The following is a 72,089-nucleotide window of genomic DNA, read 5'->3' on the forward strand; positions in this document are numbered from 1 at the left end:
ACTTCTCGCGCCGAAAGGTGGAGGGCTCGAACTCTAGGTTAATAATTGAATTCAAAAAAAAAAAGTTACAAAAGCAATAAAAAGTGAGGACTTCTCCCAAAAGGTGAGAAATGGGAAATGATTAGATGGTTATTGTCTTGATTTGTAACCTAGTTGATTTGAACTTGTAAGTCCGTAGGGGTATTTGAATGCCTAATGCCCTAAAGCCATTTAGTTTGGGAGTCATTGACCTAACGTTCGACCTCATGCATCGCTAGAAAGCTTAATAGATCAACACATTGCACCATGCTTCCATCTTTGATCCTATAACAAAAAAAAAAAAAAAAAAAAAAAAATCGAGTGAAAAAAATAAGCGTACTTAGAACAATAAAGCTTTAATAAAAGGTCCACTTTTTATCTTGATGATGGGTACTAGATTTGTGTGCTAGTTTGAGGGTAATGATGTGATTAATTCTTTAGTTGGCTTAAATAGTAACACATTTGATGCCAGTCCACTCAAAAGAATTCTAGAGTTGTTTTGATTTACATGATCATTTTCTTGATGTGTGGAGGACCATATTTGCTTGCTTAATGTTGAGATTTTGGGAGATTGCTTCGAAATGTTTGAAAAATTGCGTACTTGAGGTAGTTTTCTCCCATTAATTGTTTGCAATATTTGTCCCTCTTTTGAAAGAATGAGCTTAATGTTTGTGGGTATCATTTCTGGAAACCCTCATGAGACTTCATTCGTCCACTAGGGGTAACCTAGGGGTTTAAAAGGCTTGTTACATATGCTAAGTGCAATCGTGTTCCCAATGAAAGTGGCGTTATCCATTTATTGTTTTCTAGTTCATAGTTGTATAGCTGTTCATTTCATTCCTTTACTTTCTAGTTCATTGCTAGGGACTAGCAATATTTAAGTTTGGGGGTGTGATGAGCGTTGAAAAATACGTATTTAAATCACTTAAGCTTAGGCATTCTAACACCTTTATCTATCTTACTTTACCATTTTAGATTGATTTCGTATTATTTCCATTTTCAGGCACTTATCCTGAAAATAAGCTAACTCAGCCAAATAAGAGTTTAATTGAAGCAATTCTGGGATTAAACAAAGAAAGGAACAAAGTAGAGAAAGAAGGAAGCAAATGAAGCCAAAGGTAACAAACAGGAAAGTTCGATCGATCCAAGTTCAAGGTTTAATCGATCGAACAATGATCGATCTCAACACTTCAAGATAGATTCAAGCCTTGACCCAAAAGCATAAAGTCCAAAAGTTCAATCGATCCAATACCACCCTTCGATCGATCAAACATTTTTATCCTTATTCAAATGATTGATCCTATCCACAACTGTACCACCCACTAACCACTTTTGTCCTTTTCCCAAAAATATCTCTCAAAATATCTCGGATTTGTCTTTTCCCAAAAAGCTTAACCAGTTGGATCGATCCAGCCTAAGTTCGATGGATCTCAGCCAGTTCGATCGATCCAAGTCCAAGGTTCGATCGATCGAACTTCCTCCAGTGCGAAAAAGTTAAATTTCCATCTCATTGAAAGTTATCCTTTATCCAATCATTAGGGAATATTGTGTGCACGACCCCAGCTCATTTTAGGTGTCATTTTGACCTACCTATATAAGGATTAGGATTGCTTTTTACAAAAGGACAATAGACTATTCTAGGGTTTAATCTCTTGGAGGGCAAGCTTAGAGGAGGAGGAAGCTAGAGACACCATTAGAGACTCGTCATCAACCAAGGAGCAAATCTCAACCTTGGAGTTAGCCCTTGAGGGTTGGAGCAACATCACCATGAGTGTCTAGACATCCTCTTGGGGCTAGAGTTAGCCCCAAGCAAGCTTTCTATATCTTAATCTTGTGTATTATTGAGGGATTAGTGTTGTAATTAATGTTTTGACACTTTGATATATATAGATCTTGTTTATTCAATGATTTATGTGGTTTAATGCTTCCAATTGATCATTTCATTCTATCCATATGTCTATGTATGCTAGAATAGATGTTCATGTGCTTGTCTCTAGATTTTGTGTTATTGATGCATGTCTATGTGTATTAATGCTATAGATTTGGAGATTGTCAAAACATAGTGCTTAAGGAATGCTCTTGTGATTCTCTTAATGGTTCATACTTATTCTTTGATGGATTGTGCCTCTCCCCTAGTTTATTTTCATGCTAGTAGTGTAAATGTAGTGTAGTTGTAGTGTAGTGTTAAATGGGAGGACAATTTATGCTTGTTGTTTGATGATCCAAGCTTTTGAATGCAAGTAGCATATGTCTCTATCCTTGTGTTGTATTTGGATTGTGAGCTTAATGAAAGGATTACTGACTTGTTTTGATCTATTGTGCCTTTCACATATTGTTTAGACAATATATGCTTCATTGCTTAGATATATTGTGCCTTTCACATGATGTTTAGACAATACATGCTTAACTAGTCATCCTTGCTTGTTGAATCAACCAAACACACACACACCAATATTGCAACACACCACTTGCCCTCATTAATCACTTGTCAATGGTATGGAAATGCATTGCTTGGTGGTGATCTCTAAACCCCAAGACCTCTCTTTCTCTTACTTATTCTTAATTGCATTCTTTTGTTATCACTTAGTTTAATTTAGTTGTTATCTAATTAACCAACCAACCAATTGTTTGATCACTCGACCTACTAGCCCTAATAGCGATTCCACGACCTTGCTCGATCCTCACGATCCCTTGGGACGATCCCTACTCACCCTAGCTATATTTATAGTGAAAGGTACTAGTGGCTTCTATAAATGTAAAATTCTTGGCCTTCGCCTTAAAATCCACACACTCTCAAGCTTGATTGTGGTGCGGCGACACATCACGCAGTCATTTGTCTTTATCCAAAAAGGCGCCACCATAGAGGATCGATCCAGCTTAAGTTTAATAGATCTCAGCCATATTCGATCGATCTTAGAGAATGTTCAATCGATCAAACTTCCCCAAGTGCGAGAAAATTCAATTTCCAGCTCATTAAAAGTTGGTGTACTAGCCCAGGTCATTGGGGGTGACATTTAACCTACCTATATAAGGAATATGAGCCATTCTTGAGATACATATACTAGACTTTGGACACAATTTCCATATCATATTCTTAGTGAGGAAGAAAAGAAAAGGGGAGGCTAGAGACACAGGCTTGGAGTTCTTCCATCAACCAAGAAGGGGAGCAATTTCTACCATGGAGTTAGCCCTTGAGGGTTAGAGGACACATCCATGAGTGGCTAGACATCCTCTTGGGGCTAGAGTTAGCCCTAAGCATGCTTTTTACATCTTGATTTACGTATTTTTGAGGGGATTTGTATTGTGGTATATGTTTTGACATTTTTATATACATAGATCTTATTTATTCAATGATTGTGTGGTTTAATGCTTCCAATTGATCATTTCATTCTATCCATATGTCTATGTATACTAGAATAGATGTTCATGTGTTTGTCTCTAGATTTTGTGTTATTGATGCATGTCTATGTGTATTGATGCTATAGATTTAGAGATTGTCAAGATATAGTGCTTAATAGAATGCTCTTGTGGTTTATTTGATGGTTCATATTCATTTCTTGATGGATTGTGCCTCTCCCTTAGTTTAATTAGTTTAATTTCTTGTCAGTAGCTTAATTGTAGTATAGTTGTAGTTTAGATATTAAATGGGAAGGCAATCAATGCTTGTTGTTTGACGTTCCATACTTATGAAAATAAGTAGCATATGTCTCTAACCTTGTGATATGTTTGGATTGTGAGCTTAAAGAAACGATTAATGGTTTAATTTGATATATTGTGATATCCACCATGTTGCTTAGATAATATATACTTAATTAGTCATTCATGCTTGTTGAAACAACTACACACACACACTATTGTTGCAATACATGTTTTCCCCCTCATTAATCATTCATCAAGGGTGTAGAAAAGCTATGCATAGTGGTGATCTCTAAACCCCAAGATCTCTCTCTCTTATTTTCTCTCTATTGCATTTAATTGTTTACTTTAGTTTAAATTGCATCTTAGTATAATTCAATCACCAACCAATCTTTTGATCACTCGACCTACTAACCCTAATCTCAATTCCACAACCTAATACGACTCACTAATCCCTTGGGACGTTCCCTACTTGCCCTAACTATATTTTTAGTGAAAGGTAGTAGTGGCAAATTATAAATTTAAAACTTGGCCACACTCATCTTGGTCCACTCTTCTAAGCTTCGGTGATTGACGACGAGCACCACCACTTCTCCTAGGTCTAACCTTTAAGCCGCAGTAGAAACCCTCACCGAACGTACTCTGTTTGCTCAAAACCCCTCTCTGTTTCTCTCTGTAACCTTGGTACGTGAACAGAGGTTGTGTATTCTAAAACCCTAAGTCAACATATTGTTCTATATATATAGAGACTTAAATAAAACCCTATTCCCTGTATGATTAGAGACAGAGCCCTAATATCGATCTTAGTCGGCCCATAGAGCAACCTAAGTTAATCCATGTCGGCTACACATACTGACTTCCTAGAGAACCCTAGTTAATTAACGTAATTTTAAAACTCCTTTAACCTATTTTACCTTAGAATTAATAATTACTAAATTAATACAATTAAAGAAAAGACAAAAGACAATTAAATAAAACCATTCAAGTACTGAAAACAAGAAATCAATTAATGCAATGTAAGCACATAAATAAACAATTAAACCAAATAAATGCAATTTAAACACATAACTAAATAATTAAATCAAATAACTAATTAAAACAATTAAACAATTAACAAATAAGCCAAATAGTCACACAAAATACAATAAAATAATAATTCAAAATGCTGAGACTATCCTTTTAAAATTAGGAGTATTACAACAGACTTTTCAAATAATTTCAAATCTTATAAAGTAATCACAACGTGAAATCAAACTTGCAAATTTTATTGAAAAATTTAGAAATTATTCTAGCAAGTTCGTGTGTGTGTGTGAAATCCATTCTAATTCATCTTCAGTTGAATATCAATAAATCATTGTCTAAACTTTATTGATCGAAAAGCATCAAGATAAAATTGTTTTGAGCAATTTTTCTAAGCAAGGCGGCTTTCACTCTAAAGTGTAGTAAGCAATTCCCTCAACTCAACTTATCTCTACTTTTAGCTTCAATTCACAGTTTAATAGGAGCTTTCGATCAAATCTCAATAGGTAGTCTTTTCCTCAGCAAAGTATTCAGCAACTTTTCAATTTTTTTTTTCTTTTTTTAAGCTGAATAATTTTTAATATATTTTTTTTAAGCTCCTACTTGTTTTAGACAATAACATTTATAACTTTTGTGAACAATAAACCCTAGTCAATAGATCAAAAGATTTTCAACCAAATTTGTCAGAGATGAACTAATGCACAAAAGTCTATGAACTTAAGAGATTCAAATCTAAAAATTCCCTAATCAATGCAAATCATCTTTCAATGTATAGATTACAGACCAAGAATCTATTTTTCTTCTTCAAATTATCATGTGTCTCAATTTACATTCAAAGATAAATCATAAATTCTTCAAAAGAATTTTCACATGCATATCAAGAAGATTATGATCAAAACCCTAACCAAACCCTAACAAGTGATCCAATGACAACAAACTTTTCTTTTAAGCACAAGCTATGATCACTGAATTTTGTAGGACTTAGTTTAAAGATGAAGTCCTTTTGGAATCTAATTCCAAGGACTCAACAGGCACAAAATTGATTAAATCAGTCTTTTTGATCCAAACAGTCTTTACTCTTACTTCCTGAAATTCTCTCTTATTCCTTACCTCTTTCTTAGGCAATTTTACAGCTTTAGAAACTTAGGTGGCACAAAATTCTTTTTCTTTTTAGTAAACACCTTTTTCTTAGCTTAAATATTCTGAGAATAAATTTTCGAAAACTTTTTCTTTTTCCTTTGAAAACATGAGTGATACTTATGTTTAGTCTTACCATCGAAAGTGCAATGCAACAGTTTAGGCACATAAGACATATCAGAATGTGATGCATCAAGTAAACATGGTTTAGGCATAACAACAAGTTTAACAAAAATTGTTTTACTTTGACTACTAGAAGAGCCTTTAACAAATCCTAACCCAGTCTTATCTTTTACATCCTTACCCATGTTGATTATCTTATTCAAACTGTTTTGACTCATATTAAATCCTTTCAGTTTATCTTGTTCAGATTTCAATTCAATTTCAAGATAATCATTTTTCAAAGCAAGACATTTTTTCAATGAGTTAGCAATACTTGCCTTATACTCAAGAATGATAATCTATTTCTCAAACTCAGTGATGACAGAATCGCTTTCAAAAGCTTTCTGATAAGTGCTTAAATGTTGCACATTTCAGCACCTAAGTTAGGGTATTTCAGTCTTTGTAGCTATCTTAATTTCATGTTTTAGTCCTAATTTATGTTTATGTGTATTTCAGGGCAATAAAGTTAAACTGAGCTAAGAACGATCCATTAAAGCCTTTTTAAAGTCAGGCAAAGATATTCAGAAAAAGCTCAGAAAATGGCAAAAAGGAGGTCATAGCCCATTGCTCGTATAGTGTGTTTATTCTTCAAAAGTGGTCAATCTCAGGCTTTTGATGATGTTCCCAAAGATGAAGAAGCAAACTAATGAGCTCGGGGCTAAAATGGAGCTAAATAGGGCTTAAAGGAAATTTTCAACTCTGGGGGGATCGATCCCCAGGGTGGGGGGATCGATCCCCCAGGACTTAGCAACATTACAGTTTTTATTTAATTTTTGGGCTCATTTTGGGAACTGTTGGGCTTTAATGAGATTGTTACTTAAGGCCCAGTGAGCCATTAGATTAGGGTTAGTTTTAGTTTTTATTTAGGTAAAGATTATTAGAGAAAGAAAGAAAAGTTTTAATTTATTTATTTTTCTGTATCGTAGTATCGTATTTCTCTCTGGAAAAACACGCGAAGAAAGGGAAAAAGGAAGAACAGGCTAGGGTTTGGAAGAAAAGTTCAGAGAAGATGAAGCAGATGATGGGGATTGTCCCGTCTTCGACTCCATCAACCATGAGTGGCTGATTCTTCTACTTAGGGTTGGATAAACCCTAAGCATGTAACCTATTCTCTCTCTCTTTTCATACTTTTTGGGGATTAATTTATGTAATTAGTGTATAGTCTTGAATATTATGAATTAAATTCTTCCAATTGATTATCTGTATTAATCTCATATTGTCTTATATGTGGTTGATTGATAAACAAATTTTACACATGAATTCTTTGTTAATTGATTCTTGTGATGGCTATGTATGGTATTGCTTAGTTGTAATTGTGTTTCAAATTGATGAAAAATGCTTCCATTTGATAGATGGTACTACATGTTTAGGTTAATTTGTTGTCTAATTAGTTTTAAATTCATGTTTAATTAGTTTAATTTAAGTTTAATTAATTTAATTGCAATTCAATTATTAGGTAAGTAGACCATCCATACTTATGTTTGAATTCCATACTTTTTGTCACAATTGCATTATCTTCTAGATTAATGTGTGTTAAATTTGTAACTTGGATTGATAAATCATACTTTGAATGGGTGAATTGCACTACACTTAGTTTAATTGTCATTAGGTAGTTGATTCATGCTTGAAATTGATGGTTTACACTTTTCATTGCACTTGTTAGCCACATATAGATTACATAGTATTATTTCCCCAATTAGTTGAAAGTGAGTTAGGGAATGTGCTTAGTGGTGAATCCTACACCCTAAGTCTCTTTCCAATCTCTTAAACTCTATTTCTTTATTGCAATCATTTAGTTTAAAATTAGTTTTAATCACAAACAAAACCCTTTTGGCAATCACATAAGCACTAAAGTAGAATTCAATTCTGGAAAACCTATAATTGTTTAGATCTCTTGGGACGATCCCTGCTCACTTCATACTCCATAGTATAAGTGTTTAGTGGTTTTATAAATTTTAAAATATGGTGCCCACTTGACATTATTTCTAAACCTAAAGTGTTTTGCATTATTTTGTGCACACGCTCGGTCGCACCACTTTCATTTTGCCTTCATCAATCTGTTTCTTTAGATCTTCATTATCTCCTTTTGCTTAGATAAGCTCCTTTGCTAGCTTATTGATTGTCTGTTTTACTTCCATGGTTTCTTTGACCATCTTTTTCAATCTTTTCATCATCTTTTTCAGCCTCTTCCACCTGTTCATTATGAACTTCATTGTCTTCATTATCTGAAATGTCTGAAAATTCTACTTTAAGTGATAATGACTCTCCTCAGGATGATACTAATGATTTTTCTTATATCGCTTTTCTTGAAAGAGGTCCTCATGTTGTTTCTTTATCTGACTCTGACATTTCAGATAAAGAAACAACATGAGGACCTCTTTCAAGAAAAGCGATATAAGAAAAATCATTAGTATCATCCTGAGGAGAATCATTATCACTTAAAGTAGAATTTTCAGACATAGAAACTTTCATTGGTTTTCCTTTATTCCTATCATTTTGTTCTTTCCTAAGACTAGGACAAACATTGGATGCGTGACCTTTGCCACCACAATTCCAGCAAATAAATTCAGTTTCTTTTGATTCTTCTACATTCTTTTCATTAAACCTAAACTTTGACGTCTTGTCAAAATTTTGAGGATTAGCCATATTGCAATTCCTTCTCTGCTGTTGTCTTTGCAAAATCTAACTAAATTGCTTTGACAAGAATGCAAGATCATCATCAGAGTTATCATCTACAGAATTCTCAACTTGTGTAGATTTTAAAGCTAGATTTTTCTCCTTCTGACTTAAATCAAAGTTCTACATCTCAAAAGTTTTTAATGAACTTACCATCTCATCTACTTTACATGTAGTCAAATCCCAATGTTAAGTGATGGTTTCAACTCTAATCTGGAATCTTTTATGTAAAGACCTTAAGATTTTCTCACATATTTTCTTATCATTAACTTTTTTACCTAAGTGACGCAGTTCAGAAATTATTTCAAGAAGACTAGAATAAAAATCAGAAAAGGATTCATCTTCTTTCATCACGATGTTTCTAAATTTATGAGAAAGCAACAGAATTTTGGACAACTTCACTTTTGAAGTTCCTTCATGAGTAACCTGCAAAATATCCCAAGCGTCTTTAGTAGTTTTACATTCAGAAATTCGAGCATATTCAGATGGAACAACAGAATTAATAATTGAATATAAAGCTTTGCCATTAGCACCATTACGCTCAGTTTCAATAGCAGTAAAAGCAAAAATATCTTTTAACTCTTTAACTATTTTACCATCCACATTTGTATCTACTGTAGGAGGTGTATAGCCAGATTCAACTATCGCCCAAGTTTTTCCACCAGAATTTTGTAAATAGGTTCTCATCTTTGATTTCCAAAAATTATAATTATCTCCTTCAAATAAAGGACCACATTGATTAGAACCGCCTTCTTTCAACGCATAAAACATGACTTTGAAGACAATTTTTGAAAAACAAAACAAAACTTTCCAGAAAGGATCAACTCAATGTGTAGAAGATTGGCTCTGATACCAATTTGTGAGTCGTATGCAACGGAATGTACTAATAAAGTTTTGTTTATTTTAAAAACAGATCTTGTGTTTTTCTAACTTACTTTATTTTAGTAATTAATAAATTAATATCATGCAAGCTAAAATAAAACAAAGTTAAGTTAGAGATGACACCAGGATTTTAGCGAGGAAACCACAATTGATAAAATACGTCAACTGTTTGCATGGGAAAAACCTCGTGGACTATGCAGTCCAAAGTAAACCGATCCACTATGCTTGAAACAAAGTACACTGAACTTTGACTCTGGCTCACACCCTATCGTTCTACCAAACATCAACTGCTGACAATCCTCTAGCTTTGCGACTCCCCATCTAACAGCGACTTGACCTTAGACTTATGCTTGATCTTTGTGGAAGAGTAACAGGTAGATCAAATAGCACTCCTTGAATACTCCAACCCTTTCAAAGTGTGATCGCTTTTACTTCTATTCAACTTCTGGATTTAATGTAAAAGTAGATCTGCTTTTGTCTGATCAATGTAGATACAACTGTATGATCATAATCAGGATTACATAACTCTAAACTCACTAAGTGTTTATGTGTATATATTCTAGAAAGACAAACAAAAAATTCTCTAAGAATTTCTGAGACAAAAATCTTCCGAAGGCTTTTTGAGAATAACAAACTGATAATGCAAAAGCCGTAAATAAACCAATGTATATGACATGGTTTATGTAGAGTATAGAATGACCTAATCCCTCTGAAAATAAGGAAAAATTCGTGCATAGGGTTTGGTACAATTCTAGACCAACTGGGAAACAATTCAGGATAAGGAAACTGAAGTTGTATAGTGAACAGGACACCTTGAACCGGTTTAGAGGGGCTGAACCGGTTCAAGTTTGACAGAAACCTTTTCAAAGCCAAACTTGAGAATCTTGAACCGGTTCAGAGGGGCTGAACCGGTTCAAGTTTGGCAGACTTGAAATTTTGGTTCCTTCAGCCTAAAATCATTCTACGGTAAGTTTTGAACAAAATGGAAAGTGTATAATGTGTCCAACCTTGTTTAGAATCCTTCCTAAAGTGTTGTTCTTACCTTTTTCTTCAAAAGATCTTTAAGCATGGTAAGTTTGAACAACTTCCCAGTTCTGTAGTCGCTGTCGAACTTGATAACTTACACAACAAGTAATTTGAATTACAACTCGACTTGGACTTGTTTTGTCTATGATAATTACCAAAAATAAAATAATATCTCACAGATACTAGGACCGAAACGGTTGCTGGATTTGGAACCAGGGAAACTATCAATCTCGCCTCGGTAAAGTCGGTTAGCGATTTTCGGTGTGCGTTGTGTTGGGCTGGGACTGTGGTTAGGAAAGCATTACATTTTATGGCATTTTGGCACCTATGATTATGACTGATTATGGAATGATAATCTTTTAAATTGAATGATGCGGACTGTGATTTTGATAATTTCTCGTGTATGATCCCGACTTCTTTTTTTTTTCCCCCTTCTTTGGTTGTTGGCTCAAGGGAGTCCAAAATCAGTGCTTTAGGCATTACCTACTGAACTGTTGAGCTCACCCCTTATCTTAACATTTTCAGGAAACCGGAGGAGTGTGGACGTATGACTTGCATTCACAGACTTAGATGACGCTAGAATTCCCTATAATGTTATGATGTTGTATTTACGGCCATGTCAGACTCATTTATGTATTTAAATTCCTTGTATAATGACAAATTTGTATGTTTTTGGCCTTGTATCTTTAATTATGCTCCTCGGACATGTATAAGTGTATTTAAGAGATGTATGCAATGGGTAGAAATTCATTTTTGTTCTAAGGTTATGTATGTAAAGAACCATGTGGATATTTAGAATGAATGAGATGGACGTCAGCTGCTTTGAATGCTCATTTTTAATGATGGTGATTAGGGGACCTTATATTATATTGCAGTGCATTGGGATAGGTTATGATAGTTTTAAGGCCTAAATGAGGCCTATGCATTTCCCTCGTTCTTATACCAGTTCAGCAGCAGGATTGTTTTAGCAAAGTCATTCCGGTCGACCGAAATGGCATTTCGGTCGCATTTCGGTCGACCGGTTTCCATTTTGACCATTTACAGTCGCCAACCATGTTTCAGCCTCACAACCGGCAGACCGATAAAGCTGTTTCGGTCGACCGGTCTGTTACCCCTCCTTGCTTCTTGTTTCTTCTTCTGGTATGACCATTCTTAAGTCAAAGGAAGTTACCTTGGATCACTGTGGACTTTAGAATGACGTAATATTGGTGTATTGACATTGGATATGATGGCATTGCCTTAGATGACCTTGGGTTTGGGTAAGGACCCGGTGAGCGATTCAGACCCTCGGGTTCGGGTCGTTACATGCAAATACATGCATGAATATCTAATTTAATAAATTACATTTACTAACTAGATATCAAATATTAAAGTAAATAATTGGCTTTTAGGCTTTTAGGACACGTAATCCCAACCTCCGGACCATAAATCTTCAAAGTATTAATGCAAGTATATATATATATATATATATATATATATATATATATATACACACACATACATATACATATAGTGCAGTTGTTCTTCCCTTAGTATATTAGTAGCAGCCATGGCCATCCAAGCGGCTTTGGCTTCTACAAGAGCCCCAGCTTAATAGCAGACAATGCAAAACAAGGTCTCAGTTATCAGCAAAAGCATTTTAATAAAATACTCGATTCTAAACTAGCTTCTTCATGTTACCTATTTTTGTTCTGGTAAAATGTTTAGTATGCAAAGACTAATTATAAACCGTCAGGTAAAATCTTATCCTAAACTAGTTTACAAACATCTGCATAGTAGCCAATTAAGTTTATAACATCAAATTCTAGAAAGTCAAGCAAAATCAGACTTACACACTTCAAAATTGTTACATAATTCACCTTCAATAAAGCTATAAGCCAGTAATATATTGATTTTACATTGTTAATACAACCCTTGTGGTATAAAAGTACAAACTAAATTCCTATAATAGAAAAATGCTGCTTACCAATAATAATTCCCCTATAAACAATTGATTCTTGCACATATAAGTTGATCTTTTTAAGATATGGATGGATAATACAATGTCTTCCATGTAAATAATACATTCAGAGGTTCTCTAACTAATGAGTTGAATAGCTTCTGTTAAGTTTGCTGTCTGTAGATATTTGTGGTTTTCCTTTTAGGGCTCCTTCCAAGTTCAATTTCCATATCATAGTCAGATGATAAACTCTCCAATTTCCTTCTCTTATTCTCCCTTTTTGAGTGGTTTTCCTTCTGATCCATTAATGATAATAATGACTGAAGACGCCTAGAGCGTGAGCTGACGCCGCCATTTGAAGCCGATTCATCTCGTGCAGCACGGTGAAACTTACGCATAATCTGCAAGAAATATATGAAGACAGCAAGAAAGCAAGTAATACCACATACAAGAAAGAGGCCCCAGAAGCTCTTCAGATGAAGTCTGTCCGACTCAATCTCAGCACTCTCTAAACTACAGGTGCTTCTTGTCAACCACTTGTCATGGATCCGCTGGAGGTCCCCATTCTCAGATAGTGTTAAAATTGCAGTTGACATGTCAACAGCCAAGGGTGAGTCACGTGGAAATGCCTAGTAAAAATTACGTTTTCTCGGTTAAGTCGAGTAAAAAGTACATCAAATAAAAAGGAGAAAGGATCAAAGTTTTATGTTCCTCATGTACATCAGTCTACATCAGAAAATATATTAAAATAAAAAATAAAACTACAATTACTTTGGAATTGTATTAAAAAAATCCGTAATTGTAACATATTGCTATTCTAGATGCATTCCTTGCGGTGGTTAAATGAATTTTGACATAACACAACCCCTCACAACAGAAAAATGTTGTTTATGATCAATTACATAATTGAATATGGTTTATTACAGTTAGTGGTCTTAGGATTTGCAAAGAAAAAGGTGAAGCACAAAGATTTATCAGCATTGACTAAGTACCGATTGCATGCATCAAAAGTAATCGGCATTGACCAATTATTAATTGCATGCATTAACAGCAATGAACATTGACCAAGTACCAATTGCATGCATTAACAGTAATCAGCATTAACTAAGTAACTTTGTGATTTATCAATTATGTTGTTTGACCTTTCTCGAAGGAAAAAAATTTTTTTGACTAAGTACCAATTGCATTAACAGTAATCAACATTGACTAAGTAAAGAAAAAAGTGAACAAAGGTTTCTACTATAGTAGAACTCAATGGTTAATAGAAACAAACAACTGGTCCTCATTAAAATTACTTATTGAAATGAATCAAACTCATTGGCTTACAGGGATCAGGTTGAAATGTAAAAAGTCTTTTTATGCCTGCTGGACTTTGTAATTAGTCATCTTAGTTGGTGGTCAAATTAGTCTACATGCTCCTTCCAATAATTGTTTTAAATATGAGATTTTTACAGAAACACTTTAAACCGGAGAATTTTAGGGAAATGTGATTTACGTTTTATCAATCATTTGATCATCATAGACAATAAAGGCTCCATAATATGTAATAACTCCATTGTAGAAGATTGACTTTTATTTTAAATGTTGTCTAAGAAGAAAATAATAACCAATTATGTTGTGGGACATCTAAAACTGATCTTAATTTTTCCACAGAAAAACTCCAACCATCTAAATCTTAATGCAACTACTTTATGAAAAAGAAATGGACAACCAAATAAATACTCACAAAACCCCAGCCGCTTTTGGTGAACTCTTGACCTACAATCCTGAATTTGCACTGGCTTGATAGGAAAAGCTCTACGTATGCACGTTCATCAACCACAGCAGCAACACCCCCTTTTTTGGGACCTTGTTGAAGTGCTATTGCATATTGTTCTGGTGATCCGAGGGCAACAAGTCTAGACTGAGGTATACCAATTTCCTTAGTCAAATAATGCTCGGCAAAAGAGCCCACTTGGTATCCAATAGGATCATTGCTTTCTTTCAAAGTTTCAATCCCTTTAACATGAGAAGATAGCTGTTGCACGGTGAGGATTGAGGTTAAACTTGCAGTGTAACTTGAGTTGATTATCAGGACCACAAAGAGCCATAAAATTAGCACTACACGACCAAGGGTGCTCACAGTGTTCTCTCCTGCATAATGAAAACAGAAGCCAAGAGTTATTAGTGCTGCATCATGTCCCCACAAAACCATATTTATCCACATGAACCTGAATATCACTTACTATGGGCAAAAAACAGTGTGGAAAGGCTAAACCTGCAAGGACACAGAACAAGAGATTTATCAGACACTAGTCATTAGATAAATAGAGGACATTTTTCCTGCTAAAGAGGTGAATGATCCGTTTAGAATAACCTAATATACTATTATTTCATAATGCATCATTGTATGAATAAACTATTTACTTTTCCAACATGCAAGTTGAATTATCAGATGCCATTATCATTCCCATAAGCAAAAAATTGTATAATCATTTAATTTCATTCAATTCCATAACTTTTTCCGGACCACAAACACATAACAAACTATAATCATGACCATGTTAATTATCAACATGTATGGCAAGAGAATCAAAGGGAGCAATACTCATGCTTCACGCAATATATATATTTATATATTATATTATAGAAGAACTCCAACTAGATACTTGGTGGTTTAACTACCCAAAAATGTGAAAAAAGAAGCTCCTTTGTTTAAGATGGGGCAGAGGAAACACAATATTATGATATTTAATCTTTGTCAAATATCAAACTGACTGCAACAATACATTTCTGTATGCTCTACAATCACTATGCCAACTATCACAATACTATAACTACTATAACAAGGAATACATGCAGGTTTTATCGACACATTCTGTTCTCGCAATTTAATTAAAACCTGTGAGTTCAAAGCAGATGAGAAAATGAAATAATGTTTTCCACTAAAATTCAGCACAAAAATCCCTTACTGTCTATAAGGGTTATTTGTTTTTTTTTTAAGCTCTGGCTGCTTGTGCTTTATTTTCACTTATAATTTGCCACATGAATTTTTCTGTGATTTTCGTTTCAGTTTCCAAAAGTAGAAACATCTATAGACAAGATCAAACATGTTTCCATTCTGTCCAAAAATTAATGGAAATATGAGGCAATTATATTATGTTTCGCTTTTTTTTTTTTTTTTTTTTTTTTTTTTTTTTTTTTTTTTGGTTTAAATAAATAATTTAATGCTCCATGGACTCGAATAACATCTGTCTGTGTGTGTTCAGGTGTCAAACCTCCCTGATCCTAAATCTCAGGATATGGGGACTTGACTTACAATACATCTAAAAATTGAGCAAGGGTATGACACATGCTGCACATTTAATACATTATATGTTATATAATAGTTTAATGTATTACGATGTTGTTGTTCTTTAAGGGCATATTCTAGAATTTAAATCAGACGAGATTTGATGAAAAAAGCAATTTCCATCTATTTTAGAACTAAACCTCCTCTGCTCTTAATTTAAGCTTTTTCTTCTCCCATCATCAAATGTGTAGGATTGGGGTAATTCTATTTGGGTTCTTGTGTCAAACATATATTCTATAACCAGGGACGGACCTAAGATATTGTGTGAGGGGGGTGGGGGGGCAATAGTAAATTTTTAAGGGTATATAATTGAAGAAAACAAATTACTAATGCTCAGTTCGGTAGGGAAGAAAAAATTTGGATGGAAGGGAGAGAAGAAGGGATGGATGAGACATCCACGGGAAAAGATTGTGTATTTCGTATTTAAAATTTCCTATATTCGTTAAGAGAGAAGGAAAGAGAAAGTTTTAATTATTTTTATCATTATATCCAATAATATTTATAATATTGTAATTTATAGAGGTAATTTAAAACTTGTATAATTTAGAGTAGTATTTAATTTAAAACTTCTATGACAATTCACTTGTCTTCCCTCCTTGATGAAAATTTGTAAAGCCCGTCCTTGCTATTTTCATTTCTTTCCTTATATCATCTCTACTGAACAAAGGAAATTTGTTCCTTCCTTCCTATTTTCTCTCCACAACTCGTCCTTCCTTCCTACCAAACACAGCATAAGGGTATATTATTGAAAAAAAATATATGTACATAAGGGCTTTGGGTTTATAGGCCAAATTACTAAGGGTATATAAATATATACATGTAAATGAACCAATCTTTCGACAAATAGCTCATGCTCAGCTCACTAAGAGCCCGGTTCGTGTTCGTTTGTTTATAAACGAACCAAACTCAAACAAGATTTTCAAGCTCGATTAATAAATGAGCCAAACTCAAACAGTCCCCTGCTCAGCTCGTTTGTTCGTGAACATGTTGGTGAACAAAACTCGTGAACATGTTTGGTAGCTTAAGTAATTATACATATAGATATTAATAAATTAATAATAGTAAGAGCCTAAACATTAATTTATACCCAATCCATTTAGTTTATATACAAGGCCCATTTAAAGTTTAAAGTGAAAACTAATCTCTTAACCCAATTAAGGCCCACAAACCCAAAGCCCATATATACATATATAACCCTAACCAATCTAATTACATTCTTATCAGCTGCTCCGTATTTTCTTTCACATTGCCACACCTAAAGAAAGCTTCTCATCTACAGCGTCTCTCTCTCTCTTCTCATCTACAACATTTTCTCTCTCTTTGTCAATTGCAATCCATAGATAATTTTGCCTTCTACCGGTCCATCTCTCGATCGAGCACCAGCAAAAGGCTAACTTTTTTGGGGAAAATCTATGTAATAATTTATTTATTTTAATACATCTATGTTATACATATATATATATATATATATATATATGATTATTGTTGCATTTCTCTCTAAATTTGTTGTATCTCTCTCTGAACTTGAGCTCCACTATATATATATGTGTGTGTTCTATAACTTCTATATGAAGTCTGATACTGATGCGAAGTGATAACGAGGCTCGAGCTCGTCTCGATTGGTCGCGAACTACTTCAAGCCGAGCTTGAACACTGAAGTATGAGCTCAGCTTGAGCTCGAGCCGAGTTCAAACACCCTTCTGTAAAAGCCGAGCCAAGCTCAAACAGTCCACTACTCAGCTCAGCTCGGCTCATTTACAGCCCTATGTATGCATAGATGAAGATTTTGGTGAAATTCGAAAATTTTGTAAAGAAGGGCAGCATGAAGACTATCTTCTCCAAGATGATTTTCTCTTTAAAGATGCTCGCTTGTGCATTCCAAAATGCTCCCTTAGAGAGTATACCATTAAGGAACTTCATTTGGGAGGCTTGGGAGGGCACTTTGGGAGAAACAAAACCATCTTGCTTTGAAGATAAATACTTTTGGCCTACCATTTATCGAGATATGACCCACTATGTAAAGAGATGCCAAATATGCCAAACTTGCAAAGGACAAAGTCAAAATACTGGTGCCTACACTCCATACCACTTCCTAAAGCTCCATGGGAAGATGCTAGCATGGATTTTGTGGTGAGTTTACCAAGAACACAATGGGGTAATGATTCCATTTTTGTGGTTGTTGATCGTTTCTCTAAAATGACTCATTTCATTCATTGCAAGAAGACTATGGATGCCTCTTATGTGTTAATCAAAAATAATAAATAATGTATCATATACTATAGTATAATTTATTTAAATATTATTTGTAAATATAATATTTATTATAATAATCTATATAATATCAAGAAAATAAAACTATAAAAGAACCTGATAAAGTCGAGGCTAGAATTTAATTCTATAGCCTTAAGACAGATACACCCCGCTACGGTGCTAACGGACTCTTCGGCGTCTATCTCCCAGGATACAACGACTTTTCTTCCTTTGGTAGTAGCACTTCAAACCAATGGAATAGGCGAACCGACTCGGTGTAGCACTCTCTGTTGAAATCAGACTCGGAGACCAGGATTGAATCCTAACTCGGAGACTAAGATTGAACCTAAACTTGGAAACCAAGGTTCGAACCCAATCCAAACCAGTTTAGGTTGAACCCAAACCAGTGGCTGAACCGAACAAAGAAGAATTAGAAGAAGAAATTCAGAAGAAGAGAAGAAGATTTCTGAATTTGGTGTGAATTGAAATGAACCCAATGATGGGTATTTATAGGCTTGTTGGTGCCTATTCTGAATGGGTGCACCCATAGTCCGAATGGGTGCAACCATTGTTGACCAATGGTTTTTAATTTGTAAAGGGTGCAACCCTTGGTTCAAAAAAAACAGTTTTTGATTTGAATTTAAACCCAAAACAGATTAAGCCCAGCAAGCAAACTTCGGCAGCCCAGCCCAGCGTGCTCCACCCGCAAGCCCACTTAAATAAGTCCAGTAAATAGGCCCATTTTGATAAGTCCAGCAACAAAATAAAATTACCACACAGGCCCATCCTAACTTTGGGTAAAAAGTTAAACCCATTTCACAATCAAGCCCCGCCCCGCCCTAGCCCGGACCGGACCGGGCGGGCGGCGCGCGCGTGTGGTAGTTGGTTCGGATCCAGGCTAGCCTAGGTCCTCCCCCTCTTAAAAACTTGGGTGCCCTTGGGCCCAAACCCAAATCCCATACTAGACATATATATACTCAAGGTTGCTTTGCTACTTTTCCGATGTGGGACAAGCATTTCCCACTTTATTCACACCCATTTAGGCTTTATAAATCACTTACTTTGGAGCCAATTTCTCATTCACCCGGAAACGGATTTGAGAAAATAAATATACCATGTTCATCTCCTCGCAGAGAGGAACGCGCTCATCAATAGATTCGCAAAAAATTCTTAGCGGAATCTTTTTAAAAATCCTTCCAAAGTTTGCGTTTTCTAATGCCGTTTCCAACAATCCCCCACATGAATGAAAATTTTCGCAGATTACAAAGGAGAAGATACAGACACTATAGAGAGTACTATTGGAAAGTTACTGCATCGGGATAGGTAGCTTTTGGCCTTGAACCTTCCCTAGTGTATTACTATCGGATTTACTAGCTAACCAGTGAACATTATGTCTTGAACTGTTCAGCCGTTGATGTAAACCAAGACAATAGCAGACACACAATTCCTTCCCACACAAAGTCGGTTCTCACGGTTGTGTTCATATGGCCCTGAACAACGCCTGGTATTTCATGAGCGCTCTAGAAAACTTAGCCTTAGAAGTTCTCATAGAAGCGGCCCCACTTCACACTCATATAGGTGACTTCTTATTAAGAGTATCCTACCATACCCCACTTGAATTTTCAAGGTATAAGAGTCATTAAAAGCATAGCTTATCCTATTCATCGCTGTAGGTAACACTGTCTCATCATAGAAATGGGTAGAAGATTGAATCTTCCCAGTGCTTCTGGTGAACCATTCAGAATTTCTGTTGTCCCTTTGAACCTAAATCTTGGGATCTCCAGTCAATTAGGTTGGGTTTCCATTAAGATGACTCGTTAGCTTTCGGCTTTAATCCCATTCCCCTCGATGAACTATATACTTGCTCTCTTGTCAAACCTTTTGTAAACGGATCCGCTAAATTATCTTTTGACCTGATATAATCTATTGAGATTATCCCACTTGAGAGCAATTGTCTAACGGTATTATGTCGTCGACGTATATGTCGAGACTTACCGTTGTACATATTACTTTGTGCCCTTCCAATTGCTGATTGACTATCACAATGTATACATATAGCGGGCACCGGTTTAGGCCAATTTGGAATATCTTCTAAGAAATTACGAAGCCACTCAGCTTCTTCACCTGCTTTATCCAAAGCAATAAATTCAGATTCCATAGTGGATCTGGCAATACAAGTTTGTTTTGAAGATTTCCAAGATATGGCACCTCCTCCAATAGTAAAGACATAGCCACTTGTGGATTTAGAATCCTTAGTATCTGATATCCAATTAGCATCACTGTATCCTTCAAGTACTGCTAAATATCTAGAATAATGTAATCCATAACTTATAGTATATTTTAAATACCTTAGAACCCTAATTATTGCAGTCCAATGGTTCTTTCCTGGATTACTAGTATATCTACTCAATTTATTAACTGAGTATGCTATGTCTGGGCGTGTGCAATTCGTCAAATACATTAAGCTTCCTATAATGCGAGAATACTCAAGTTGTGATATGCTAGGACCAGTATTTTTCGATAAATGAAGATTTACATCAACAGGAGTCTTTACAAGACTACTATCCCCTTTATTAAACTTTTCTAATATTTTCTCAATATAGTGAGATTGAGATAATACTAGACCATCTGATGTTCTAGAAATCTTAATTCCTAGTATGACATCTGCTATGCCTAAATCTTTCATATCAAAATTTTTGGTCAACATCTTTTTAGTAGTTTTGATTATAACATCATTACTACCCATTATAAGCATATCATCCACATATAGGCACACAATGACATATCCATTTTGAGTGTTTTTCACATACACACATTTATCACACTCATTAATTTTAAAACCATTTGACAACATCACTTTGTCAAATTTTTCATGCCATTGTTTAGGTGCTTGTTTTAATCCATATAAGGATTTTACAAGTTTGCACACCTTCTTTTCTTTCCCTGGAACTATAAACCCTTCAGGTTGTTCCATATAGATTTCCTCCTCTAATTCACCATTTAAAAAGGCAGTCTTAACATCCATTTGATGTATTTCTAAGTTTTGCAGTGCTGCAATAGCTAGTAACAATCTAATGGATGTTATTCTTGTGACTGGTGAATATGTATCAAAATAATCCAGGCCTTCTTTTTGCCTATATCCCTTAGCAACAAGTCGGGCTTTATATTTTTCAATTGAACCATCAGGCTTCATCTTCCTCTTGAAAATCCACTTATACCCTAAAGGTTTAGTACCAGGAGGAAGATCCACCAACTCCCAAGTATGATTTTGCATGATGGATTCAATTTCACTATTTATGGCTTCTTTCCATAAATTAGCTTCAGGAGAAGACATAGCTTCCTTGTAGCTTTGTGGCTCATTCTCCAATATATATGTCAGAAAGTCAGGACCGAATGACTTAGACGTTCTAGCTCTTTTGCTACGTCTAGGTTCTTCCTCATTTTCATCATCTATAGACTCTTGGTCTATATTCTCTTGTATATTGCTATTAGCAGTATCATAATTTCTTTTAAGAGGATTTTTGCAAGGAAATATATCCTCAAAGAAATAAGCATTCCTTGACTCAATAATTGTATTGACATGGATATCAGGAATGTCTGATTTATGCACAAGAAAACGATATGCACTACTATTCTGTGCATAGCCTATGAAAATACCATCAAAGGTTTTTGGTCCTATCTTAACTTTCTTAGGAGTAGGAACCGCAACCTTAGCTAAACACCCCCATACTTTTAAGAATTTATAGGAAGGTTTTTGACCTTTCCATAATTCATAAGGTGTCACCTTTGATTTCTTTTGAGGTACCTTGTTGAGAACATAATTAGCAGAGAGCAAAGCTTCCCCCCACAAATTCTGGGTTAAACCAGAACTTATCAACATAGCATTCATCATTTCTTTTAAGGTACGATTTTTGCGTTCAGCAACACCGTTCTGTTGAGGTGAATAAGGAGCGGTAGTTTGGTGAATAATACCATGTTCTGAACAAATGTCAGCGAATGGTATTTCGTATTCACCACCTCTATCACTTCTAAACATCTTTATCTTTTTTCCAAGTTGATTCTCAACCTCATTCTTGTAATGTTTAAACATTTCCAAGGCTTCATCTTTACTTCTTAACAAGTATACATAACAATATCTTGTGCAGTCATCAATAAAAGTAACGAAATACTTTTTCCCACCTCTAGTTGGCACAGATTTAAAGTCACAGATATCACTGTGAATTAATGCTAGAGGTTCAGTACTTCGTTCTATGGAGTGAAATGAGGTTCTAGTCAATTTTGCTTCTACACATGTTTGGCATTTTTGATTTAAATCAATATTAAATTTAGGTATAGATTCCATGTTAATCAATCTACGAATAGTATCATAATTAACATGTCCTAACCTACCATGCCATACATCAGATGAGTCAATAATATAAGCAGAAGAAGCACTAGCTTTATTATTATCATTAATAGCTTTGGGTACAACAGTCATTACATTGAACTTAAATAGTCCATTACTTAGATACCCTTTGCCCACATACACCCCATTCTTAGTCAGCACAAACTTATCAGATACAAAGACCAGCTTGAACCCATTCTTGCTTAGTAGTGACCCAGAGACCAAGTTCTTCCTGATGTCTGGTACATGCAGCACATTATTAAGAGTGAGCTCTTTTCCTGAGGTCATTAGTAGCTTGATCTTTCCTTGTCCTTCAACCTTTGCAGTAGAAGAATTCCCCATGTAGAGTTGTTCTTCATTATTTATAGTTTCATAGGTAGTGAACATCCTCTTTTCAGAGCAAACATGACGAGTAGCTCCTGTGTCCACCCACCATTCTCTGTTGTTGCTTACCAGGTTGATTTCAGAAACCACAGCTGAAAGATTTAACTCTGATACATCAGCTGTCAACTTATCTTCTTCAGCTATGTGCACCTCAGTGGTCTTCTTCTTGGGGTTATGATGTGTTTTGCGGCTACGACAATCTTTAGCTCGGTGTCCTAGCTTACCGCATATGAAACACTTCCCGGTGAACTTCTTGTAGTTTCCTTGGCTAGGACCTTCTCCAGAGTGCTTCCTCTTCTTATTTTTCTGTCCTGCTTCTACTACATTTGCCTTTGACACTATTGAAGAATTTCCGGCTCTCTTTTCAGATGTACGGTTATCTTCTTCAATTCTCAGCCTGACAATTAAGTCTTCGAGCCCCATTTCCTTGCGCTTATGCTTCAAGTAATTTTTGAAATCTTTCCAAGTAGGTGGCAGCTTTTCAATGATTGAAGCTACTTGAAAGGATTCACTCAATGTCATCTTCTCAGCATGTATCTCATGTAGGATTAGCTGGAGCTCCTGCACTTGGCTCACGACTGTCTTGGAGTCTATCATTTTGAAGTCCAGAAATCGTCCAACCACGAATTTCTTCAATCCAGCATCCTCTGTTTTATACTTTTTGTCTAACGACTCCCAAAGCTCTTTAGCAGTATTTATTGGACTGTACACATTATATAAGGTGTTGTCCAATCCATTGAGGATGTAGTTCTTGCATAGGAAGTCTCCATGCTTCCATGTATCAACAGCTCCAAGCTTGGTAATGTCTGTATCACCCTCATCTAACACTGGAGCAGTCTCAGTCAGATACTTGCTTAGATTCAGAGTTGTAAGGTAGAACATCATTTTCTGTTGCCACCTTTTAAACTCTGTCCCGTTGAATTTTTCGGGCTTCTCCCCATGACTGACGGGAACATTAGGCACGGTAATACTCGTACTTGCCATTTGTCTGTTATATATTGATATACAGACCACGAGTCAAATTATAATTAATTATAAGGAGAATAATAATTAAATAATTATTACTATAGTATAAAGTTATCTGTCTTAAGATTGTTAATCAAAAATAATAAATAATGTATCATATACTATAGTATAATTTATTTAAATATTATTTGTAAATATAATATTTATTATAATAATCTATATAATATCAAGAAAATAAAACTATAAAAGAACCTGATAAAGTCGAGGCTAGAATTTAATTCTATAGCCTTAAGACAGATACGCCCCGCTACGGTGCTAACGGACTCTTCGGCGTCTATCTCCCAGGATACAACGACTTTTCTTCCTTTGGTAGTAGCACTTCAAACCAATGGAATAGGCGAACCGACTCGGTGTAGCACTCTCTGTTGAAATCAGACTCGGAGACCAGGATTGAATCCTAACTCGGAGACTAAGATTGAACCTAAACTTGGAAACCAAGGTTCGAACCCAATCCAAACCAGTTTAGGTTGAACCCAAACCAGTGGCTGAACCGAACAAAGAAGAATTAGAAGAAGAAATTCAGAAGAAGAGAAGAAGATTTCTGAATTTGGTGTGAATTGAAATGAACCCAATGATGGGTATTTATAGGCTTGTTGGTGCCTATTCTGAATGGGTGCACCCATAGTCCGAATGGGTGCAACCATTGTTGACCAATGGTTTTTAATTTGTAAAGGGTGCAACCCTTGGTTCAAAAAAAACAGTTTTTGATTTGAATTTAAACCCAAAACAGATTAAGCCCAGCAAGCAAACTTCGGCAGCCCAGCCCAGCGTGCTCCACCCGCAAGCCCACTTAAATAAGTCCAGTAAATAGGCCCATTTTGATAAGTCCAGCAACAAAATAAAATTACCACACAGGCCCATCCTAACTTTGGGTAAAAAGTTAAACCCATTTCACAATCAAGCCCCGCCCCGCCCTAGCCCGGACCGGACCGGGCGGGCGGCGCGCGCGTGTGGTAGTTGGTTCGGATCCAGGCTAGCCTAGGTCCTCCCCCTCTTAAAAACTTGGGTGCCCTTGGGCCCAAACCCAAATCCCATACTAGACATATATATACTCAAGGTTGCTTTGCTACTTTTCCGATGTGGGACAAGCATTTCCCACTTTATTCACACCCATTTAGGCTTTATAAATCACTTACTTTGGAGCCAATTTCTCATTCACCCGGAAACGGATTTGAGAAAATAAATATACCATGTTCATCTCCTCGCAGAGAGGAACGCGCTCATCAATAGATTCGCAAAAAATTCTTAGCGGAATCTTTTTAAAAATCCTTCCAAAGTTTGCGTTTTCTAATGCCGTTTCCAACATTATGTTGCCAAACTTTATTTCAATGAGGTGGTTAAGCATCATGGTGTTCCCAAGTCCATTGTTACGGATAGGGATACCAAATTCCTTAGTCATTTTTAGAGGTGTTTGTGCAAGAGGATTGGTACTAATTTGCTTTATAATAGAGCCTATCATCTTCAAACAGATGGACAAACTGAAGGAGTAAATAGAACCTTGGGGAATTTGCTTATAGAGGGTTGGCGGAAAAAAGAAGACCAACGCAATGGGACATGATTCTTTTTGAAGCCGAATTTGTTTATAATTATGTGGTGAATCGTTCTACCGGAAAGAGTCCATTTGAGGTGGTTTATGGACGAGTTCCAAGACACTACCTTGACCTTGCACAAATTCCTAATCCATCTTTGCCTAATAAGAAGGTTGAGGATTTTGCTACATCCATGGCAAGAGTTCATGAAGAAGTGAGAAAAACTTGAAGAAAGTAATGAGAAGTACAAGGAAGTCGCTAATGCTCATCGGCGAATTAAAACTTCCAAGGAAGGGGATCTTGTATGGGTTTACTTGAAGAAAGAAAGATTTCCAGCCAGGTCTTACAACAAGCTCAAGGAGAAGAAGGTAGGTCCATGCCGAGTTCTTAAGAAAATCAATGACAATGCTTACAAGGTTGAACTCCCTCCCAATATACATACTCATCCTACTTTCAATGTTCAAGACTTGTCGGAATATCATGGAGAGTTGGTTGCAAACTCGTGGACGAGTTCTTTCTCACCCGGGGAGGATGATGCAGTGCCTACTTGGCAGCCTTGTCAACACCATGTGGATTCTTAGGTGGCTAATTGGAAGATCAAGAGATGTCTTGAAAAATGATTTGTTTTCCCCAACTACTTATATTTAAATTTCTTGGTATTTTGGGTCTTTTAAGTTGTTTTTAATTTAAAGTTGTTGAACTTGAGATATGTGTTGAAAGTTGTAGCATCATTAATGTAGAGTTGGAAGTTAAAGTCTTTATGTATAGGTGCTGGAAGTGAAGGTAGAACTTTTGAACTTGAATTATATTTTGATAATGATACTATACAGCTTAGCTCTTTGTTTATCCTAACTCCTTCTCTCATAGTGCCTTCTTTTTCTATATTCTTCTTCTTCCCTCCTATCCACCCGCGTCAATTGCACAACAGACATTCACCCAAAGTCACCTACCCTTCATTTCCCTTGCTTTAAATGTGCAAAACATGCCACAATCAACTTCCCTAATGGTATCCAAACATTGGGTTTTGTTCAAACTCCCTTGACAATCATGGTTCCCACCATCTTCTATCAATAGGTATATTGTCCTGCTCAAATTCTAAGTTCTGATATATTTTATACATACAAAACAGATAAAAATAAAAATAAAAATAAAAACTGACAATAATTATTGGAAGTCAGCCATATGACATCTTCACAGGATCCAAAGTAAGAACTCACCAAAGAATGGTTATGAGTTGTTTTTTAGGCGGGCCCCTGAATTCATCGTTTGTCCTATGCTCCAGAATCCACACAACTATTCCAATAACAAGGAAGAAAGCAGCAGTGACAGCCCACATTTCCGGAGAAAATGGCCGCAGGAAAGCCCAAGCTCCTGTGTTCAACTTCTTAAATGGAGCAACTACAACAAGTCCAGATGCAGCATATGGCTGTGTAAAATCCACTATCGTTGTCCGGTTTGTAACAATGGCAATGTCACCAACAGCAGCATCAAAAAACTGTAACAGGTAAATAAAGAAAAGAATATGAAAAACAAACTAAGCATAAAAAATAATTATAATTTTTAAAAAGAAAAATAATAATTTTATATGTTGTACTCACGCCTGTTGTGATCAAAGTGACAAGTTCTGTGTAGCTTGGATTTTTCTGACCATCTCCATAGGGGATAAATTGATATGGAAGGGCATATGGTAACAGATTAACAGCTGCCATAAATACATCTATGCAGAAACCTTTAAAAATATTAGTGCCTTTAACTTGTGATACAAATTCCCGGTAACTCACCCGAATAGGTACCCCAATTCTCAATTGCTTCCCGTTGTTTGGGAAAACCCATCCACGAGGCTTTCTTATTGTCTCTCCTGGCCAAACAACACTATATAGTTTTTGGTTCAAACTCGAACGGTTAGGTGGCCTTGAGTAGAGTGTCTCAGGAGGCACAGTGGATAAACCCGAATAGTTAGACCAGTAACCTATCCTTCTAAACCCCGTTCCAATAATATTAATAACATCATATGCCGGAAAAACTAAAGATCTGTCAGGATTGAACTTGATAGGACCTGTTAAACCCAGAAGATTACTCTGCAGTATGTTCTTCAGCAGTAGGTGTCCTCCATCAAATACGTTCATTGCATCAAGGTGAAGATCACCCCCTTCAATAGAAATTAACCTTGAATCATTAGAAAATGAAATAATACCACCCTGATTAAGAAACGAATCAATAGCATGAGCAACCAGCCAAACAGAATCATAAGCATAAAGCCCATAAGCATTTAGCCGAAAAGAACCACCAGTCAGCTTGTTCCACCTAGAGAATAAGGCTCTCTTTCTATCTGAATCTGGTGTGTGTTGACGCAAAATAAGAACTCCTTGTAATGTATCCATGATCTCGGGGGAAAGGGGCGAAGAGGAATCTAAAACGGAGGAAAGCCAATCGGTAGATATCCAAACATATCCATCACCCATCATTCCAAGGTAGTGAGCCACAGAAAACACCATGAAACCGGAATCAGGATTTACATGAACAACAATAACTCGAGACTCTAGTAATGCAACCTTAACTAGAATATCCATGATGTCACCCCGACTAATTCCTGATGCCGGGGGAATTCCCACCTTGTAGGAGATTTTAATGCGCCTTGCTGCAAGTGCATCATCTAATGCTGACACACCATTCCTACCATAATCATCATCCAGGAAAATTGCAATTACCTCCTTCCAACCATAATAACCAACAATCTCTGCTACTGCAGTCATCTGGAACAAATCACTCTGTGTTGTCCTAACAAAAAAGGGAAACTGAAGAGAAGAAAGAGTGGGATCTGTAGCAGCAAATGATAAAAGAGGGACTTGGAGTTCATTTGCAACATGTGATACAATATGAGCAACTACAGAAGATTGTGGCCCAATAATTGCAACAATATCAGTCTCCATAAATTGCAAAGCTGTAACCAAAAATCAGTTATTAGTGCATCTACCTGATATTGACATACTCCTACAGAGCAGAATCTTGAATATAATTTGATGAAAAAACTAGACATAATTATGCTCCACTTGAATGCTAAAAAAATTTATGGAAAAATAAAATAAAAAAATTTGGAATATTAAGATTTTTCTTTATTTGGGACATAAGGAAGCAAAAACCCCAAATCCAATGATCCTAAGATAGATAATCTTGAGGCAAACTTAAATTTTCCAAAACTCATCATAAAAATTAAATAAAAAATACTATGTTATATCCTTTCCCTACATTTTCTTGGCAACCAATTGAGAATTTGGGGATTTCTGTACTTTGATTTCTCTTTTATAAATAGCTTATTTATCTACCCAAAATAAATAAAACAAAATAAATTAAAAACAACAACAACAATAGGTATTGTGGAAAAGGCTGTAGAAAATAAAGTACCTCCAACCATGCCAAGAAACCCATTGCAATTGGAATTCTGCATCTTGACAACAAGTTTGGTTCCATGGAGAACACTGGAATTGGAGTTGACATCTTTCACAGCCTCCTCAACGGCAACCTTGGCTACTCTACCAATAGTAGATTCAAATGTGAAAAGTGCTCCAATGTTCACAACAGCAGGTCTTGAACTAAACCCATTTGCAAACAATCCAACATTGAGTAACACTGATAGAAATTTCCAAATCAAGTTCATCTCAGATGAGCCTCACTACAATATTTGAACCCAACTGGAACAGAGTGTTAATTGCACAATCGATTCGCAGTCTAGAGAACAATTGCACTTCAAATCTGTAAAAAGTACGAATTGAAAACCTTAACTTGTGAACAACATTTAATTAAGCCAAAAAGTGGAAATATTCAAAAACTACATGTTCATAACAGAGCATATAATACAACCTAACTACGCAATCAAGAATTCCAAAGAAAAAAAAACGATCACTTACCATTATAAAAAGGAAAAGAGTAGTCCACGGAATAACGTGTAGCTGAAACAAGAATCTGATACTATGCCCGAATAAAATCTTAAATTTAGAACCCATATCATTTTATACTCTAGCAGTCTAAGATAGTTCATGTTTATACCATCAACCAGCCTTCAATTTTGAGGGTAGAATTAACCACAGGACTCAATGTCATGGATAAGCACTCAAACACCACCTGAGAAGAAGGCAAAACATTCCATAACATAAAATATTCGCGGACAGTAGACATGTGGGGGAAAGGGGCGGTAATAGAATAGGAATTTTGACTTGCAAGGAGACAGAGACACCTTTTTATAATTTGGAATCAAATTACGGAAAACTCCTCAACTTTTTTAAGGAGCTCCATTTTACGCGGCCCGGGGGGGTTGAAAATCCCCTCCAGTTGCACAGTGCACAAGTTCCTCCATTTTGAAATGAGTGGAGGAAAAATGGTCACGTCATTTAAAAAGTGAGTAAAAAAAAAGTAATTGAAGTTGTATTAAATGTGGTAATAATATAATATATTTGTATAATAATACGGTATAGGTTATATTGTCCATTTAGCCCTTACTTATTGTATGGAATTGTGTATTTAGCCCTAACCCTTACTTTACAAAATTTATAAGGAATGCAAAGAAGAGAAAGAAGGAAGAAGGTCTGCGTAGGTTTGCGAAGAAGAAAGAAGGAAGAAGGTCCAAGGAAGAAAGTCCAAGGAAGAAGGTCGTCTAAAGGTCTGCGTTGGAAGAAGGTGCTTTGTTGCGTGAGGAAGGTCTGCGTGGGTTTGCGAAGAGGAAGAAGGAAGAAGGAAGAAGGTCTTGTGTTGCCCTTTTTGTAGTTGAAGAAAACCGTAACCTCTGTTGTGCGTCTAAGGCTTGGGTCTGTGAACAGAACCATCGTTACATTGAAAAAAACCCTAACCTCTCTTTCCAAATAGAAGCAAAAAGCAGCGATTGTTCTATGAATGAACCCAAATTTTGGTTGTTAAACCTAAGCAGGTACGAATAATAATTTTTAGATTTGATTTTGAAGGGAATCGTCTTATTTCCAAAAGAACTAAATGGTAGAAACAAATATAATTAGTAAGAACATGTAGACACATTTTTTGTAAGAAACCCTAATCTCTCTTTCCAAATAGAAGCCGGAAGCAACGATTGTTCTGTGAATGAACCCAAAATTTGGTTGCTAAACCTAAGCAGGTACGAATCATAATTCTTAGAATTGATTTTGAAGGGAATCGTCTTATTTCCATAAGAAATAAATGGCAGAAACAAATATAATTAGTAAGAATATATAGACACATTTTTTGTAAGAAACCTAGAAATAGAAAATTATTGGTGAATTTGAATTGATGGCTTTTTTATTGTGCAGTTATTAGGGGTATGTAATGACCCGGTCATTTTCCTCCCTTTCCTTTTTCTCAAATTTTACAGATAAATTTTTTTTTTCATTTAATTTTCTTTTCTGGGCTTTGTTTATCGTCACTGGGTGTGGTCTCGAGTGCTTGGAAAAGGTTTCCGAGACTCTTTCATTTGGATTGACAACTTCCTTTAAGGATAGAATCATTTCCACATTTTCACTTTTTTAGATACTATTCACTTTTCGTCCTTTTCCCTATTTTGTCTTTTCCCCGTTTGTCACTTTTTGGCACAACCTCACTTTTCATGCTCGGAGTTGGTTTTTGACTTCACATATCTTCATTCTAAGTGATTTCCATGAAATAGGTATCTTTACTTTTGTAGAAAGTACTCTAATTGCTTTTGGTGTCCATAGGGGCATGGATGCACAGTTCTTCAGAATCTTTTTCTTTTTTTAAGGTGTTTTTTATAAATATCTTTTGAAGATATTTTATTTCAGGGGTTTTTAAGAAAATATTTTTAGAAGATATTTTCATTCTGGGTCATTAGTGCAATTTACCCTTTTTTAGAGGGGCCATTAAGCAATTAACGAAAGTTATTACAAAAATACCTCATTTTGAGTCTAGATCCTTGTACATGATTCATTTTCACATTTCGTCGAGTCATATACTCTTAGAATTTCCTTTTGGTCGTTTTTCTCCAGTTTCAGGGTTTCTGGCTCCGGTTGCTGCCGAACTTGTTCGGGGCATATATCTCTGCTCGGGACTGGATTTTCGACGCCATTTCTTTCGTTATTCATATTTTCTCATCTCGGTTCTTTTTCATTCACGGAGTTTCACCGTTTTAGCGCGTCTACTCAAATTCCACTTTTCCAGACCCAGCGGGACCCGTTTAGAGCATTTTTTTGAGTTTTTCTATAAATTGGGGGTCTTAAGTAAAAAAAAAATCAAATTTCATCATCTTCCTCCCCTCTCTTGGCCGGATTCCATGGCATCCATAGCTACCACCTTCTCTCTCCTCCTTTGAAGCTCTTACCTTGTGTAAAACGCCGCAGTGCCTTAGTGTTTTATGTTCGCCTTGACGACGAACATCTTTCTCCCTTATTAGAACCCATTTCTGACCATTTTGTGAGTTCGGGTTTGAATTCAAGTTGTGATTTTCATGGGGCTTCCTTAGAGTTAATGATCATCGTGTTGTCCCTAACAAAACTCTGAAGTATCGTCGGATTCAGAGCACTTTTCTATCGGTGGGGATTTGAGATTTCCATCTCAAATTGAGGTAGGGAGTGTTATAGTTTATATTCTTGATATATTGCATGCTATTGATGCTTATACAACTCAATTACATGTCTTTGTATTAAATCTAGAGATTTTATTATTTATTTTTCTTGTGTGAGATTTGATTTTCCCGGTTGGTTATAACTTGGTTTAAACATATGGTATGACATAAAATTACCCCTTGATATGTTCATTGACATATATTAAATTGAGAGCATTTTGACAAGTATTGAAGTTTTTATTTAATATTTTTCTTGAATGAAAATTTAATTCATGTGGCCTTATCTAGCTTGAAATCAACATGTAATGTCAACATATGTGAATTTGAGAGCATTTGGAGATATTTTAAAATTTAGAGATAATTAATTAATTTGATTAATTAATTTATTCCAAGTGTTCACTCCATTGGATTTCGGACTTGATATTATTAATATGCGTGCCATATACTTTCACATATATTAAATCGAAAATATTTGATTAGGTTTTGAAACCTGGTGATCGCTGAAAAGTGCGCATTTAAACCCCTTAAGCTTAGGTATCCTAGAACCTTTATCTATCTTATTTTTCCACCGTAGACTAATTTCATGTTATTTCCATTCTTAGGCACTTATCCCCAAAATAAGTCAATTTAGCCCAATTAAAGCATAAAAGAAGCAATCTTGAGCTGAATGGAAGAAAGGAATATAGTGGAAGTAAAGTGGTGGAAAAGCAGTATCTTCGATCGATCTCAACAATTCTTCGATCGATCTAGAAGTGATCAATCTAGCCATTTCAAGATGGATCCAAGCCTTTGTCCTTATCTAAAAGATTCCACCATATTCGATCGATCCAACTTTCCTCAGATCGATCGAAATCCTTTAATCTTATCCCCACCTACCACTTTTGTCTTTATCCTAAAATATCCCAAAAATATCTCAGATTTGTCTTTATTCTAAAAGGCGCCACCAAGGATAGATTGATCTCACCAACATTGGATCGATTTCACCAAAGTTTGATCGATCTCATCTGAACCCGATCGATCGAACCTCCTCAAGTCTGAATTAAAACAGAGTCCAGCTCATTAAAAGATGGCTCATGGTGCAATCATTGAAGGGACCTTAGTGCACGAGTCCAGACCATTGGGTGTGTCACTTAAGCTACCTATATAAGGATTTTGAGTCATTTTAAGAGCAACATTCATTAATCTTCATATCATTAAATGGATTCATACTTAGAGACTAAGAAAAGAGGAGAAGCTAGAGATTAGAGACACACTATTTTTGGGAGTTCTTCCATTCTTCTAGGGTTTCAACCAAGGAAGAGAGCATTTCTACCATGGAGATAGCCTTTGAGGGTTGGATGACTACATCAATAAGTGGCTAAACATCTTCTTGGGGCTATAGTTAGCCCTAAGCATGCTTTCTAGACCTTAATGCTTTGTATTTTGAGGGGATTTGTGTTGCAATGTTGTCTTGACACTTAATTTATATATGAATCTTGTTTATACAATGATTTGTGTGGTTTAATACTTCTTATTGATCATTTCATTCTATCCATGTGTCTATGTATGCTAGAATAGATGTTCATGTGTTTATCTCTTGGTTTTGTGATATTGATGCATGTTTATGTGTGTTGATGCTATGGATATAGAGAATGTCAAGGCATAGTGCTTAAATAAAATACTCTTGTGGTTTATTTGATGGTTCATGCTCATTTCTTGATGGATTGTGCCTCTCCCTTAGTTTAATTAGTTTAATTTCCATGTTCCTAGCTTAGTTGTAGTGTAGTTGCCTTAGTTTCTTAGGTGGCAGGACAATACATGCTTGTTGTTTGATGTTCCATACTTATGAATGCAAGTAGTATAATTCTCTAACTTGTTAGCGTGTTGATTGTGAGCTTAAAGGAAGGATTAATGGCTTAGTTTGATATATTGCGTTATTCACTAGGTTGTCTAGACAATGTTTACTTAATTAGTCAATCCATGCTTGTTAATTCAATCAATCACACCTCTTTGTATTGTAACACATGTTTCCCCCTCAGTAATTATACATTAAGTGTCTAGAAAGGTGATGTTTAGTGGTGATCTTTAAATCCCAAGACCTCTGTCTCTTGTTCCCTCTATCATTTATTTGTTATTATTTGTTTTACATTGAACTTGCTTAGTTTTAGCTAGTAGTTTAATCAACCAAACAAACCACCTTTTGATCACTTGACCTACTTACCCTATATATTGTTTCCATTGCAAATACGCCCACAATCCCTTAGGACGATCCCTACTCACCCTAGCTATATTTAGTAGTTAGAGTTAGTAGTGGCCTTTTATAAATTTAAAACTTGGCTACACTATTTTGCACAAATTTGGAGTGTTGAGACGACGACCACCAAGTTTTTGGCACCGTTGCTGGGGATTGAATTAGCAACGCCGTATTTCTTTGGAACTAAGTAGGAATTAGTACTCTTTTGATCGTGTCTTTACTTTATTTTATTTACTTATTGTGTTTGTTCTTATTTGGCTAGGTGAATTGAGCAAGGAAGTTGAGCAAAGGAGAATTGAAAGCAATGAGCTAAGCTAAGCATAAAAAAAGGGGGCTAAAATCTAAAAATTGCAAAGTATAGCAAGGCTTGAAAATTCAAAGTTAAATTGAAGTTGCTTAAGGACCCTTTGTGAGATCTTTCTAACTCAATCTCTAGTTGAATCGTCAGCCCGCGTGGTGGCAAGTTTTTACATTCTTAGATAAATCGTGAGCCCGCGTGGAGACAATTTACTTTTCTTTGCATATTGTTCAAGCATGGGAGTATGGGATCATTGTATGTGGAGATTTGTTGATTGATTTGTTGTAGGGGCTACGTGATTGCTATTTACTTGTTATTTATTTTGCTAGTGTATGCATGGTCGTAGGTCATTAAATCCTGCTCTTGTCCCTTCTAATTTGCGTCTTGAATTAGTTGTTCGTAATCCTAGGGGAAGAGGTAATTCTCACCATTCCATTTCATCAATGGAGGAGCAACATGACGACTAGGTGGAGGACCTTGGTCACATAGACCAACAAGGCATTTTCCACCTTAATGTGCATCATGACAACATCCAAGTACTAGTAGGCATGCCTAGACCATTCATCCCACCACAACAACAAGGCCAAATTCCATTGGGAACACCGGCCAATTTTTGCTCCACAACCTCCCATGGTTCAAGTTAATCAAGGTGCTTATATAGCACCGCCAATTGTGAATCATCCCATTGTTTTACGTGATCATTATGTGCCTAATGAATACAATGCACCTACATGCATTCAATTGCCCCCATTTAGAGCACATCACTATGAGATTAAACCGCAAACCATTCAAATGCTTCCCAACTATCATGGACTTCCAAGTGAAGAACCTTACAAGCATTTGAATGAGTTTCTTGAAGTGTGTTCCACCGTGAAATACATGGACGTGCCAGAAGAAGTGTTAAGACTCAAACTTTTTCCATTTACCCTTAAGGACAAAGCAAAATATTGGTTCAACAATCTTAGGCCTTTTTCGATAACTTCTTGGGCAGAAATGCAACAAGAGTTCTTGAAAAAGTACTATCCGGTATCAAAAACCAACGTTATGAGAACTTCCATTCGTGAATTTTCTCAAAGAAATGGGGAAATATTTCATGAGGCATGGGAAAGGTTTAATGATTTGCTTAGGAAGTGCCCACATTATGACATACCTAAGTGGCAACTAGTTCAGTATTTCTTTGAAAGTTTACCGGATAATCACAAGAGTATGGTTGATGCATCTATGGGTGGTTCTTACCTTGACAAGCATGAAAATGATGTTTGGCAATTGTATGAAAGCATGAGTGAGAATTCAATGCATAGATCTTTATCTTCTAAAAATGGTAGAAACTTAGGTGGAAGGAAGAATATTGGCTTATATCAAGTTGACAATTCCAATGACATAGCTGCCGAAATGAAATCCTTATCTCAAAGGTTTGATTAATTTTTGATTAACCAAACTTCGACGAATCAAATGTCTTCCTCCCCTAACCATTTTCATCGTAACTCTAATGAATCATTCATGGCTTGTTCTAGTGTTTTACATTCTATTTCCAATTGTCCCCATAGACATGTGCAAAGTGAAAACCATGAGTAAGTCAATGCTACATTTCTTAACCAAGGGAATAATCCCTATGGCACTCATTACAATTTGAGTTGGAGGAATCATCCAAACTTTTCTTGGAAAAACCAAGGGGAAGGCTCAAACCCTCCCCAAGGTGGTTTTCAAGGCAAGTATGTTCTGCCTCCAATGCAAGGCCAAGGTTCCCAATGTTTTAGATCATCATTTCAATCGCATGGCAATCAATTTTCAAATTCTCATTTTCCTAATCAATCATCTTATTCTTAAGGAAATTATAGGAGTCCCACTTTCGAGGAGAAAGTGTTAACCGCTCTAGGCACTTTAGAGGCGAACACTTAATTGCTTCATTCTCATTCTCAATCCATTGCTAAGCTAGAAACCCAAGTCGGGCAAATAGCTAGTACTTTGAATGCTAGGGAGAAAGGGAAGATGCCTTTGAATGCACCACCAAAGCAACAATGTGTTGTGGAGACCCATTCTTTATCGGAAGGTCACACAATTGAACATGTCAATGCGGTGACAACCTTGAGAAATGGGAAGGTTATTGATAATCAAGTAGGTGTTTCCAATGAAGAGAGTGAACCGGTGCAACCAAAAGTTGACACCTGTCCCATTTTATATTTTATTCCTCCTTCATTGCATGTGCATGACCATCTAGATGAGAAAGTGATGAAAAGTAATTTAACAAATGATGTGAAAGATTCTTGTGTTGAAAAAGCTTTGAAAGATAATTTGAAAAGTTCTTATGATAATGTGAAAAATTCTTGTGTTGAAAATGATTCAAAGAAAGAATTTGAGAAAGTTTTAAAGCTAAAGGCTCTATTTCCAGATGCCTTGAAAGGGTCCATTTCTATTGATAAGCAAAAGACAAAGACCAGTGAAATCATTGATGTGTTTAGGCAAGTGAAGATTAATCTTCCACTTTTGGATGCAATTAAGTAAATTCTGGCTTATGCCAAGTTCTTGAAAGATCTTTGCACCCAAAAGAGGAAGAACAAGAGCCAAGCACCAAGGAAAGTGGTCTTGACCGAGCAAGTAAGCTCTATCTTGCAACACAACACTCTCCCAAAGTTCAAGGACCCTGGTTCACCTATTACATCTTGCATCATTAGTGACCATGTCATTAATCGGGCTCTTCTAGACTTAGGAGCAAGTGTTAATCTTCTTTCATACTCGGTATATGTTAAATTGGGCTTAGGAGACTTAAAATCGACGTCGGTAGTTCTGCAACTTGCCGACCGATCCATCAAAAAGCCCCGGGGTATCATTGAGGATGTTTTGATTAAGATTGATATATTCTTCTTCCCCGTTGATTTCATTGTCATTAACACAAAACCGGTCCCAAATCCCAAGAATCAAATTCCCATTATCCTTGGCCATCCTTTCTTGGCAACCGCAAATGCCAACATCAATTGTAGGACGGGAATAATGAAAATATCATTTAAGCATATGAAAATGAAGTTGAACATTTTTTAATCCAACCCTGAATTCAATGGATAAACATGAAGAATTGTGTGTTGTGGAAAAGTGTCTTGACAATAAATGTGATAAAGTTGAGTTCTTGCTTGGAAGTGGAATTTCCAAAAGTCTATCTTCAAACTTGAATTCAAGAAATGTTGTTTCGAAACCTTGTGTTGAAAGGGCATGGAAACCCAAGAGTTGCCTTGATGAAAGACCGCCAATTCCTTTTGATCCAAATCCAACAAGTTCTTTAGAGAACCATTTGTTGGGTGGGATTTAAAAATCCATTCACCCCATCAAGGAAGGGATAAGATATTTGATCTGGGCTAAAAGAGCCCAACGTCTTATTAGAGACGTTAAAGATTAGTGCAATTCGTAGGGTTTACAACCCTATTCCTCCCTTATTTCTATTTTAACTTTCATTTCTTGCGTCATCTAGATATATTTTGGGTTCATACACATGGCTAGGAACTGTAACTAAGGTTACATGCACTTTTAATTTCAAATTAGGCATTTTGTGCCTGTTCGATCGATTTCAAAAGAGGCTTGATCAATCAAACTGCCAACCCTGCATCCAATCACCTCTCTGTTCCATCGTGCGAAGATTTCCCGCATAAATCAGCTCTCTGTATATCGTGCGAAGTTATTTTTCGATCGATCTAAAATTCCAAGATCGATCTAACTTCTTTCTGGATCAATCTTCAGTTCCAACACTTAGAAAAATTTTTGAACCCATGAAAATCAGCTCTTTGTGCATCGTTCGAACTTGTCTGTAGGTTTCACCTGTTGGATCGATCGAAGTCTCTTCTAGATCGATCTTGAATTGATCGATCTATGTTCCTTTGTTGACTTTGACTTTGACTGCATTTTGATTTTTAAATTTCAAAAAAAAAAAAAAAAATCAATCAATCAAAAATATATTTTCAAAAATACCAAAAAAAAAATATATATTTTTAATGTTTATTTTATTTTATTTTATTTTCAAAAATTCCAAAAAGATTTTTATTTCAATTTTTACTTTTATTTTATTCTAAAATTTTCAAAATTTAAAAATATTTTTCTTTTATTTTATTGCATTTTATTTATTTCCAAAAATCCAAAAAATAATTTCAATTTTAATTTTCAAAAACTCAAAAATTTTCAAAAAATACTTTATCGGTTTGTGGGATTCGATTGATCTCATCTTTTTCAGATCGATCTTTGTTAGATTGATCGGATTTCTTAGTGATCGATTGAATATGTCGGAGGCAGTTTTTAAAAATAGAAGCCAAGGGTCATTTGGATCGATTCCAAAGATCGATCCAAGACCCTAGCTCCTTCCCTTTGCTGCAAACCTTTTTCCCAATCTCCAGTGAACCTCCGGCGGGCATCCCAAGTCTTCGAACTTCATCTCTCCTCTCAGATCTCATCTTTCTCTCTTTCGGACCACTTCTCTCACCCGATTTGGTAAGTTTGAGTGTTATTTTTGGATTTCGAGCTTTAATCTTGAGTGATGCCCATGTTTCCATATTAGATCTGAGATTCCATGTTTGATTTCTTGCCATATATGAAGTTCCAAGCATGTAAATATATGTGTGTGTGTGTATATATATATATATATATATATTTTATTCTGAATTCGATTTTGGGGGTCGCGTGCCTATATAAGTGACCATTGTTGAGTTGTTGATGTGTGAGAGGGGCTCACAAGCTTGCTTGGGTGCCCTCTGTGTCATCCACGTTACAGATCTGTGACTTTTCAAATTTTTCACAGCAGTTTGATCGATTGAAGTTTTCTCTGATTGATTAGAGACAGATCGATCTCACTCAATTTCAGATCGATCCAACTTGGATAGATCTCATATTTTCCTGATCGATAGAGCATCACAGATTTGCATATACACCTCACACACCATCTTTTGTGATCCATGCTATCTTATTTATGCCTAATGCCTGTGTTTTTCACATTAGATGCATTCCATACTTATACTGTTTAGCATGTTTCACTTAGTCACTCTTTATTTGGCTGCATCATCACTTGTATAGATTCCTGTACTTCATTCTGAGTTGTCTATCTTACTTAGAATACATGTTTCTATATAATGTGCTTCAATTCTTTATTATCTATTACTGACTCTAATTGTAAGTGTTTCTTTTCTTTTTGCAGGCCATGGCTAAGGTAAAGACTGTCGGCAACCGACAGTATGTACGCCGAGTTTGATAGCATGTGGAGGAGCTAGCGAGACCTTTTCATGTTCAGGACCCAGCTCTAAAGCTAGCCACAGCTCAGTCCTTATCAGCCGACACCAGACTACAGTCTTCGGCTTCTGCATCATCTTCTGCAGATGAGGCTGAGCATGTACCACCTCCTTGACCACCACTAGCACTGTTAAGCCAGATTAGAGACAGGCCTCGCAGGAGATATAGACACCTTCAGGTGGCACATGAGTCGGTATTCGACATTGCCTTCTTTTCCCGATCAGTTCTGACACGGGCGGCATTTGATGACATTGATCGGTGGGGCATATTAATTATTTTTGCTCCAGTTACTTATCCAGTCTACCCGAGGCTCGTCCGAGTGTTCTTTCAGAACCTCCAGCAGGCCCCGAGTAACCTATCGGAGCTGCGGACCACTATAGATGGCCACCCCATTAGCATTACTGTTGAGTCACTGGCCATATCATCACGATGCTCGCATATCTGCCCTCCCGGCCTTTAGTATCCTATTCTCAGGCGACCATCTGATATAGATATGGCCGTTGCACTAACTGGCCACTATAATGATGGCGAGACATTCACCACAAGGACTTATTTGCCTGACGATCTTTGGTTCTTTGATTCTGTTTTGCTCCAAAATGTATTTATGGCGGGCCATAAGATCCAGCGGCGCTCAGATTTTTTGGCTGCTCTTTATGCCTTCTATACCTGGTATTGGTTCTCTGTTCCAGCACTCATCTGGAGTGTCATGATGAGATTTTATATGAGCTTTATCAGTAAGCCCAAGCCCAAACGAGCAACTTTCCTTTTCTTCGGACACTTTATTACACAGAACCTCTGGGACCAGCACTATCCCTTCTACCCGGACTAGCATACTGAGTTAGGGGCTTGCCATTATGGTAAGAAGGATTAGAATAAGAGCTATAATGCTCTTATCAGGAGCTTAGAGCAGGAGGCTATCTTGGCAGCTGAGGAGGCTGTAGAGGAGGAGGCAGTAGCGGCAGCACAGGCAGCAGCAGCAGAGCATGATCTAGCAGACCCACCGGCGGCTGCGGAAGTGCATATGGATATTGATTTAGAGCGAGAGCCTCCAGCAAAGTCCCCACATCACTCTCTAGTAGGGTCGCCATTGCATTCTAAGGAGCAGGGTCAGGATATACCTCCAGTTCATGATCTAGTTATCCCTGATGCTCCAGTTCCGACACCTGGCTTAAGAGAGCGTATATAGACCTTGGAGGATACAGTTGTCTCTTTTCGGTCGGATGTGGCCTCTCTCAGCACTGACGTGACTATTCTTTGCTCTGATGTCATGGTTGCGCTGCAGGATTTATCCAGAGGTATCCGAGGATCACGCCCCGCTCGCCCAACCTCCTCTACCTGATCTCTCTATCTCTTTACTCTCATTATTTATATATCTGTGGTACTTTACTGTTATTTTGATACTGCTATTTTTACGGCCAGGCCCTGACACTGTGATGTACTTTATATTGTCCTTATTTTTCTTATCTTATGCATGATATTTTGGATGTCTAGTTGTTATATTGATACATCTATCTGTGATTGACTCCATTATTAGGTGCATCCCAGTGACTTCAGTGAGAGAGTGCTGCCCAAATTTTTCAGGACCACCCTTATTCCTCTCTCCTGATTTCATTTATTATCCCATTTACACTTACATGTCCACTGTGCACTGTTATTATCCCTTTGTTATCTGATGAGTTTTATCCAAGTGCCATCTTTTCAGGACCACAGTTAATTCCAAGTTTGGGGGTTGTACCACCCACTTTGGATACTTGTGTCCCAGCCATTCTTTGCCTTAGCTGCACTGGTATACTCTTTCCTTTGTTCTCTTTACACATTGAGGACACTGTGCCGTTTAAGTTTGGGGGTAATGGGTGTTATTTGCAGTGTTTGCTTTTAATTCAAAATTTTGAGCATGATTTATGTATTTGAGGGATTTTCTATAATTGGTCCATGACTAGTTGTGATTTTGATCTTTTGAGGACTATATTGCTTAGAATTTAAAAATTGCTTGACTTAAGAGTCCAATACTCCTTGTATGCCTTGTGGATGCCATTTAGAAGTAAATTTTTCGAAAGATTGATATCTTGTTTGCACTTGTGGTCCACATCCTCCTGATTTTGTGATTGTTTTGAGATTCACTCTAGGATTCTACACTAGCACAGGCGCACAGTAGCATTCATTTATGGGGTACATGCTTTGTTGATTATTGAATTGGTTATATCCCAATTGGGCTAGTAGTGCATTGAAAACTTTCATTCTTGATAAAGGTGGATAACAAACCCTTTTCACTAAGTAGCCGGGATTCTAGCCTCATTAAGCACTAAACTTCTCACGCTGAAAGGTGGAGGGCCCAAACTCTAGGTTAATAATTGAACTTGTGATACAAAAAAAAAAAAAAAAAAAAAAAAAAAAAAAAAAAAAAAAAAAAAAAAAAACAGAAAGAAAAAGTTGAATCTTTATCCATCTTATTTTACCGTTTTGTATTGATTTCGTGTTATTTCCATTTTCAGGTACTTATCCCCAAAATAAGCTAACTCAGCCAAATAAGAGCATAATTGAAGCAATTCTGGGATGAATCAAAGAAAGGAGCAAAATAGAGCAAAAGGAAGCAAAAGGTGGGATTTCAGCAACTTCAATCGATCTCAAGAAAAGTTCGATCGATCCAACTTTCTTCGATCTCAGCACTCCAAGATAGATCCAGACCATGATGTCATCTTCAGAGATCCCAAAAGTTCGATCGATCCAACATCATTCTCTGATCAATCGAACTTTCTTATCCTTATCCACATGCCAGATCTTATCCAGTTGTACCACCCTACCAACTACTTTTGTCCTTTTTCCCAAAAATATCTTCAAAATATCTCAGATTTGTTTTTGTAAAAAAAGGCGCCGCCATTGAGGATCGATCCAGCTTCAATTCGATAGATCTCAGCCATGTTCGATCGATCTCACCACAAGTTCGGTCGATCGAACTTCCCAAATCCCGAGAAAAATCCAAATTCCAGCTCATTAAAAGTTGTCTCATATCCAATCATTAGAGGATTATTGGTGTACAAGCCCAGCTCATTTGGGATGATTTTTGACCTACCTATATAAGGAATATGAGCCACTTTTACACATATACACTTACTTAGAGAAGCATGCTTTCTACTTCTTGATTTATGTATTTTTGAGGGGATTTGTATTGTGATTCATGTCTGGACACTTTTATATAGATAGATCTTGTTTATTTAATGATTTATGTGGTTTAATGCTTCCAATTGATCATTTCATTCTATCCATATGTCTATGTATGCTAGAATAGATGTTCATGTGTATTGATGCATGTCTATGTGTATTGATGCTATGGATCTAGAGATTGTCAAGACATAGTGCTTAATGACATGTTCTTGTGGCTTATTTAATGGTTCATACTCATTTCTTGATGGATTGTACCTCTCCTTTAGTTTAATTAGTTTAATTTCATGTTATTAGCTTAGTTGTAGTGTAATTGTTAAATGGGAGGACAATCCATGCTTGTTGTTGATGTTCCATACTTATGAAAGCAAGTAACATATTTCTTTAACCTTGTGATGTGTTTTGATTGTGAACTTAAAGAAAGGATTAATGGCTTAGTTTGATATGTTGTGCTATCCACCATATTGTTTAAACAATATATGCTTAATTTGTCATCCATGCTTGTTAGAACAACCACACACACACACTTTGTTGAAATACATGTTCTTCCCCTCATTAGTCATTCATTAAAGGTGTAGAAAAGCTATGCTTAGTGGAGATGTAATGACCCGGTCTTTTTCCTTCCTTTCTTTTTCTCAGATTTTCATGAATATTTTTTTTTTTTCGTTGATCTTTTCCCTTTCTGAGTTCAGTTCCTCGTCGCTTAGTGTCATCTCGAGTACTCGGGAGTGATTTTCAAGACTCTTTTCTTTGGATTAACAACTTCCTTGAGGACCGAGTCAATTCCACATTTTTCGTTTTTCGCCATTATTCACTTTTCGTCCTTTTCCCTATTTCGTCATTTTTCATATTTTGTCTTTTCCCCATTTGTCACTTTGTTGGCGTAACCTCACTTCTCATGCTCGGAGTTGGTTTTTGATTTCACGTACCTTCATCTTGAATGGTTTCCACGAAATACGTATCTTTACTTTTGTAAGAAAGTACTCTGGTTGCTCCCGGTGTCCATAGGGGCATGTATGCATAGTTTTTCAGAATCTTTTTCTTTTCTTGGGGTGTTTTCCGTAAATATCTTTTGAAGATATTTTATTTCAGGGGTTTTTAAGAAAATATTTTTGGAAGATATTTTCATTCTGGGCCATTAGTGCAGTTTTCACTTTTTGGAGGAGCCATTGTGCAATTAATGAAAGTTATTGCTAAATGCCTTGTTTTGATCCTGGATCCTCGTATGTGATTCATTTTCACTTTTCGTAGAGTTGTGTACTCATAGAAATTCCTCCTGGCCGTTGTTTTTCAGTTTCAGGGTTTTTGGCCCCGGTTGCCTCCGAACTTGTTTGGTGCATAACTTTCTGATCGGGACTCAGTTTTTGATGTCATTTCTTCCGTTGTTCATATTTTCTCATTTTAAATCTTTTTTGTTCAAAAAGTTTTACCAATTGAGCGCGTCTGCTCGAATTTCACTTTTTCAGACCTGGCGGGGCCCATTCGGGGCACTTTTTGAGATTTCTATAAAAGGGGGATGAAATATTTCATTTTTCATCTTCCCCACTCTCCTTGCACGATCAGTAGCTCCCATGGCAGCCCAAGGGAGGCTGCTACCTTCTCTTTCCTCTTTTGAGCTTCATTCCTTTGTCAAAACATAGTAGGGCCTTTGTGTTTATTGCTCGTCTTGGCAATACGTATCTTTCACCCTTATTAGAACCCATTTCTGACCAAATTTTGAGTTTGGGTTTGAAGTCAAGTTGTGATTTTGATGGGGCTTCTTGGGGATTCTTGTTCATCGTGTTGTCCCCGACAAAACCCTTCGGTATCGTTGGATTTGGAGCACTTTTTTTTCGGTGGGCTTTTGAGATTTTCATCTCAAATTGAGGTATAGGATGCTTTAGGATTTGTATGTGTTGTATTGTGTGTCTTGCATGATTATACAACTTATTTGCATGCTTGTATCAAATTTAGAAAGTTAGTAATATTTATTTCTTTGTATAAGATTTAAATTTCAAAGGTGTATATAACTTAGAATTGGATTGTGGTATGATGATAAATTAGACTTTAATATGTTTGTTAACATATATTAAATTGGGATTATTTGAATAAGAATTGCACTTTTTATTTAATATTTTTCTTTTGTGAAAGATTAATTCCCATGGCCGTACCTTGCATGAAATTAACTTGTAGCATGCTTTTAAATTAAGTCTTGGCATGTTGTTTAACATACTTAAATTTGAGAGCATTTGGATGAGTATAAAAATCTAGAGATTTTAATTAAAAGGCTTAATAAAAATCTATTTAATGGCTCCGTTGGCTTTATTAAGTTCTTAACTTGATAATTGGAATGACTAGGACTTGTATACTAGCATATGTTAAGTTTGGGACCATTTAGAGTTATTTTAGAATTTAAGGATTTAATTATCATGAAATAATTAAATTCTACATCGTTGTTCCATTGGCTTATTTGAGATTTGAATGAATATGTGTAATGACCATGCTATGTTGTTAACATGTGTTAATTAGAGGCCATTTAATTGAGATTTGAAACCTAGAGGAATTAATTAGTTTATTTAATTAATTTCTGTTTCTATTGCATTAATGATTTAATCATGTGTTTGGCATTGGTTCCATGTTTAAATCATGATTCTGGACCTGTATTAGATTCTTCAGTTTATGTTTTCAATATTGGATTATGTTGTTGTGACGGCCCAAGTTTTTCAACCCGGTGCGTCACTGATGAACCAAAAGATGATTCGATAACGGATCCGAAATGCGGAAGCAAAAGACAAAACAATGGTCTCTAGAGATATAACATGACTCTAAGACACCATTGTGACCCCCAACGAGGTCACGGGGACACAAAGGAATCAAATGCGGAAACAATATTTCAAAAACGGACAAGAATGAACCTAGGGGAAAAAACGTCATTTCCAGCCTAAAAGTGGGTGCCACTGAGCACATCATTGGAAAGACAACGAAAAATCAATGAACTTAGACTCCAAAATCGCTTGATTCGGAGTCCGGATGAAGAAAATCTGGCTAACGGAAGAAGAAGGGGCAAAACGGTCCAAAAGAGGACAACCAAGAACATCTAACCGGTTAGGAGACCTTCCTAACCGGTTAGGAAGCCAAAAATCTCACCAAAAACACTGCCCATGCACATGTAACAGGTTACAAAACCCCTCGTAACCGTTTACATGTGAAGGAGGCAGAATGGGCAGCCCAAAAAACCTACTAGCAGGGGTTTTTCCGGAAAAAATGGAAATTTGAGGGTCAAGATGACATTTTCTGGAAAAACTCAAAGAAGAACCCCCCCCCCCCAAAATCGAGTTTTCTACATGATTCTCAAGGAAAATCGAAAAATACGCAATGTGAAATGCCCAAAATGCCATCCCAAGAAAATTGGTCCAAAGGGTCTAAAAAGCTGCTAAATTTAAAAACTGAAAGCTGAACTTCAGGTGCGATTTCCGATGCCAAGATGGCATTTTCTGGAAAAACACAAAAAAGAAACCCCCCCTAAAATCATATTTTCTATTCAACCGTGTGAAGAACAGAATTTATTTCCCAAAGAAAATTTCCAAAATACCCTTAGGTCAGAAAATGCAACAAAAGTGTAAAATGAGTCCGTAGGAGGCTCATTTCACCAAAGAAGAAGCTTTGCCCTGAAACGACCATGCACGCAAACGTAACATACCTAGTAAGATGTGCTACAATGGTCCATGGCCTAAAAATATGGTCGATACAAAATATGACCCCCCAACGGCTAAAATGCCAAAAATGTAATTTGGAATAAAAACTTGGAATTCAAAACTATGAAATGGTTTCAAAATACCATTTGGCCCTTGGCCACACTTCATACATAATTAATGAGACCCTATGGAAGAATCAAAATAGAATTCCCACACCCAATGTATACATGGTGAAGCAAAAACTGAATATTTTTCAATACTTTCTTAATATTCCATGAAGTCAAACTTTACATAGGATACAAATTACATGTCATTGGCATTCGGCCTCATCTCATACATGTCAAATACATTGTAAGGAGTGTACTCATGTACACATTACATATAAGGAATCAAATGTACACATGTTGATATATAAGACTACAATTGGCATTCCAAGCCAACCTTCACCAAAAATGGAAGTCTCCAAGTCCGCAAACCATCCAAGGATAATGATGACCTCAACTTTAATTTTTGTACCTAAAATATGCCTCAGTATCGTAGGGGTGAGTAACATAAAACTACTCGTAGGAAATGAGCATGCATCGACCTACGTTTTACAAGTTTGCATGATTTAATTATAGTGGTTCATTCCACCTAACGTCTATGTCAAAGGTAAGACTCAAGGAGCATCCTATCTACCTAAGATCATTTCTAGCATCAATCACCTCATCCATGCAATTTTAGCAACATAGGTTCATGCTTACACAAAGCAACAACATAGGAGCATACTTACACAAAGCAATAACATAGGAGCATGCTTACACAAGCAACAACATATAGATTCTCAAGGTTATCAACTTGAAGTCTAAAATGCAACATCAACTAAATATAACAATTTAGCATAATTAGAATATCTAATACCACACATCAAGACATAGATTCTTTAGGTTATCAACTAGAAATCTAAAAGTGTGAAATCAACTAAATATATCAATTTAGTATGGATGTACTTAACAACATCAAAATCGCCAATAGCCAAAACCACAAGTTAACAAGGTAAACATGATTGTCAACTTGGAATTGAATGTGAAAACAAATAGTGGAAAACTTGGACATCACGCTCGGAATTCTGCCGAGACCTCAATGGTTATTCTGGGCACTAACCAGCAGGGAAGACCACCCTAAGTGCGCACTATCTCAATGACTTAGAGGACTCACGTCCCCATACTAGAGCCAAACCCTAGCCATCTCAAGTCAACGATGTTCCAAGATTCCAAAATAAGCCAAATAAGTTCATAACTTATACATATTACTACTACATAGTAACAAGTTAGCAATATAACTCTCAATTGTGCATAATAAGCATTTCATATCCATAATGCTACGAAATCACAAGCCAATAATATATTCATATTAGAAACATACTCTCATGAATATAAACTTAACAACAATGCTCTTCAATGCATACAACACAATATAGTGAATACATCACAAGTCTAAATCTATGCTCTTAAAATAGAAACAACTTCTAAAACATGATTAGATCCATGGATAAACAAAATAGAATTTAATTACATCAAAATAATTAAACTCTCTAGATTTCAAATCATTTCCAATTGGCCCAATTTAATATATGTTAATAGACATATCATGGTCATTACATATATTCACACACAAGCTTAATTAGGCCCATGAAACCACCAAAATAGATTTTAATTAATTCCCTTAATTAAAGTCTCTAGATTTCCAAACTCAACCAAATGCTCTCAAATTAAAGTATGTTACAAACATGCCAAAACTTAATTTAGAAGCATAATACAACTCAATTCCATGCAAGGTATGGCCATGAACTTAAATCTTTCACAAAAGATAAATATTAATTAAAAAGAGCAATTCTTATTTAATTAATTCTAATTTAATATATGTTAACCAACATATTAAAACAAGAGTTTCTACCATGCAACAATTCAAAACCAAGTTTCTCATCATCATGAAAATTAAATCTTATACAAAGAATTAAATATTTCAAATTTCCTAGATTTGATACAAGGTATGCATATAGGTTGTATAAACATGGAAAACACACAATACAACACATATAAAATCCTAAAACATTCCCTACCTCCATTTGAGATGAAATCTCAAATCCCCACCAAAATAAATTGGCTCCGAATCCGACGAAACTCCTAGGTTTTGTCGGGGACAACACCACGAACATGAATCCCAAGGAAGCCCCATCAAAAACACTACTTGACTTCAAACCCAAACTCAAGAAATGGCCAAAACGAGATTCCAATCGGTTGGAATCGTAGGCCTTGCCGAGGGGAACAATAAACACAAAGGCATCACCACTTTTTAATGAAGGGAAGAAGTCCAAAAGAGGAGAGAGAAGATGGCAGCCATGGATGGAGCTTGGACCGGCCATGAGAGAGGAGAGAGAGAGAAAATTTGATTTTTCTTTCTAAGACCTTTTATTTATAGAAAAACTCAAAAAGTGCACCGAACGGGCCCCGCCGGGTCCGGAAAAGTGGAATCTGAGCAGCCGAGCTCAAACGGCAAAACTCTATGGAAAAAAAAGATTCCAAATGAGAAAATGTGAACAACGGAAGAAACGGCGTCGAAAACCGAGTCCCGAGCAGAGAGTTATGCCCAAAACAAGTTTGGCGCAAATTGGAGCCAGAAACCCAGAAACTGGAAAACATCATCCAGGAGGAAATTCTAAGGGTCCACGACTTGACGAAATGTGAAAATGAATCCCGTACGAGGATCCAGGCTCAAAATAAGGCATTGAGCAATAACTTTCATTAATTGCACAATGACCCTTCCAAAAAGTGAAAATTGCGAAACTGCCCCAGAATGAAAATATCTTCCAAAAGATATTTTCTTAGATACCCCTGAAATAAAATATCTTCAAAAGATATTTATGAAAAACAACTCAAGAAAAGAAAAAGTTTCCAAATAACTTTGCATTTATGCCCCTATGGACACCGGGAGGAACCAGAGTACTTTCTCATGAAAGTAAAGATACATATCTCATAGAAATCATTGAGAATGAAGATACGCAAAGTCATAAACCAACTCCGAACACATGAAGTGTGGTTACGCAAACAGAGTGACAAACGAGGAAAAGACGAAATAGGGAAAAAGACAAAATAGGGAAAGACAAAAAGTGAATAGTGTCGAAAAACGAAAAGTGCGGAACTGACTCGATCCTCAAAGGAAGTTGTCAATCCACAGAAAAGAGTCTCGAAAATCACTCCAGAGCACTCGAGACGACACTAATCGACAAGAAACCAAACTCAGAAGGGAAAAAACAACGGAAAAAATTTATCCGAAAAATCCGGGTCATTACAGTTGTTATAGCGTGTAACGAATCGCACACTGAAGATTCGACATGTGATGTTATTATAGCGTGTAATGAATCACGCTCTGAAGATTCGATATTTGTCATCCTATAGTAGTTGTGGATTTAGAGCATGTATTGTGTGGTTTCAACCTACTTGTGCATGAAGGTAGTCTTATGTACCATTTTATACATATATAAGTTGTTAACTTATTTATTTTGGAGTCACTTGGGACATGGTTACTATGATATGGCTAGAGTTTGGCTCTAATGTGGGAGGTATGAGTTCTCCCCGTCGAGATAGTGCGCACTAGGGGTGGTATTACTAGCGGGTTAGTCCCCGTAATAGCCGTTGAGGTCTCGGCAGAATTCCGAGCTTAGATATCCAAGTGTTCCACTAATTGATTTCCTACTTTTAGATTTCTAGTTGATAACCTAGAGAATCTATGTCTTGATGTGTTGTATTGGATATTCTAATTATACAAAATTGCTATATTTAGTTGATTTTGCATTTTTAGATTTCAAGTTGATGACTTTGAGAATCTATATCTTATTGCTTGGTATAGCATGCTTCTATGTTGGTTAAATTGTATAGATATTGTGAATGTGTTTTGTTGTTCAAATGTAGCTTAGGAATGATCCTATAGATTCATTTGGAACATAGACATTAGGTGGCATGACCCACTTTGGTTTGATTTTGCATTTTTAGATTTCAAGTTGATGACTTTGAGAATCTATATCTTATTGCTTGGTATAGCATGCTTCTATGTTGGTTAAATTGTATAGATATTGTGAATGTGTTTTGTTGTTCAAATGTAGCTTAGGAATGATCCTATAGATTCATTTGGAACATAGACATTAGGTGGCATGACCCACTTTGGTTGTTTTCGCTCTTTAGATTTCAAGTTGGTAACTTTGAGAATCTTTGTCATGTTGCTTTGTATAGCATGCTCCTATGTGGTTTGAATTGCATGGATGATGTGATTGATGCTAGAAATGATTTAGGATAGCTTAGGATATTCCCTGAGTCTCATCTTGACATAGACGTTAGGTGGCATGAGCCCCTTTAGCAAGTTTCACCTTAAGGTGATAAAATTGTAAAACGTTAGGTCAATGCATGCTCATTTCCTACGAGTAGCTTTATGTTGCTCACCCCAAAGTTTCTGGGGCATATTTCTGGTACAGGATACAAGATTGGAGATTTGCACTTGCTTTGGTGATTTGCAGAATTGAAGTTTCTTTAGAAGCATTCTTGTTCACATACAAGTGTTAGCATGTTTAAGTTTTGCCTATGAAATGTAATTTTTTCCAACTCAGAGGTTTGACATGTTAAATGTTGTAAATGAATTGTAATAAGGCCATAGGCCATTTTAGCATGTTTAAAATGTTGTTTTACAATTGCGTGTATGTTCACATCATCACACACTTGCATATAATTAAGTTTGATCATGCAATGAGGGATTCAAGTGAGGCTTAAAGTCTTTTTTTTTTTTTTGTTTTGTTTTGGTGTACGTGGTCTAGTTTGAACTAGATTTTGTCCCTTTGGTTGTCGTTGGTGCCATAGGGCACCATTTGACCCTTTTCATGTTAGTTTTTGCTTCCGGTTATTTCTTTGAGCTCCGTGACTTCATGGAAGGTCACATTGGTGTCTTGGGGATGGTTTTTATCTTTATAGACTTTGGTTTTCTCTTTCACTTCCGCATTTCGGATCCGTTAACGGGTCAACTTTCGGTTCATTACTGATGCACCGAGTTGAAAAACTTGGGCCATCATAAGTGGTATTAGAGCTCCTAGGTTTGAATAACTTGGACGACGGGTTTGGGTGCATATCATGCTTATGTTGCCATGCTCTATGTGTTTATATGCTTCTTGATAACATGTTATGGTTTGATAACATATTTATGTGCTTATGTGGTATATATAGTATGCAGTTTGTTTAAGCATGATTTTAATTCTTATGTAAAGAGCATGGCATATGATGTATACTAGATTAGATTGGTATATGCATAACTGTGTTGCATATTTGGCATGACACGGGATTGGTCATTGAAGCACGAGTTGGGGTTGATGGTGATTATAGTCACAGTCTCGTGGTGGTATAGGTTGTTGTCGACCCAGCATTAGTTTTTGGGGTAGGTGGATGGTCACATTTTGTTTAGACTCTCGTGAGGTGAGTCATTTGGCATTGCCGTAGAGCTAGATTTGTTGGTTTTGGGCCATGACGAGGTTATGGGCCTCTTAGGATCCTTGATTATTCGGGATGATTCCTCTGGGATTGCAATTTTCGTGGGTGGGCACGTTGTGGGCAGGTGCATCGCACTGTCATGCTATCGTACTAGCTAGCTACAAGTGCAGTTCGAATGGAATCAGTGTTAGTTTTATTTTGATAGGCGTTGTCCTTATGATTGATGATGATGATGGTTGTTTTGGGGGTCAGTCGTAGTGATTGATTTGGTTATTGTTGATATGGTTATAGTTGCCATTTTCTTTGAGTTCTCCTTGCGTGATGATGCTTTTGGGATCAAGTCGATTGATTGATGTTTCAGGTAGAGAGAGCATTGCACTGTTAGTGTCACTTGCAGCGTCACCTTTAGATTCAGGGATGGATTATTAGAGTCTTACCATTGTGGTAAGGGCTCACATTTGTTTTGAGACAAGTTGTTGTCGTGTTGGTTTTTGGAGTCAGTTTATGGCTAGGATGGGTCTTTCCTTTTACTTAAACACTCTAGGACACAATGTCCATAAGGTTCATTATTGCATCATTTTTATCTTATGCAGTTTCATTTACTACCATGTTAGTAGTAAGATTTATGTTATTGTGATGCGTGAGTAGGTGGAGGTCTATCCACATTTGCCTTCTTGTTGTGTGGCATTAGCATGTCTTCTTTATATGCTTAGAGATGCCATGTTGTTACTGTATTTTAGTGACATGATTTTGTGCTTACGTGGAGACGTGCTGCATGTACCCTTGATTTTATCTATATGAGTAGATTTACTTTCTTGGTAGTTGCATTTCTTTGTTATTTGCATGACTTCAAGGTTCAATTTTCCCTTTTGTTTCCTTCGGTCGCATGTAGTGTGCATGCGGGTTTCCACTATGGTTTCGTTGTGAAATTCCTCGTAGAGGAGTTGTCACATTTGTTTTGTCTTGGGCTGTCCACTTCCCTAAAGTGGGAAGGATGCTCCATTTTCATGTTTGTCATGTCGACACTTGTGGGAGAATAGGATTTTTTCTCTTTTCTTGGTTCAAGTAAGGGACTTCACAAGGAGTGAGTCTCTTTTCTTCGTTGCGTTGTGCACAGCCTTGGGGTTGGCTGGTCCGTAAAGACCACTACGTTGTCTTGAGTCCTTGGTGAGGATTTGGTGGATTTTGGTCGACTTACTTCCATGTAGGGGGTGAAGTCTTTGATATTGTTGTCTTTCACTTCAGAGATGAAATCTTGGTGTTGTCCTTCTTAGGATTGGTGGTTTCCTTTCCTTCTTGTCTTTCCTTGGGGAGTTTTTGTCGTGGTTGTTGATGGGTTATGATGCTCAGAGTGAGTGGGTTGGTATGAGATCATTTTACGAGGGACTTGTGTCTGTATCGTTAAGGATTTATTTGATTCGTGAGACGAGCCCGATGCTCTTTTGGGAATGTCTTTTAGAGACTCGTTTCCGTTTCGGAGACCTGGATGTAGTTGAGTCTTAGGAAGAGTTTTGGAGGATCGCTATTGGATATGGCTTATTTATGGAGTTTTCTCGTCCTAGTTATGACTAGACGTGGTCTTGAGGAATCGTAGTTCCAGTGATTATTCTTAGATTGAAATTGAGGGATTTTGATTTAGCTTGGTGTTGCAAGCACGGTTTTGAAAGATTTATTTTGTGACCTTGGTTGTTGGCATTTATATGTGTGTGTCACTTAGTGGACTTGTATTTTTAGGATTTAGTTATCCATGATAGGGATGTGGATATGATGTTTGATCATGGTGATTCGTCTTGTAGTTGATCTGTTTCAAGGAGAAATGAAGGACTTTCGATGAAATGTCATGTTGTGAGGTTCATTTTGATTTTTATAGGCGTTGATTTGCTTATCGGGATTTAGATTCTTAATTGATGTTGTTAATAGGAGTATTTTGAGACATTGGAGTTGTTAGTTTTGTTGTATTGAGGATTTGAGGCCTTAAGTATAATGGTGCCTATGACATCGTTGTCAGAGTTTGGGATTGGCCAGGATGGTTTAAAACGTCCTTGTACCATATTCCAACTCTCGCAGATGTCTGGTTTCCACATTGCTTTTGGCTATGATCATTTGTGACATTGATGTCATTTATATCGAGAGGTTCATGGGTAGCCTTAGTGGGGGCAGGTTATGAACTAGTGCCTTATACTGTCATGCTACCGTACAAAGTTGTGTGTTGTGGGTGAGTGCTAGTTGCCGTCGATGCTACCTTACTGACGAGTAAGTGTGGGCGGGCACTGGGCACTGTCATTGCTACCACACATTTGAGTACGTCGTGGGTGGGTTCTGGTCACTATTCATACTGCCACATCGTGTTTGTTCAGTACCCTGATTTGATACGTGGTTATCTTGGAGTTCTTTTGGTGGTTGTTTTTGGATCGGTATGATGGTTCACCAGGAGGAATGTTTACGGTTGTTGTTTTCTGTTCCTTTGTTTGACCTTGGGTTCTGTGTGTGAGTTTCGACATGTTGTGTGGCCATGTGGTCACTCCCCTTTTGAGAGGTTGTCCTGTCGTGAGCACGTGGGTGCAAATGACATTGGTTTGTGGATTTCCTTTTAGTTTTGAGGTCGTTGGTATAGCGTGTTGTGTGGGATACTCGGAGACGTACTCCGTAGTTATCCTGGTTTTGCCTTTTGTTTTGTTGGGGCAGGACTTCGGGGATGAAATCCTTTTAAGGTGGGAAGGTTGTAATGACCAGATCTTTTTCTTTCCTTTTTTTTTCTCAGATTTTCACGGATATTTTTTTTTTTCCGTTGATCTTTTTCCTTTCTGAGTTCAGTTCCTCATCACTTAGTGTTATCTCGAGTACTCGGGAGTGATTTCCGAGACTCTTTTCTTTGGATTGACAACTTCCCTTGAGGACCAAGTCAATTCCACATTTTTCGTTTTTCGACACTATTCACTTTTCGTCCTTTTCCCTATTTCGTCATTTTCCATATTTTGTCTTTTCCCCGTTTGTCACTTTGTTGGCGTAACCTCACTTCTCATGCTCGGAGTTGGTTTTTGACTTCACGTACCTTCATCTTGAGTGGTTTCCACGAAATACGTATCTTTATTTTTATAAGAAGTACTCTAGTTGCTCCCGTTGTCCATAGGGACATGTATGCATAGTTTTTCAGAATCTTTTTCTTTTCTTGGGGTGTTTTTCGTAAATATCTTTTGAAGATATTTTATTTCAGGGGTTTTTAAGAAAATATTTTTGGAAGATATTTTCATTCTGGGCCATTAGTGCAGTTTTCACTTTTTGGAGGGGCCATTGTGCAATTAATGAAAGTTATTACTAAATGCCTTGTTTTGAGCTTGGATCCTCGTATATGATTCATTTTCACTTTTCGTTTAGTCGTGTAGTCATAGAAATTCCTCCTAGCCGTTTTTTAGTTTCAGGGTTTTTGGCCCCGATTGCTGCCGAACTTGTTTGGGGCATAACTTTCTATTTGGGGCTCAGTTTTTAATGCCATTTCTTGTGTTGTTCATATTTTCTCATTTTGAATCTTTTTTGTTCATAGAGTTTTGCCATTTGAGCGCATCTGCTTGAATTTCACTTTTTCGGACCCGGCGGGGCCCGTTTGGGGCACTTTTTGAGATTTCTATAAAAGGGGGATGAGATATATCGTTTTTCATCTTCCCCACTCTCCTTGCACGACCAGTAGCTCCCATGGTAGCCCAAGGGAGGCTGCCACCTTCTCTTTCCTCGATTGAGCTTCATTCCTTTGTCAAAACATAGTAAGGCCTTTGTGTTTATTGCTCGTCTTGGCGATACGCATCTTTCACCCTTATTAGAACCCATTTCTGACCAAATTTTGAGTTTGGGTTTGAAGTCAAGTTATGATTTTGATGGGGCTTCTGGGGGATTCTTGTTCATCGTGTTGTCCCCGACAAAACCCTTCGGTATCGTCGGATTTGGAGCACTTTTTTTTTGGTGGGCTTTTGAGATTTTCTTCTCAAATTGAGGTAGGGGATGCTTTAGGATTTTGTATGTATTGTATTGAGTGTCTTGCATGATTATACAACTTATTTATATGCCTTGTATCAAATCTAGAAAGTTAGTAATATTTATTTCTTTGTATAAGATTTAAATTTCAAAGGTGTATATAACTTAGAATTGGATTGTGGTATGATAATGAATTAGGATTTAATATGTTTGTTAACATATATTGAATTGGGATTATTTAAATAAGAATTGTACTTTTTATTTAATATTTTTCTTTTGTGAAAGATTAATTCCCGTGGCCGTACTTTGTATGAAATTAACTTGTAGCATGCTTTTAAATTAAGTCTTGGCATGTTGTTTAACATACTTAAATTTAAGAGCATTTGGATGAGTATAAAAATCTAGAGATTTTAATTAAAAGGCTTAATAAAAATCTATTTAATGGCTCCGTTGGCTTCATTAAGTTCTTAACTTGATAATTGGAATAACTAAGACTTGTATACTAGCATATGTTAAGTTTGGGACCATTTAGAGTTGTTTTAGAATTTAGGGATTTAATTATCATGAATTAATTAAATTCTACATCGTTGTTCCATTGGCCTATTTGAGATTTGAATGAATATGTGTAATGACCATGCTATGTTATTACCATGCGCTAATTAGGGGCCATTTAATTGAGATTTGAAACCTAGAGGAATTAATTAGTTTATTTAATTAATTTCTGTTTCTATTGCGTTAATGATTTAATCATGTGTTTAGGATTGGTTACATGTTTAAATCATGATTCTGGACCTGTATTAGATTTTTTAGTTTATGTTTTCAATATTGGATTTTGTTGTTATAGCGTGTAACGAATTGCACACTGAAGATTTGACATGTGATGTTATTATAGCGAGTAACGAATGGCGCTCTAAAGATTTGACATTTGTTATCCTATAGTATTTGTGGATTTAGAGCATGTATTGTGTGGTTTCAACTTACTTGTGCATGAAGGTAGTCTTGTGTACCATTTTATACATATATAAGTTGTTAACTTATTTATTTTGGAGTCACTTGGGATATGGTTACTATGACATGGCTAGAGTTTGGCTCTAGTGCGGGAGGTATGAGTTCTCCTCGTCAAGATAGTGCGCACTAGGGGTGGTATTACCAGTGGGTTAGTCCCCGTAATAGCCGTTGAGGTCTCAGCATAATTCTGAGCTTAGATGTCCAAGTGTTCCACTAATTGATTTCGCACTTTTAGATTTCTAGTTGATAACCTTGAGAATCTATGTCTTGATGTGTGGTATTAGATATTCTAATTATACTAATTTGCTATATTTAGTCGATTTTGTACTTTTAGATTTCAAATTGATGACTTTGAGAATCTATATCTTATTGTTTGGTATAGCATGCTTCTATGTTGGTTAAATTGCATAGATATTGTGGTTGTGTTTTGTTATTCAAATGTAGCTTAGGAGTGATCCTATAGATTCATTTGGAACATAGACATTAAGTGGCATGACCCACTTTGGTTGTTTTTGCACTTTAGATTTCAAGTTGGTAACTTTGAGAATCTATATCATGTTGCTTTGTATAGCATGCTCTTATGTGGTTTGAATTGCATGAATGATGTGATTGATGCTAGAAATGATCTAGGGTAGGATATTGCTTAAGTCTCATCTTGATATAGACGTTAGGTGGCATGAGCCCCATTAGTAAGTTTCACCTTAAGGTGATAAAATTGTAAAACATTAGGTCGATGCATGCTCATTTCCTACGAGTAGCTTTATTGTGACGACCCTAGATTTTTTAACCCAGTGTGTCCTGTGATGACCCGAAATGGATCCAAAATGTAGAAGCAAAGGATAGAAAAATGGTCACTAGAGATACAAAACGTCTCTAAGAGACTAATGTGACCCTCAATGAGGTTACGGAACCCAAATAGAACAAATGTGGAAGCAATGTTTCAAAAACGGACAAGAATGAACGTAAGGGAAAAATGGTTATTCCACACTAAAATGGGTGCTACCGTGCACACTATTGGAAAGACAACAAAAAATTAATGAATTTAGAATCAAGAATCACATGAGTCAGAGTCCGGACAACAAAGATATCAAGTTCTGAAGTCGAAGGAAGGGAAACCCGGTTTAAACCATACTAAAACTTAAATATCTAGAGGTATAAGAAGAATCTGAAGCTCTAATTGGTACCATTGGAAAGCTTATTTTGACGCGGTCAATTTAGACTCAAGAACGGACCAATTCGGAGTTAAAACAAAGAAGATATAATAGTTTGAAGTTAGAGGTGCAGTGTCAAACCAAGACATAAACACACACACATGTGAACAGTACCTCGAGCGCTCGAGCAAGGGCTTCAAGCGCTCGTACGGCACACGTCCAAGGGAAAAAACTCTTTGCCCCAACTTTGAGCACTCGAACCCCCCTTAGAGCGCTCGAACTGCTGTAGGCTGCACCTGAAATCCAACCTTGAAATACAATTTTGAGGACTTTCTGGGCCTTTTTGAAAAAAACACAAAGAAAAAACTACCCTCAAAATCATGTTTTCTAGCCAACCATGCCAAAATAAAACTTTATTTTTCATGTGAAAACCCCAAAATACCCTTATGGTCAGTTTAGGCTCAAAACGATAAAAATGTAAGTTTGCACCAAACATACATTTGACCCCAAATGCACTTCTAGGCTGAAACGAATATGCATACAAATGTAAAAAGTGATATTGAGCGCACGGGAATGGTCTGTGGCTCCCGAAAACAACCGATACAAAATCCGACCCCCCAACGGCCAAAAAGGCAAAAATAAATTTGAAATGGTAATTTTGAAAACCAAAATTAACAAATGATTGGAAATTACCATTTGGCCCTTGGCCACACTTCATGCATGATTAATGAGATCCTACGGAAGAATCAAAATGGAATTTCCACAACCGATGTAAACATAGTGAGACAATAACTTAACATTTTTCAACATTTTCAAAATATTTCATGAAGTCAAAACTACATAGAATACAAATACATGTCATTGGCCTCCGGACTCATCTCATACATGTCAAATACATTGTAAAGAGTGCACTCATGTACACATTACGTAAATGGAATCAAATATACACATTTGACAATTAAGACTACAATTGGCATTCTGAGCCAACCTTCACAAAAATGGAAGTCTTCAAGTCCACAAGTCATCCAAGCATAATAGGAGTCTCAACTTTAATTCTTGTACCTAAAATATGCCCCAGTATCGTAGGGGTGAGTAACATAAAGCTACTCGTAGGAAATGAGCATGTATCGACCTACGTTTTACAAGTTTGCATGATTTAGTTATTGTGGTTCATAACGTCTATGTCAAAGGTGAGACTCAAGGAGCATCCTAGCTACCTAAGATCATTTTTAGCATCAATCACCTCATTCGTGCAATTTTAGCAACATAGGGTCATGCTTACACAAAACAACAACATAGGAGCATGCTTACACATAGCAACAACATATAGATTCTCAAGGTAATCAACTTAAAGTCTAAAATGCAACATCAACTAAATATAACAATTTAGCATAGTTAGAATATCTAATACCACACATCAAGACATAGGTTCTCTAGGTTATCAACTAGAAATCTAAAAGTGTGAAATCAACTAAATATATCAATTTAGTATGGATGTACTTAACAACATCAAAATGATTCATTAAAGTCATAAACGTAGATGTACTTAACAACATCAAAATGATTCATTAAAATCATAAACATGGATGTACTTAACAACATCAAAATCGCCAATAACCAAAACCACAAGCTACAATATAAACATGATTGTTAAGTTGGAATTGAATGTGAAAACAAATAGTGGAAAATTTGGACATCTAAGCTCGGAATTCTGCCGAGACCTCAATGGCTATTTCGAGCACTAACCCGCAGGGAAGACCACCCTAAGTGCGCACTATCTCAATTGGGGAGAATTCATACCTCCCGCACTAAAGCCAAACTCTAGCCATGTCACTTGTAGCAACAATGTCCCAAGATTTCAAAAATAAACTAACTAAGTTCACAACTTATACATAACTTATATAATGCATGAAAACACCTTCCATGTGCAAGTAGGTTGAAACCACACAATCCATGCCTTAGAGTTTCAATTCTATAATGACATACATAATGTCAATTACAAAGTGTGCAATTCACTACACATGGCATCAATATATTTCATAAAGAAAACATGTTCTCATTAATATAAATATAACAACAAAGTTGTCCAATGCTCAAAACACAACAAAGTGAATACATAACAAGTTCAAGTCCATGATTTGAATATAGAAACAACTTCTAAAATACCAATAGATCCATGGAGCCATTAGATAGAATTTAATTAAACAAGATAATCAAATTCTCTAGATTTCAAATCAAATTCGAATAACCTCAAATTAATATATGTTAAACAACATAGCATGCTCATTACATATATCAAATCAAAAGTGTCAAATGAGCAAGATATCGTCATATAGAATTTAATTAATTTAAATTAATCAAATTTCTAGATTTCAAAAGTTATTCAAATGATCCCTAATTAACATATATCAAGCACCAAATCATGGTCATACCATATCTCAAGTCCAAAATGGGATACAAGCAAAAAATAATTTACTAGAATTTAAATCAAATTAAATTCTTTAAATCTCTAGATTTAAAAACTCAGTTAAATCATCTCAATTTAATATACGACAAAGATCAAGTCATGGCCATGCCATATATCTAGCCCAAAATGAGTTATAAGCAAACTACCATTAATCATAATTTCTCAAATTAATACAATACATGCATACAAGTTGTATAAGCATTAAAAACATGCAAGATAACAAACATATAACCCTATAACATCCCCTACCTCACTAGAGAAGTGTCTCTCTAGAATCCAAGGCAAAATCAACACAAAATGGCAAACCCTTCTAGGGTTATGAAGAGGAAGATAAGGGGAACAAAATGTATTCCCAAGTTCAAGCTTGGAAATCAATGGAAGGCCCTCAAAAATCAAGGTCAAAGCTTAAGGCTTTAGACTCTATCCATAGAGGCTAGGGTTTTCTTTACAAGAGAGGGAGGAAATGGAAAATGATGAAGTTGAATTGTGAGTGGAGGGGATAGAGATCCTCCACTCACTATGTGCTCTTACACTACCTCTCACACACATACTAATGCAAGATCAAATTGTGAGCCTACACTTGTCACTCATCCAAGCATCCATTGTAGGCTTAATCTTAAGCCTACACTTATCAACCATCCAAGCCAACAAGTGCACCAATCCTAGGCCAACAAGTGGGTGAATCTTCACCCTCCATGTGTTATCATCCAAGGCCTCAAAGTGTCTCCACACAAATATCAACAAGTGGACCAATGAGAGTGTGACACTTGTCATACTTTTCAAAAATTGCAAAAAGGTCCTTTTTGAAAATATCTTCCAAATTAAATTGCAAAATGGTCCTTAAGACAAAAAATAATTACTTTATAGTAATTAAACAAAAGCCCCAAAAGTTAAAAAAAATTACAAAAAGGTTATGCGTCTATACCCTTTACAAGACAGATAAGCACTTAGCATGCTTTTCTACAAAAGTGAAAATACACATAACATGGAATTTAAATATCATGGATGCATGCAAAATCGGAATCAAATCCAAACACAAAAAGTGAGGTTATGCTAACAAAGTGACAACCGAGAAAAAGACGAAAAGTGAATAGTGTCACAAAGTGAAAATGTGAAAATGACTCGGTCCTCAAAGGAAGTCGTCAATCCACGAAAAAGAGTCTCAGAAACCATTCCCGAGTACTCAAGATGACACTAAGTGACGAGAAATCGAACTCAGAAAGAAAAAGATCAACAGAAAAAAAATATCCGTGAAAATCTGAGAAAAGGAAAAGAAAGAAAATGACTGGGTCATTACAACCTTCCCACCTTAAAGGGATTTCGTCCCCGAAATCCAGCCCCAACCAACAAAAGGTGAAACCAAGAAAACTACAGAGTACATCTTCGAGTATCCCACACAACACGCTACACCAGCGACCTCAAAGCTGAAAGGAACCCCACAACCAAGTGTCATTTGCACCCACGTGCTCATGACAAGACAACCTGTCAAAGGAAAAGTGACTACTCGGCCACACAATAAGTCTGAACTCACACACAGAACTTAAGGTCAAACAAAGAAACGGAAAGCAACAACCGTAAGCATTACTCCTGATGAACCTCCAAACCGATCAAAAAACAACCACTAAAAGAACTCCAAGATAACCACAGATCAAATCAAGGTACAGAACAAAGACAACGTGGCAGTACGAATAGCAACCAGAACCCGCCCACGACGTACTCAAAAGTGCGGTAGCAATAACAGTACCTAGTACCTGCCCACACTTACTCGTCAGTAAGGTAGCATCGACGGCAACTAGCACTAGCCCCAACAAACAACTTAGTCCGGTAGCATGACAGTATAAGGCATTAGTTCATAACCTGCCCCCCACTAGGTCTACCCAAGAAACCTCTCGATACAAATGACATCAATGTCAAAAATGATCATTGCCAAAAGCACTACGGAGACCAACATTTTGTGAGAGTTGAGATATAGTCCAAAGATGTCCGACCGGACCATCCTGGCCAATCCTAAAACTCTGACAACAATGCTATAGGTACCGCTATGCTTAAGGCCTCAAATCCTCAATACAGCAAAACTAACATCTCCAATGTCTCAAAATACCCCTATTAACAACATTAATCAGGAATCCAAAACCTGACTAGCAAATCAATGCCTACAGAAATCAAAACGAACCTCTCGATAAGACATTTCATCCAAAGTCCTTTATATCTCCCTAAAACAGATCAACTACAAGACTACACCGTAATCAAACATCAGATCCGCATCCCTATCATGGATAACTAAATCCTCAAAATACAAGTCCACTAAGTGGCACATACATCAAAATCCTGACAACTAAGGTTACGAAACAAATCTCTTAAAACCGTGCTTGGCAATACCAAGCTAAATCAAAATTCCTTCATTTTCCATCGATCCATAAAACAATCACTGGAACAACAATTCCTCAAAACCACGCCTAGTCATACTAGGACGAGAAAACTCCATAAACAAGCCATATCCAACAATGATCTTTCAAAACTCTTCCTAAGAGTCAACCATATCAAGGTCTCCAAAACTGAAACAAGTCTCCAAACGACATTCTCAAAAGAGCATCGAGCTCACCTTACAAATTAAAAAAATCCTCAATTAAATGAGCACAAGTTCTTGTAAAATGATCTCACACCAATCTACTCACTCTAAGCACCTCAACCCGTTAACAACCACGGTAAAAACTCCCCAAGGGAAGACACGAAAGAAAGGGAATCACCAGTTCTAAGAAGGACAACACCAAGACTCTATCTCTAAAATGAGAGACAACTAGGTCAAAGACTTCACCCCTTACATGGAAGTAAGTCGACTAAAATCCATCAAATCCTCACCAAGGACTTAAGACAATAATGGCGATCCTCACGGACCAACCAAACCCAAAACCATGCACAAGGCGACGAAGAGAAGAGACTCACTCCTTGTGAAGTCCCTTACACGAACCAACACAAAACCCTTATGGAAACCCGCATACACACTACGTGCGACCGAGGGAAACGAATGGGGATAACCAAACCTAGAAGTTATGCATATGACAAGGAAATGCAACTACCAAAAATTAAATCTACTCACATAGATAAAAATCAAAGGTACATGCAACACGTCTCCACGTAAGCACAAAATCATGTCACTGAAACACAGTAACAACATGGCATATCTAAGCATATAAAGAAGTCATGCTAATGCCACACAACAAGGAGACAAATGTGGATACACTTCCACCTACTTATGCATCACAACATCACAAATCATACTACTAACATGGCAGTAAACGAAACTGAAGAAGACAAAAATGATGCAATAATGAACCCTATGGACATCGTGTCCTAGAGTGTCTAGGTAAAAGGAAGGACAATTCCTAGCCATAAACTGACTCCAAAACCAATGCGACAACAACCTGTCTCAAAACAAATGTGAGCCTTTACCACAATGGTAAGACTCCAACAATCCAACTCCGGATCTAAGGGTGACACTACAAGTGACACTAACAATGCAATGCTCTCACTAACCTGAAACATCGATCAATCGACTCGATCCCAAAAGCATCATCACACAAAGAGAACTCAAACAAAATGGATACTTTAGCTATACAATCAGACAACCAAATCAATCTCTGAAATCGTCCTCAAAACAACCATTAATCACCGTCTCAACACTAGACGCTCAAAACAAAACTCACATCATCGCCAACCAAAAGGACTACGCTTATCGGAACAAAAACCGACACTGATTCCATCCGAACTGTGCTCGTAGCTAGCTAGTACGGTAGCATGACAGTGCCATGCACCCACCCACAAACGTACCCGCCCACAAAAACTGCAATCTCAGAGGAACCTTCCAAAACAACCAAGGATCCTAAGAGGTCCATAACCTCATCATGGCCCAAAACCAACAAATCCAGCACAACGGTAATGCCAAATGGCTCACCTCATGAGAGCCTAAACAAAAGGTGTCTCACCACATATCTCAAAACCAATGCTAGGTCAACAATAACCTATACTACCATGAAACTGTGACTACAATCACCATCAACCTCAACTCGTGCCTCAATAACCAATCCTGTGTCATGCCGAATATGCAACACAGTTATGCATATACAAATCTAATCTAGCATACATCATATGTCATGCTCTTTACATTAGAATAAAAACAAGCTAAACAGATAGCATACCACTTATAGCACATAAGCATATAAACATGTTATCAAACCAAAACATGTTATCATAAAGCATATAAACACATAGAGCATGGCAACATAAGCATGATATGAACCCAAAACCCATCGTCCAAGGTATTCAAACCTAGGAGCTCTGATACCACCTGTGACGACTCTGGATTTTTCAACCTAGTGTGTCCTGTGATGACCCAAAACGGACCCAAAATGCGGAAGCAAAGGATAGAAAAATGGTCTCTAGATATATAACACGTCTCTAAGACACCAATGTGACCCTCAATGAGGTCATTGAACCCAAAGAGAATGAATGCGGAAGCAAAATTTCAAAAATGGACAAGAATGAACCTAGGGGAAAAATTGTCATTCCACACTGAAATGAGTGCCACCGTGCACACCATTGGAAAGACAACAAAAAATTAATGAATTTAGACTTAAGAATCACTTGATTCAGAGTTCGGACAACGAAGATATCAAGTTCTGAAGTCGAAGGAAGGGAAACCCTATCCCGGTTCGAACCAAAAACAGACACTACCTTACCAAAACTTGAATATCTAGAGCTACAAGAAGAATCTGAAGCTCTAATTGGTATCACTGGAAATAACATTTCGACACGGTCAATTTAGACTCAAGAATGGACCAATTCGGAGTTAAAACAAAGAAGATATGATAGTTTGAAGTTGGAGGTGCAGTGCTGAACCAAGACATAAACACACACATATATGAACAGTACCTCGAGCACTCAAGAAAAGACTTCGAGCACTTAAACGGCACATGCCCAAGGGACAAAACTCTCTACCCCAACTTCGAGTGCTCGAACCCCCCTTAGAGCGCTCGAATTGCTATAGGCTGCACCTAAAATGCAACCTTGAAATGCAATTTTGAGGACTTTCTGGGCTTTTTTGAAAAAAACACAAAGAAAAAACTACCCTCAAAATCATGTTTTCTAGCCAACCAAGCCAGAAGAAAACTTTATTTTTCATGTGAAAACCCCAAAATGCCCTTATGCTCAGTTTAGGCTTAAAACGACAAAAATACAAGTTTGCACCAAACATACATTTGACCCCAAATGCACTTCTAGGCTGAAACAAATATGCACGCAAATGTAATAAGTAATTTTGAGCGTGCGGGAATGGTCCATGGCTCCAGGAAATGACCTATACAAAATTCGACCCCCCGACGGCCAAAAAGGCAAAAATAAATTTGAAATGGTAATTTTGAAAACCAAAATTAACAAAAGATTGAAAATTACCGTTTGCCCTTGGCCACACTTCATGCATGATTAATGAGATCCTACGGAAGAATCAAAATGGAATTTCCACAACCGATGTAAACATAGTGAGACAATAACTTAACATTTTTCAACATTTTCATAATATTTCATGAAGTCAAAACTACATAGAATACAAATACATGTCATTAGCCTCCGGCCTCATCTCATACATGTCAAATACATTGTAAGGAGTGCACTCATGTACACATTACATAAATGGAATCAAATATACACATTTGACAAATAAGACTATAATTGGCATTCCGAGCCAACCTTCACAAAAATGGAAGTCTTCAAGTCCACAAGTCATCCAAGCATAATTGGAGTCTCAACTTTAATTCTTGTACCTGAAATATGCCCCAGTGTAGGGGTGAGTAACATAAAGCTACTCGTAGGAAATGAGCATGCATCGACCTACGTTTTACAAGTTTGCATGATTTAGTTATTGTGGTTCATTCCACCTAACGTCTATGTCAAAGGTGAGACTCAAGGAGCATCCTAGCTACCTAAGATCATTTCTAGCATTAATCACCTCATTCGTGCAATTTTAGCAACATAGGGTCATGCTTATATAAAGCAACAACATAAGAGCATGCTTACACAAAACAACAACATATAGATTCTCAAGGTAATTAACTTGAAGTTTAAAATGCAACATCAACTAAATATAACAATTTAGCATAATTAGAATATCTAATACCACACATCAAGACATAGGTTCTCTGGGTTATCAACTAGAAATCTAAAAGTGTGAAATCAACTAAATATATCAATTTAGTATGAATGTACTTAACAACGTTTAAATGATTCATTAAAGTCATAAACGTAGATGTACTTAACAACATCAAAATGATTCATTAAAATCATAAACATGGATATACTTAACAACATCAAAATCGCCAATAACCAAAACCACAAGTTACAATATAAACATGATTGTTAACTTGGAATTGAATGCGAAAACAAATAGTGGAAGACTTGGACATCTAAGCTCGGAATTCTGCCGAGCCCTCAATGGTTATTCCGGGCACTAACCCACAGGGAAGACCACCCTAAGTGCGCACTATCTCAATTGAGGAGAACTCATACCTCCTGCACTAGAGACAAACTCTATCCATGTCACTTGTAGCAACAATGTCCCAAGATTTCAAAAATAAACCAAATAAGTTCACAACTTATACATAACTTATATAATGCATGAAAACACCTTCTATGCGCAAGTAGGTTGAAACCACACAATCTGTAGAGCCATTAGATAGAAGTTAATTAAACAAGATAATCAAATTCTAAAGATTTCAAATCAAATTTGAATAACCTCAAATTAATATATGTTAAACAACATAGCATGCTCATTACATATATCAAATCAAAAGTGTCAAATGAGCAAGATAGCATCATATAGAATTTAATTAATTTAAATTAATCAAATCTCTAGATTTTAAAAGTTATTCAAATGATCCATAATTAACATATATCAAGCACCAACTCATGGTCATACCATATCTCAAGTCCAAAATGGGATACAAGCAAAACACAATTTACTAGAATTTAAATCAAATTAAATTCTTTAAATCTTTAGATTTAAAAACTCATTTAAATCATCCCAATTTAATATACAACAAAGATCAAGTCATGGCCATGCCATATATCTAGCCCAAAATGAGTTATAAGCAAATTACCATTAATCATAATTTCTCAAATTAATACAATACATGCATACAAGTTGTATAAGCACCAAAAACATGCAAGATAACAAACATATAACCCTATAACATCCCCTACCTCACTAGAAAAGTGTCTCTCTAAAATCCAAGGCAAAATCAATACAAAATGGCAAACCCTTCTAGGGTTATGAAGAGGAAGATGAGGGGAACAAAATGTATTCCCAAGTTCAAGCTTGGAAATCAATGGAAGGCCCTTAAAAATCAAGGTCAAAGCTTAAGGCTTTAGACTTCATCCATGGAGGCTAGGGTTTTTTTTACAAGCGAGGGAGGAAATGGAAAATGATGAAGTTGAATTGTGAGTAGAGGGGATAGAGATCCTCCACTCACTATGTGCTCTTACACTATTTCTTACACACACACTAATACAATATCAAATTGTGAACCTACACTTGTCACTCATCCAAGCATCCATTGTAAGCTTAATCCTAAGCCTACACTTGTCAACCATCCAAGCCAACAAGTGCACCAATCCTAGGCCAACAAGTGGGTGAATCTTCACCCTCCATGTGTCATCATCCAAGGCCTCAAAGTGTCTCCACACAAATGTCAACAAGTGAACCAATGAGAGTGTGACACTTGTCACACTTTTCAAAAATTGCAAAAAGGTCCTTTTTGAAAATATCTTCCAAATTAAATTGCAAAATGGTCCCTAAGATGAAAAATAATTACTTTACAATAATTAAACAAAAACCCCAAAAGTTAGGAAAATTACAAAAAGGTTATGCGTCTATACCCTTTACAAGAAAGGTAAGCACTTAGCATACTTTTCTACAAAAGTGAAAATACACATAGCATGGAATTTAAATATCATGGAAGCATGCAAAACCAGAATCAAATCCGAACACGAAAAATGAGGTTATGCTAACAAAGTGATAACCGAGAAAAAGATGAAAAGTGAATAGTGTCACAAAGTGAAAATGACTCGGTCCTCAAAGGAAGTCGTCAATTCACGGAAAAGAGTCTCAGAAACCATTCCCGAGTACTCAAGATGACACTAAGTGACGAGAAACTGAACTCAGAAAGGAAAAGATCAACAGAAAAAAAATATCCGTGAAAATCTGAGAAAAGAAAAAGAAAGAAAATGACTGGGTCATTACATTTATGTTGCTCACCCCAAAGTTACTGAGGCATATTTCAGGTACAGGATACAAGATTGGAAATTTGCACTTACTTTGGAGATTTGCAGAATTGAAGTTTCTTTAGAAGTATTCTTGTTCACATGCAAGTGTTAGCATGTTTAAGTTTTGCCTATGAAATGTAATTTTTTCCAACTCAGAGGTTTGACATATAAAATGTTGTAAATGAATTGTAATAAGGCCATAGGTCATTTCAGTATGTTTAAAATGTTGTTTTACAATTGCGTGTATGTTCACATCATCACACACTTGCATATAATTAAGTTTGATCATGCAATGGGGGATTTAAGTGAGGCTTAAAGTCTTTTTTTGTTTTTGTTTTGGTGTACGTGGTCTAGTTTGAATTAGATTTTGTCCCTTTGGTTGTCATTGGTGCCATAGGGCACCATTTGACCCTTTTTATGTTAGTTTTCGCTTTCGATTATTTCTTTGAGCTCCGTGACTTCATAGAAGGTCACATTGGTGTCTTGGGGATGGTTTATATCTTTATAGACTTTGGTTTTCTCTTTTGCTTCTGCATTTCAGATCCATTATCGGGTCAACTTTCGGTTCATCACTGACGCACCGGGTTAAAAAACTTGGGCTGTCACAGGTGATCTCTAAGCCCAAGATTTCTCTCTCTTTTATTCTTTCTATTGCATTATTGTTTACTTTAGTTTAAATTGCATCTAGTTTAATTCAACTAATCAACCACTATTTTGATCACTCAACTTACTAACCCTAATCTTGATTCCTCAACCTAGTATGACACCTCAATCCCTTGGGACGATCCCTTCTCACTCATACTACATAGTATAGGTGTTAAGCGGTCTATAAATTTAAATTATGGTGCCCACTTGACACTAATTTCCAAACTCAAAGTTTTGTGCATTGTTTTGTGCGACGCCCGAGAAGACACCATAGTTTTTGGCACCGTTGCCGGGGATTGATTGATTGGCAACGTCGTATTTGTGGAATCAATTAGGAATTAGGAATTAGGAATCGATTGACCTCATGGATCGTTAGAAAGCTTAATAAATCAACACATTGCACTATGCTTCCATCTTTGATCCTTAGGATTAGGGAAAAAAAATGAGTGAAAAGAATAAGGGCACCTAGATCAATAAAGCTTTAATAAAAGGTCCACTTTTTGTTTTGATGATCGGTACTAGATTTGTGTGCTATGTTGAGGGTAAGGATGTGATCATTTCTTTAGTTCACTTAGATAGCAACATATTTGATACCAGTCCACTCAAAAAGGATTATAGAGTTGTTTTGATTTGTTTGATCACTTCTTGATGTGTTGAGGACCATACTTGCTTAATTGATGTTGAAATTTTGGGAGATTGCTTAGAAATTGTTGAAAAATTGCAAACTTAAGGTAGTTTTCTCCCAATGCTTGTTTGTAATAATGGTGCCTCTTTTGTGAGAATAAGCTTAATGTTTGTGGGTATCATTTCTGGAAACCCTCACGAGACTTCACTCGTCCACTAGGGGTAACCTAGGGGTTGAAAAGGCTTATTGCATATGCTAAATACAATTGTGTTCCCTACGAAAGTGGCATTATCCAATTATTGCTTTCTAGATCATAGTTGTATAGTTGTTCATTTCATTCCTTTACTTTGTAGTTCATTGCTAGGGACTAGCAATATTTAAGTTTGGGGGTGTGATGAGCATTGAAAAGTGCGCAATTAGGACCTTTATCTATCTTACTTTCCCATTTTAGACTAATTTCATGTTATTGCCCTTTTCAGGCACTTATCCCCAAAATAATCTAATTCAGCCAAATTAGAGCATAAAAGAAGCAATCTCAAGCTGAATGGAAGAATGGAGCAAAGTGGAGGCAAAGTGGTGGAAATATACAAACTTCGATCGATCAGGAATATTTTCGATCGATCTCACATTAATCGATCTAGCCATTCAAGATAGATCCAAGCCTTTGTCCTTATCCAAAAGAATTCACTATCTTTGATCGATCCAACTTTTCTCAGATTGATCGAACCTCCTTGATCTTATCCACACTTACTACTTTTGTCTTTATCCCAAAAATATCTCACATTTGTCTTCATTTTAAAAGACGCCACCAAGGATGGATCAATCTCGCCAACATTGGATCGATCTCACCGAAGTTCGATCAATCTCATCTGAACTCGATCGATCAAACCTCCTCAAGTCTGAATTAAAACAGAGTCCATCTCATTAAAAGATAGCTCATGGTAAAATCATTGAAGGGACCTTAGTGCACGAGTCCAGACCATTGGGTATGTCACTTTAGCTACCTATATAAGGATTTGGAGCCATTTTAAGAGTAACATTCATTAATCTTCATATCATACATCATATACCATTTATCTTGGAGAGGAGGCTAGAGCTTAGAGAGACACACCATTTTGGGAGTTCTTCCGTTCATCTAGGGTTTCCATCAAGAAGAAGAGCATTTCTACCATGGAGATAGCCCTTGAGGGTTGGATGACTACATCAATGAGTGGTTAAACATCTTCTTGCGGCTAGAGTTAGCCCTAAGTATGCCTTCTAGACCTTAATGCTTTGTATTTTGAGGGGATTTGTGTTGTAATATTGTCTTGACACTTGATATATATATGAATCCAGTTTATACAATGATTTGTGTGGTTTAATACTTCCTATTGATCATTTCATTTTATCCATATGTCTATGTATGCTATAATAGATGTTCATGTGTTTATCTCTTGGTTTTGTGATATTGATGCATGTCTATGTGTGTTGCTGCTATGGATCTAGAGAAAGTCAAGGCATAGTGCTTCAATAGAATACTCTTGTGGTTTATTTGATGGTTCATGCTCATTTCTTGATGGATTGTGCCTCTCCCTTAGTTTATTTAGTTTAATTTCCATATTCCTAGCTTAGTTGTTGTGTAGTTGCCTTAGTTTCTTAGGTGGTAGGACAATCCATGCTTATTGTTTGATGTTCCATACTTATGAATACAAGTAGTATAATTCTCTAACTTGTTAGTGTGTTGATTGTGAGCTTAAAGGAAGGATTAATGGCCTATGTTGATATATTGTGCTATTCACTAGGTTATCTAGACAATGTATACTGAATTAGTCAATCCATGCATGTTGAT

The 72,089-nt window shown here is 36.5% G+C and overlaps 1 protein-coding gene and 1 pseudogene across 1 annotated transcript; both read right to left on the bottom strand.

The window, feature by feature from the left end:
- Positions 1-12,400: 12,400 nt before the first annotated feature.
- LOC132280234 (glutamate receptor 3.3) lies at positions 12,401-29,588 on the bottom strand. The gene is made up of 7 exons (XM_059782416.1): positions 29,306-29,588; positions 28,803-29,150; positions 26,999-28,341; positions 26,618-26,895; positions 14,722-14,753; positions 14,223-14,629; positions 12,401-13,125 (listed from the first exon to the last, which is right to left on the bottom strand). The coding sequence occupies exons 2-7, from the start codon at positions 29,053-29,055 to the stop codon at positions 12,661-12,663; spliced, it is 2,778 nt and encodes a 925-aa protein (XP_059638399.1). The 5' UTR covers positions 29,056-29,150; positions 29,306-29,588; the 3' UTR covers positions 12,401-12,660.
- A 5,949-nt stretch (positions 29,589-35,537) lies between these two features.
- LOC132280464 (small nucleolar RNA R71) lies at positions 35,538-35,635 on the bottom strand (annotated as a pseudogene).
- Positions 35,636-72,089: the final 36,454 nt, after the last annotated feature.

The sequence above is a fragment of the Cornus florida genome, unplaced genomic scaffold (genome assembly GCF_030987335.1).
Source record: "Cornus florida cultivar Cherokee Brave unplaced genomic scaffold, ASM3098733v1 CherokeeBrave_3.0.0_Hap2_Chr10, whole genome shotgun sequence".
NCBI classification, from domain to species: Eukaryota; Viridiplantae; Streptophyta; class Magnoliopsida; order Cornales; family Cornaceae; genus Cornus; species Cornus florida.

Excerpts from the sequence above, each read along its gene's own strand:
- LOC132280234 (XM_059782416.1), bottom strand. The coding sequence starts at position 29,055 with ATGAACTTGATTTGGAAATTTCTATCAGTGTTACTCAATGTTGGATTG. Across the intron at positions 28,342-28,802 it reads GTTTCTTGGCATGGTTGGAG|CTTTGCAATTTATGGAGACT; the intron begins GTACTTTATTTT and ends TTTTGGTTACAG. Across the intron at positions 14,754-26,617 it reads CAACTCATAACCATTCTTTG|GTTTAGCCTTTCCACACTGT; the intron begins GTGAGTTCTTAC and ends GTGTCCTTGCAG.